The sequence below is a fragment of the Choloepus didactylus genome, chromosome 21 (assembly GCF_015220235.1).
Source record: "Choloepus didactylus isolate mChoDid1 chromosome 21, mChoDid1.pri, whole genome shotgun sequence".
NCBI lineage: Eukaryota > Metazoa > Chordata > Mammalia > Pilosa > Megalonychidae > Choloepus > Choloepus didactylus.
Window position 1 is genome coordinate 41,213,633 of NC_051327.1, and position 72,089 is coordinate 41,285,721.

Genomic DNA, 72,089 nt, shown 5'->3' on the forward strand with positions numbered 1-72,089 from the left:
CTTAAATACAGTTATCAAGTTCAAGAACTTTTACCTTGGTATAAACAATCAGCATATTTTTGTTGGCTACAGAAATCCAGCTCAAACTAGTGAATTTGATGAGATGGACATATAACCCAGACTGGTCCATTAAAATCTTTCCCCAGGACTTTTGCTAAAATTCTCTTTCAGCCCAGGTTATCGAGCTGATAAACCCAGAGATGCTGGTATACATCTTTTTATAATCTTGCAAGAACCTACTTAAATACAAAGCAAAGCAGAGCCCACTGATGGAAAGAGACAGGTACATTTTAGTACCTGGATCTAGCCAGACCTAAAATTGGGCAAACTCCTGTAATTTTCAATTCTAAGAGTCAATAAATTCTGGTTTAAGAACTAAGCTAGTTCAAGCTTTTTTCTATCAATTTCTATCAAGAGAATCCTGGTGAATATACACAGTTACTGAGGGCTGAGCTGGGATATAAACCTAGGTCAGGATTTGTGGCCTCAACTGGTAATAACGCTCTACTGCAATTAGGTTCTGCTTTGAAGATTCAAAGATGAAGTAGACTTAGTGTGTCCAGGATGTGATCTCAATCAGGAAGGGCAGGTACACCTGAGCGTAACTTTGAGGTAACCTTGAGTGGCGACACTGTATGTAATGAGTGATGTAGAGGAGGGAGTGTAGAAGGAGGGTGGCGGAGGGGGATGTGCAAGTCAGGCAGGGCATCTTGAAAAGAAGGGAGAAACCAGAGGACGAGTGAAACTCGTGGGAGGTGGGGGGACTGCGAGAGTTATCCTAGGATGCTCTAAGTCCCCATTTCACCAACCATCCAGAACAATGCCAACCATAATCACTGCACCTCTCTGTGTATTTCTCTCTCCCTGTCCATCTGTCTGTCTGCTCATCTAGCTCCTGTTTCTCTTTGTCTCTATCCACATCTTCGTGTCTCTCTCCCCATCTCCCTGTATATATCGGACTCTCTCCCTCCCAATCTCTCTCTCTAACCACCCCCCCCTCCATGCAACTATTCTCTTAACTTCTGAGATGTAGCCCACTCCATCTAGTCCAAGGCACTATCGTTTTGCACATGTGCAACGTGACAGTCTCATAACTTGTCTTCCTACCTCCATGCTTGCTGCCCTTCAACCAATTCTCCACCTCTTGACAAAGCAATATTTTATTTTATTTTATTATTTTTTTAATGTTCATTATAGCTTTATTAATAATAGCTCAAAGCTGGAAGCAACACCAAATGCACACCAATAGTATAATGGATAAAATTAATTGCTGTCTACTCATGCCATGATATACTGTAGAGCAACAAAAAGGAACAAACTGCCACTACATGCTACAACATGGATAAATTTCACAGATTTAATGTGCAGCGAAAAAAAGCCTGATACCAAAGAGTTCATACAACATGAGTCCGTTTGCATGAAGATCAAGAACAGACCAAATAAATCTATGGCGATAGAGATCAGAATAGAGGTTTTTTTAGGGGTGGTATCAACAGGGAGGGGACATGATGGGGCTTTTCAGGTGCTGGGAATGTTCTATATCAGCACTGGCTGTTTCAATTTGCTAAAGCTGATGAAATGCAGTATACCAGAAACTGGGTTGGCTTTTACAGTGGGGATTTATTAACTTACAATTTACAGTTCTTAAGCCATGAAAATGTTGAACTTGAGACATCAACAGGACCATACCTGGACTCTAAAGACAGGCTGCTGGCATCTGGGGCACCTCTGTCATATGGAAAGGCATATGGCTGGTGTCTGCTGGTGCTTCTGGGATTTGCTGCTTTCAGCCTCTAGTTCTGGTGGCTTCCTCTCTGAGCTTCTGTGGGTCCTCTTGTAGCTTCTCCAGGGCTTTTCTCTACGAGCTCCTCTTATTTTCATCTCTTAGCTTCTGTATATGTTTTATCCTTTTATAAAGGACTCCAGTAGGAGGATTAAGACCCACCTGAAGGAGGCAGGTCACATCTCAATAGAGATAACCTAATCAAAAGGTCCCACCCATAATAGGTCTGCACCCACAGAAAAGGATTAAAAGAACATGGCTTTTTCTGGGATACATAGCAGGACAAAGCAATATTTTAAAATCCATACCTGATCATGGCACTCCCCTGTTTCAAACTAAGAATGAACACCAAACTCCTCACCACACTTCAAGACCCTGACCATTAACCTCATCCAGCTCCATGCTTTCCTCCCCGCCAAACGTACTCACTGCATCTCAGCCTCCCTGATCCGCCTGCTCCTCAAAGAACCCTTCTCCTTCTCACCCCAGGATCTTTGCACTTTCTCTTTGCTCTGCCTGGGATGCCCCCTCATCCCCCAGACACACATCCTTTCACCTAGTAATGCCTACTCAATCTTTCACATCCCAGATCAAATATTCCTTCCTCAGAGAAGCCTTCCCCGACTGCCAGAAACCACATCGGCTGCCCCTGGTGCATTTTCCCTCATTCCTCTGACTTCCTAATTTATAGCACTTATCCAAGTGTCTAATCGTATATGTATTTGTGAGGTGGATCAACTCATGCCTATCTCATGCACTTGGCTTTAAGGCCCCAGAAAGCAGAGACCATGCCGTTTTTTAAAAAGCAACTGTACACCAGTGCCCAGCCCAGGGGCTGTACCCACTTTCCAGATTGTTACTGTCCCCACCACTCCTAATGTCTTCCCAATGCTGAATCAAGTGTTAGTTGCAATGAATGTTAGTTTGTGCTGCTGCTTTTCTTCTAGTAAAGAATGAGTCCTCTAGACCACTGCCTTTCTCAAAGAGGAGAGAAATGGAAGCTGGAACAAGACAGCCAAATGTTTCCAGAAAAAAAAAATGGGAGGCAGCATATTTCCTTATGGAAATGATGACTATGCAACAGTTCTGCCTCCCTCATGTTTGTTGTGCCCAGGTTTATAGGCATTTGAGTTTGCAATCCCTCCCCTAACATTCTGCATACATTTCTATTACATTTATTAATTCATTCATTTATGATTTCTTCCTGGACATGCACTTGGCATTATTCTGGGCAGTAAGGACACAGTGAAGAACAAAACAAAATCACTGCACTGGTGTTACATGGAGCCCGCACTGCACTGTGTGACAGCTTTCTGTGGGCACATGTCCCTTTAGACTGAGCTCCCAGACGACAGAGACCATAAGGCCTGTGGTTACAGCATAGGCTGCCCTGACCCCACCCCAGCTGGATGGCCTAGAGCAAATCACTTAACTTCTCTGGGCCTTGGTTTCCTCGCCTGTGAAATGGGGCTAATGATAGTATCTTCCTTCCAGTGCTATTCTGAGAAAAAAATGAGCTAAGGCACAGAAAACATTTAGAACAGTGCCTGGCTCATAATAAACTCTCCATAAATGATCATCCTTATTTTCCATCTCTGTATCCTGAGCAGGACCAGGTTCTTGGGTTGCAACCTGTGCACTCACACAAGGCCCCACACTTAGAAAGGCTCTGTGCTTGCTTTAATGCTCTGTTGTCACCATCTTGAAATCTTTCATAAAATCTGAACGAGGGATACCTGCCTTTTCATTTTGCACTGAGAAGACCTGCAAATTATGTGGCTAGTCTTGATGAGCACACATTCTGTGTCCAGTAAAAGTCTGTTGAAAGAATGAATAAATGATTGTATTCAGCCAATCACAGTTGCCGGCTCAAGCATGCCATTATCTTACAAAAGTCAGTCAAGCGGGGCAGCCCTTTGAGCAAAATTAAATAGATTTTTGTTGTTGACTCATTCTGGATGCTTCTCTGGGACCACGGACACCCAAAGCCTGACCCCAGGACCTTAAAGTTCTCATTCAACCCATTCATTTCCCAGGAGACTTGACAGGCTGCCAAGGTCCCCGTCACAGCCAGTAGAGGACTCGAGCCAATTCCTCCTTCCCCAGCATCTCAGTTTGTGCCATTTCCACTACTCCATTCTCCATCTCCCTGCTCAGCATCTCTAGAAGAAAGGTATATCAGTTTCCTTCATTCCCATTTTACAGATGGGGAAATGGAGGCTCAGACACAGTGTGGTCTATCAGGATTCTCCATGCTGCCCAGTTCCTCTCCCTGGCCAAATTTCTACTTTTTATAAAGAGTCTCTAACTAGGACCCCAGAATCCAAACCACACAACCCATTTTTGGAGAGGGTAGGCATACATGCTAAATACAGGCTGAATCTGAGACTCCCGTCCCCAATCCTAACAGCACCCCATTATCCGACACTCTGGCCTACAAGTATAAGCAGAGGTAAACGTATCTCCCCGTGCCCTGCATGCTCTGTGTTAGTGGGTGGCAGGGTCTTGTCATTTTTCCAATGTTGGGTGAGAGCCCTCGGCATGCAGGCACTGTTGTAGGAGCTGAGGGTGCAGCCGTGTACAAAACAGACAAAAAGTCTCTGCCCTCAAGATGCTTACATCCTCAGAGGGGAAAAAGATCAAGGATAAACAAAATAAAATGTGTATATTATGGTGGGTGGTGCTAAGTGCAATGGAAAAAATGCAGCAGGGGAGGGGCAAAGAAGTGTGAATTTCGGAGGGAAGGAGTGGAGATTTCCATTTTAAATAGGATTGCCGAGAGAGCTTCAATGAGAAGGGGATGTGTGGGAAGGCGACAGAGTTTGCCAGGCAGTTTTCTGGAGGTAGAATATTCCAGGCAGAGGAAGCAACATGTGCAAAGGCCCAGAGTCCTTACCTGTGAGTCACAAGGTAGGGTGAGCTCTGAATAGACTGGGGGCTGGGGTGGGGTTTCATCAGATGGCACACATTCTCCCTCCCATCTCCCATTTCTCATTTCGGGCTGGCCACCTGCAGTCTATAGGTTTTGTGAACAATTATTTATTGACAGGCTACAATGTGCCTTGATTATCCACACAGCGGGGGAGTTTGTTTTTGCTTTTGCTTTGTGTAGTTACATTTAAATAATGAGAGGGAGCTCACGACAAAATCTCAGTTTTTAACTTGGCTTGAAATGTCAGACCTGGCATCACTGGGACACATGACTCTTGGTGATAACCTGCCACAAATGGGTCCTTTAGGGTGACTCCTGCCTCTCTGGTCACAATAGAACTACCAGGCCAAGCAGATCCTTCCTTATGCAGACTGCCAGGCCCTGAGTTCTTTGGGGTTGGTGACCCTTCCCCTATCCCAATCCCTACCTGAGATGTGGGACACAGACAATGACAGACCCCAACACTTGTCCCTGGCTGGGTGTGGGTAAGAAGGGTCTGTCTTCTGGGGAATGCTGGAAGAGGCTGGGAAAAGCCTAGCTTCTTCCTTCCCCCCAGGACTGGATACTATAGTGGGGATGAGGCTGTCGGGAAGCAGCGGCCGGGTTTTTGGCTTCTCATCACCCATCCCACGCCCCTGCATTAGTGGGCACTACAGCCGGCTCCTGGCACGGCCTCACCTCCCAACCTCTGCAGATGTCTTGACTCTCTCACTCACCATCTTAAGTCCCAGCAGACATCTCTTGCTTCCCAAGTATGATGCGGCCTCGAGAAGAGCTGCCCATTCACCCCAACTCTCCAAGGATGCTTTGCCTTTCCTTCAGACAACCTCCGATCCCTCTAGGCCACCCCCTGGATGATTCCCACCCCCGGTGTGTGCTTGCTTGTGTTGTAGGAGCGTGGTGTTCGTGCCTGCTGGCGAGGACGCCACGGATGATCCGGTGTATGGGTGTGAGCTGAGAGGACATCCGCTTGTCTGTGTAAGTGTGTGTGTGCCCCGGGTATTGTGAAACTTTGTGTGAGCCCTGGTGAGCGTGTATCTGAGGGGCTGGAGCATCCTTATCCCTGACGAAAGTGCTCCTTCTCTTGAGCTGCTCTTAGTGGGCCTGCATCCCTTCAAATGCACTCCAGCTCAGGGACAGTCCACCTCTGGGCTCCCTCAGAGTCCACAGAGAGAGAGAGAGAGAGAGAGAGAGAGAGAGAGAGAGAGAGAGAGAGAGAGAGAGAAACGCGCTCGCGCTCCCTCTCAGAGCCGGTAGGCTCAGCTCCTCTGGTCCAGGGAAACCGACAGTCCCGCCCGCCCCCACCCCAGCCCAGGCCCGGGGTGTAGACTCCTCGGCCTGGAGATGGACTCCAAGCCCTGGCGAGGGGTAAGAGAGGTGGCGGGAGCAGAGGCGAGAAAGGCAAACTGAGGACACGCTGGAGGGGTGAGGAGCAAGGAGCCGCTGCGGACGAGGCGGCTCCCACCCACACCACGCCCCTCCCGCGGGGCTTGGGGACCGGGTAGCGCCTTCTCCACGCTGCTCTTCCTCCGGGGTTCCCGGGGCTAACTCCGTCTCCTCTCCTGAAACTGGCGCTAGTGAAGGCGGCCGGGACCCCTCTCCCCCTTGTAATCCTGCCTCCCCGCCGCGTCCAGGCAGTCGCTGATTGGCTGCGGGGCGCTGCGTCTCAGCCCCCCGGCTCCGAGGCGCGAGTGGAGCGGGTCCGGGGTGGGAGGCGCACACACGGGCTCCGGGAGCCCCTCCCGAGTCCCTGCGCCCTGCGCCCTGCGGGAGGGCTGAGCCGGGACTCCGCGCGGGCAGGTGCGGAGCGGGCAGAGGGGACCTCGGCGAAGGGTGGAAGCAAGTCCTGCGGGGAGAGAGGCGCTGCTGCTCCCGCCGCTGCCTCCGCCGGCGCCACCAGCGGGCCGGCGTCCAGCGCGGGGCGGGCAGGCCGGGCGCAGAGAGCCGAGGGGCGCGCTCATGGAGCACACGCACGCCCACCTCGCAGCCAACAGCTCGCTGTCCTGGTCCCCCGGCTCGGCCTGCGGCTTGGGCTTCGTGCCCGTGGTCTACTACAGCCTCTTGCTGTGCCTCGGTTTACCAGGTGAGGGGCGTAGGGGAGCGGGAGGGAAGCCAGGAACCCAAAGTGCGGAGCGACCCTGTCCGGGACCCCCAGCCCAATCCACCTTCGCCGTGCGTGCCCTGGAGCCCCCTCTGAAAAAGTTTAAGCCTTGAGGGCAACTGGAGAGATTTCCAGACTGGGGAGGAAAGGAAGTTACCGCGGCCTGGCGAGGACTGTGCGTGTGTGCGTGTGTGCGTGTGTGTGTGTGTGTGTGTGTATGTATGTGTGTGTTGCGTGAATGTGAGCGGTGGGCGATGGGCATGGTGTGAGTATGCAGGTGTGAGGGCGCGCGTGGATTCCCGTGCGCTGGTGTGTACGCGCGCGCGTCTTAAGGGGTCGGCGTCTCTCTGGGTGGGGGCGGGGGGGGACCCGGTGGTGGCTGTGAATGTGACTTGACAGCACGTTCTGGACTGAGGGCCTCGTGGAGGCTTCTCCGGTCGCCCCCACCTCTGCCCCTCTGCCCCAGGGAACCCTGCCCCGGCGCGTGTCCCCGCATGATCCGGGGGGGAAGCCGGAGACCTTGAGGCCGGGCGCTCTCTTGCGCGGAGGGCGGAGGGATGGTGCGAGGGATACGTTCCCGCTGGGCCCCCACCCCCATCCCGGAGCCGGGAAGGCTGCGAAGAGTCAGGGCGGTTAGCTCCGCGGCCGTGCCCTGGCCGGGGCAAAAGTGTATGCACACACACACAGGCTGCCGAGGCCGCCACCTCAGGGGGTGACAGTCTCCTTGAGGACATTGCTGGCTCCCTGGTTTTGCCTCCCGGTGCATCCACCCTGGGCAGCCCCGAGCTCCGGCAAATATCTGGCTGGTCCCACACCTGCATGTCCTCTCCAAAGTGTGGCTGAGACTTAAGCTGAATTCCTGAAGAGAGCTGAGCTGCTGGGGAGGAGGAGGTGCTTGTCAGAGCCCTGTGTGTGTGTGTGTGTGTGTGTGTGTGTGTGTGTGAGAGAGAGAGAGAGAGAGAGAGAGAGAGAGAGAGAGAGGTGGTTTTTTCCTGAGACTCTAGCTTTAAATGGCCCCCTTTTCCAGATAGTCCCTGTGGCAGAAAGATTCCTAAAGAGCATTTGCAGGCAGAGAGAGAGAGAGAGGCAGAAAGGAGCAGAAAGATAACACACCAATGTGCAGCCTAGAATTGTAGCATCTTCCAGCTGGACATCATCTTGTCTGAGAGCCTTAGCATCCTGAAGCTGGGTTTCTCAGGGCATTGCTGAGATTTTCTTTCCAAAACATTCAACTTAGTAGCCAGGGTTTCTGATGAGGTTGTTTAACACTCCCCACCTACCACCACAAATTCAGCAGGCAAGAGAAAGCTTAAGTTTGCCATGTGCGAGCCTCTCCGCAGTGAGGGATGGGGCTTTTATCACTAACTAATCACTCTGGCTGCCCAGGGGGAAGCGCGGCCGCCACTGGCCCTGCTGGGGCGGCAGCTCATGTTCTGTAATTACCTCGATCCCGGATCGATTTCAGTCCCGTTCCCACCACCCCACCCCCACCCCACCCCGGCCTCTCCCAGAGCTCTTTTTTGGGGAGGGAATTTTTGAGAAGGTTGGTGATTGCCGGCACTTGCTGAACAGCGAAAGTGGCAGGTTCCTTTTCCCCTTCAGCCCCAGATAAGAATATATCCGACTCCCACCCCGTCACTGCTGTACTGCCTGAGGCCCCACTCTCCCTGACCTTTCTTCTGGAAACTCCTGAGGGGAAGAGATAAGAAGACAGGGGGAGGCAGATCCTCAAGGGGGAATTCACGATACCTCAGACCTTCCTTCACAGCCTCACTCCTGTGCCAGCTAGGGCCTTCCTGACCCACAGCATTGGCACCTGCTGTATGTCAGGCACAGGCTCTTGAAGCGTGAGGGGCTGGGATCACAAGCCAAGGGCACCGATGTGACCCTTCTTCACTCACTAATGACTATGACCACCTACATGTGCCAACTCTAGGGAGGTGCCAACGTGATCCCCAAGGCCCAGCCCCGAGTTCTAGAAGCTCACAAGCAGAAGCATATGCTTCTAGAGGCAGTGGATGGATGCAGAAGGACCAAGAATTCAAGAGACGAGTGCCTGGGGCATCCAGCCTTGTAAAGAGGTGTTGTTCATAACAGTTGTGTTAGCAGCTAATGGGGTTAGTTCAAACGGGAAATCCTTACATCACTCTCTTAAGACCATATGGGGAGGCAAATGTGCCCTGGTGGCTGAGCGCAGACTGGAGAATATGGCAGAGGTGTGTGTTAATTCAGTCTCTGCCAAGGTTGGTGTGCAGGCCTTTTGTGTCTCTGTGCTTCAGTTTCCACATCTGTAAAATGGGCGTTCCGAGAGGAGCTACCCTCTGGAATGGTGGCAAGAAGCAAAGATGTAGTGGAGATGATGGTGCAAGTTAAGCACACAGCTCGGTGCCTGACACACCACCCTGGGATGATGCTGTGCTGCTGCAGCCGGGCGTGTCACGGAGCGGATGTGGTGGCAGGGCCCCGTGGGTGAACCAGAGCACAGCCTGGGAGGTGCGGCTGGCTGAGAAAAGCACTTAGCTCAGCACCCTGCGCCTCTTGCTGAGCTCACACCAAGTGTTCCCCTCCCCGGCCCCTGCCACCAGCAAGGAGCAAGCCCTCACTGCTCTGCCACTGACTGGGAGGTGTGGCCACGCTGGGCATGAAGCAACGAACCGCAAGGCTTGGCGATGCTGTTGTTTGCTTGAATCACTGTTCCCAGCAGTGGACTCAACGTTTCCCCACTAGTGGTTGGAGATGTGGGTGGGAAGCAAGGGAAGGTAAGTGCTTAGCAGCAGGAGACATAGGGGAAAGCAGTAGATCTCTCTGACCACCTTCAGGAAAGGTCTTGCGGTCCAATCCCCTGCCTCTAGGAATGGCCCCAGAGAGTCCAACCTGCCTGGTCTGGTGTGGGATCCAGGGGTTTCTTAAGGGGAGGGTGGGTAGAGCTCCACCACCTCTGAGTTCTCATCCTCTCTGTGCCACAGTTTTCCCCATCTGTAAAATGGGGGTAGCAGTAGCACCTATTGCTCTCACAGAAGACAGGGCTTATTAAAGAAGATAATCTAGGCAAAACGTCTTTGCACAGCACCTGGCTCGAGGTGAGCACTTTCTGCTCAGAGCCCTTTCCACACCATATCTTTTTCACCTATGTTATTGCACTTAATCCTCCCCACACCCCTGGGTCTAGGGTATGTCCCTGAACCCGTTTTACAGATGAACAAATGGAGATTCAGAGACGTGGAGCATCTTGTCTACGGTCACACAGCAACCCAGCATGCAAATGCCCGCTCTTTCCATGGCATCATGCCACCTTCACTCCTGCCAGGAAGTTCTTTTAACTAACCTCAGTCCCTCATGCTGCGTGCTCAGTGGAGAAAATTGGTGCCCCAGCTGTTCCTAAAACCCTGTTCCTTTCCCTCTCCTCCTCCTTTTTTGTAAGCAAGATGTTTTCTAACTTCTCCAAACATGTACAATAAGTTAGAAGAGCCAATGGGGCAGAGTTAGGGACACTGATTAGGGCATCTGGGAAAGGACAGGGCAAAGCAAGAGGCAGTGAAGGACACAGAGCTGAGCTTGGATGTCTGGGGGATGAGAGCAGGAGGCAGAATGGGTGAGCCTGCTTGATAGGGAAGGGGCAGCATGAAATTAAACTGAGATTTGAATGTATTTTTTAAATTTACCTTCTAAAAGGCACCATGGACATTAAGAGAGACAAGGCAAGGAAGGAGGTGATAACCTGAAACCACACACCACCCCACACAAGCAAGGTTTTCCCCGGCTGTTGAATGAGGACCACAGTGCCTGCCTCCCAGAGCTGGTGTGAGATGAAGTGGGGGGAGGAGATGTAGCCTGGCAGGTCGAAGGTGCTTTGACCCATGGTAGTTATCATGGTTGTTTACCAGATGTGGAAAAATGGTGATCCGCAAGCTGGATTGAGCCGCACAGGTGTTTCCTTTAGAAAGGTAGTTCAATTAGAGAAAATGTAGTAAACAGGTTAAGAGTACAAACTCTGGAGCCGGACAGTCTGGGGGTTGAGTCCTGGCTTTGCTGCTTATAAGCTGTGTGACCTTAGGCAAGTGACTTTACCTGTCTGTGCCTCAGTTTTCTCATCTATGAAGTGGGGATGATGATAGTGACACTTCACACAGTTGCTGTGAGATTAAATGGCTTAAGTACTTGAAACAATGCCTGGCACATGTTAAGACTCTACCCATTATTTTCTTTGTCATTTAAAAATTAGGAAAATTAAGGAAAAATTTCCAATTCATTTTATGGCACCAGTTTACCCTAATGCCAAAACAAAACAAAGACTTTACAAGAAAGCTAGAGACCAATATTCCTCGTGAACATAGACACAAAAATCCTCAACAAAATATTAGCAAATCTAATGCAGCAATATATAAAAAGGATAATACATCAAGATCAAATGGGTTTTATCCCAGGAATGCAAAGCTGGTTTCAACATTTGAAAATCATTCAATATAACTTACCATATTAACAGACTAAAGAAAACTGTATGTTTATCTCAATAGATGCAGAGAAAGCATTTGACAAATTCAACATCATAATGAAAACTCAACAAACTGGGAACAGAAGAGAACTTCTTTAACCTGATAAAGGGCATCTATAAACAACCTACAGCTAACGTCATACTTAACGATTAAAGACTCATGCTTTCTCCCTAAGATCTGGAACAAAGTAAGGATGTCTGCTTTCACCACTCATATTCCACATCATATTGGGAGTCCTAGTCAGTGTAATAAGGCAAGAAAATTAAATGAAAGGTATAGAAATGAAGGAATGAAATATATAAAAACTTACTGTAATTCTAATATTCTAGCAATGAACAATTCAAAATTAAAAATTGGGAAAAAATTTTGAAAGACAGGTTTCCAAGTTCCCATGGAAGTTCTAATAACATTAGGCTCATGTTACCAGAAGGTAACAATTGCCAGGAATTAGGAATAGCTTATTATTATTGCTGTTGTTATTATTATTATTTTAATGTAACAAATAGGTAGGCATTCATATGGCTCAAAAACCAAAAAGTAGAAAATGGCACACATTGAATAGTCTTCCTCCCATCCGTTTTTCCATGTTCACCCAGTTCCCAAATCTACCAACACTACACAGGTAACCACTATGGTTAATGTCTTCATTTCTTAGGAATTCTTCCAAGATTTCATGGTGCATATACAAATAAATCGAGTATTTCAACTCTCCATGTTTTACCCCCACAAAATGAACACATTATAAACACGGCTCTACATTTTGCTTTATGTCACTTAATATTTTAATCATCCATAACAATGTATGTGGCATTTTTTCATTCTTTTATATAGGTGCATAGTATACTATGGGGGGGGAGGTGTGTGTGTGTGTGTGTGTGTATATATATATATATATATATATTTTTCAAGTTTGCATCATAAATTTTATTCCGAATACGGGACAAATCCTTCACCCCCAAACGGAATCACATCCTGCCCTGGATATTGGCATATTTGTACCGTAATTTATGTAATAGCTACCACCTTCAAAAGCACATTGCACTCCAATTTGAAACAGTCCCTACATGGCCCATCTCGTTCTCCTGTTACCTGACTGTTCCCTACTTAGGCACTTTGACCTTAAGACCCCTGTTTTAACCACAGGAGAAAGAGCACTGCATCAGGAATCCTAGATTCCAGGCTTGGCTCTTGCAATAACCCCCAGTGTGACCTTGGACAAGTCATTGTTTATGGCCACTGTCAAAGGCCCAAGAAAGCCAGGATCTGCCTGTGCAATTCTTGTTGGCACACAGACGAGAAACAAGCATTAAACCAAACCCACAGCTCTGCTGGAGGCTGCCAGGCATGCCCTGGGCTGAGGTCCAGGACAGTGGCTCTGTAGTCCTTGCCCCTGCACAGTTTCTAGAATGGTCCTATATGATAGTTCTGCTTTGTGAGGTTGAGCGTAAAATACATGGCCTTGAAATTGAACAGAAGTGGATTGAGTCCTGGATCTTACCTTTGGTTGCTGTGTGATCTTGGGTATGATACTTCCCCTCTCTGAGCCCCAGTTTTCTCATCTGCAAGAAAGTGAGCAATAGAATCAGGCAGTTAGGCATGTGGTCTCTGACGCTAGACTGTCTGGGTTAGATTTCTGACCCCCGGACTTGCTAATTATGAACTTGGGCAAATATCTCACCCTCTTGGAGCCACTGCCTACTCATCCATGAGTTGGGATAATAACACCTATCTCATAGGAATGTTGGGAAGATTGAGTGAACCTGTAAAAATGCTGAGCTCCAATCTTGGCACGTGTTTCCACTCATATAGGGTAAGAATTCAATAAATGGTGTTAACCTCCTGTGCCCCGCATTGTTGCTGCAGCAATTAGAGATAAAACATGCACAGGATTTTCATGGTACCTGGCACATTATAGGAAATCAATAAATAGGAACACTTATTGCTTTTATTGTGTAACATGTCAATGTGATCAAGCCTCTATCTTGTAAGTCCCCTGGAACCATGTGCCACTTTCTACAAAGGTCTTTTCCAGAAATGCACAATTCTTCTCAAAGTGCACCCACCAGAAACAAAACCCCATGCCCTAGAAAACTAGGAGAGAGTGATCCAATTGATCAATCAAGCAATTCCATCATAAGCCTAGGGAATTTGTCTCACCAAAAGATTTGCCCATAGTTCAGTGAAACCTCCCGAAAGAATGTAAGTCCAGAACATGAAATGGTCTTCGGCTGAAGCTGGAGGACAAAGACTGGCAATCACGACCAGCAAGGGTGTCCTGTGTGCTGCAGGCAGGACCACACACAGCAGGGAGGTTGATACGGACTATGCCACTGAACCCCCATGAGGATCTGAACCATGAGGGCACTGCTGTTGGGGGGTGCCCACCCTTCAGAGGCACTGTGAAGTGGAAGGGTGGGGTGGAGCCAGGTGTCGTGAATTCAAATACCTGCCAGAGGTAGTCAGGTAATGCAAATGAACAGTGGTCCGGGTTTAAAAAATGCTTCACTTACCCAAAGAAACATGCTCCATGCTTCTTTTTTTAAAACACATGACTCTCTTGGTCTCTCTTATTTTCCCTTAGTGATAGACACTGCACTTTCTTTCTTAATAACAGCTAACACTTATGTAGCACTTACTTTCAACCAGGGCCTCTTCCAAGCACTTTACTCCATTAACTCATCTGATTCTCACAGCAACCCTCTGAGGCATGTATAATTATTGTGCCCATTTATTCAGATGAGGATGTGGAGGCACCCACCCAAAGTCTATGGCTGGGAAATGGCAGAGCAATATTAAGTATTGCCACTCAGTTGTATCATAAGAAATCAGCAGTCTGCACACAATGACAGTTGACGAAGGACATTGAGACTAGGTTGAAAGGTGGGGGTGATGGACCATAGGGAGAAGTGGGGCTGGGGGAGCTAGAAAGTGCAACCACTACTCAGCTTTCCAGCCAATGGTTTAGTGTTGCCGTTTTTTTAAAAAATCTAGAAATCCAGATTTTTACATGAAATGTCCTAATGTTTCAGTGTTGGCAACGAATTCAAAAAATTGAAAAACATCATGTGAGTCAGCACTGTGTGAACTAAACCAAACATATTTGCAGGCTTGATACAGCCCACCAGGCTGCCAATTCACAAACTCTGTGGTGAGTAGAGCTGCAACAAGGAACACTACACTGGGGTCACAGTGGGTGAAAAATGAAACGAGAAGCTAGAGGGAGGAGTGATGGAGATGGAGAACCAAAGAAATAGGCAGCCAAACAGGAAAAGCACACCAACTCAGGAAACCAGGGATTTGGCATCAACAAGAAAAGAAAGCTCCAAGAAATACCACAAATTGCATGTTGACAAAGTCTTGGAACAGAAATCCACCTTTTTTTTTGGAATGGGAATGGTCCTTAAAAGTCTGCCAGCATGGTGGATAAAGACGTGGGTTCTGTGGTCCCCCAGACATGGATTCAAATTCCAGCTTTGTACAATAAAAAGACAAACAACCCAATCAAAAACGAGCTAAGGACTTGAATAGACATTTCTCCAAAGGAGATATGCAAATGGCCAATAAGCACATGAAAAGATGCTCAACATCATTAGCCAGTAGGGAAATGCAAATTAAAACCACACTGAGAAACCACCTCATACCCACTAGAATGGAGTATTTTTTTAAAAAATGGAAAATAGTATGTGCTGGTGAGGATGCAGAGAAAAAGGAACCCTTGTACATTGTTGATGGGAATGGAAAATGGTACAGCCGCTATGGAAGACGGTTTGGTGTTTCCTCCAAAACTTAAACGTAGATCCACCTTATGACATGGCAAACTCACTTCTAGGTATATACCCAAAGCAATTGAAAGCAGGGTTTAAGTCAGATATTTGTACACTAGTGTTCACAGCAGCATTATTCACAATTTACGAAAGGTGGAAGCAACCCAAATATCCTCCATCAGCAGATGAATGGACAAACACCATGTGGTGTATAAATACCATGGACTATTACTCAGCCTTTGTGCCAGTTTGGAAGTATTATGTCCCCCAAAATGCCATGTGTTGATTAGGTTGGAATCTTTGGATTAGATTGTTTCCATGGAAATGTGACCCACCCAACTGTAGGTAATAACTTTGATTAGATTATCTCCATGGAGTTGTGGCCCCGCCCATCCAGTGTGGGTCTTAATTAAATCACTGGAGTCCTATAAGAGCACACAGGACAGAAGGAGCTTGCTGCTACAGCTTAGAGAGACATTTTGGAGATGGTCATTGAAAGCAGACTTTTGCCAATGCCTTGGAGATACTAATCCACAGTTTGCCCTGAGAAGCTAAGCCTAAAGACATTTTGGAGAATGCCATTTTGAAACGTCCTAGGAGAAAGAACCAAGAATGCACAGGAGCTGAGAGAGGAGCTGGAACACAACCCGGGATCAGCAGATGCCAGCCACTTGCCTTCCCAGCTAACAGAGGTTTTCTGGGCACCATTGGCCTTCCTTCAGTGAAGGTATACTCATGTTGATGCCTTAATTTGGACATTTTCATGGCCTTCAAACTGTAAATTGGTAACCAAATAAACCCCCTTTATAAAAGCCAATCCATTATTGGTATCTTGCATAACGGGAGCATTAGCAAGCTGGAACAGCCTTCAAAGGGAATGAAATCCTAACACATGCCACTCTGGATGAAGCTTGAAGGCATCATGTTGAGTGAAATAAGTCAGACACAAAGGGAAAAATATTGTATGATTCCACTTACATGGAAAAAAATATGCAAACACACAGAGTACAGGTTACTGGGGGAGGGAGAGAGAGGAATGGGGAATGATGCATAATGGGTGTGGGGTTTCTGTTCAGGGTGATGAGAAAGTTCTGGTAATGGATAGTTGTGAGGGTAACATAACATTGTGAACATGTTCAGTCCCACCGAATGGCATGCTCAGAAGTGGCTGAGATGAGAAAGTGTATGTTGTTTGTATATATGTTCCCAAAATTTTAAAAAATGAGCAATTAAAGAGACAATGACAATTAGACACAGTACATGATACTACATGGATCTAATAACAGAGGAGAAAAGGCCCAAAAGGACGTTATGGAGACATATGAAAAAATTGGAATATAGACTGAAATCTTTATATCAATGTTAAAGTTCTAGAACTTGATAACTCTACTTAAAGTAGTTACATAAATGACTATCCTTGTTTTTAGAAAATGAGTATGGAAGTATCAAGTATTCAAGGAGCATGATGTATACAACCTGTTCTCAAAAGTTGAGAAACTCGATAGACAGGCAAATGTAGCAAAATGTTAAAATTGGTGGATCTGGGCATCTGAGAGTGTGTGTGTTGGGGGTGGTATGTTGAAGTTCTCCATATGGGTTTTGTATTATTTTTGCAACTGTCCTGTAAGTTTAAAAAGTTTAAGAAAAAAAATTCTGGCTTCTCCTCTTCCTGTTGGTGGGGCTCTGGCAAGTGGCTTCACCCTCTTGGGGGGCTCAGTGTCCTTGTCTGCAGTGTGGGTGTAACTGCCATCCCCACTGGGTTTATGGTGTGAACTGAACACGATCATTTATGGCAAGTGCTGGACGCAGTGCCTGTAACTCCATAGCTGCTGTTTGGGAATGAGTCCAACACCCCCATTTTACAGAATGAGGAAACTGAGGCCTGGCCCGCAGTCACAGAGCCAGGAATGGCAGAATCTGACCTAGAACTTAGTTTTCCCAGCTCTTATTTCATTTTCTTTTCATGCAACCACACAATGGCTGCTTCTTCTAGCATCTCCTTCTCCTGCTCTGTGTCTGTGTCCTCTCCTTATAAAGACTCCAGCTGTAAGGATGAAGGCCTATTCAATTTGTCCTCGTCTAAAGAGGCCCTTCAAAGATCTATGTACAAATGAGTCCACCTCTTAACTAATAATAGCATCTTCATAAGTCCCACTACAAATGGGTTCACCACAAGAACCAGGCGTTAGGACTTGAACGTGTCTGTGTGGCAGACATGACTCAATCCCAACAGGGGCAGAGCTGGGCCTTGAACTTGAGTCTTCCTGATTCCAAATCCAGTATGTTTTGGTGCTCACTGCAGCAGGGATAACCTCACCACCACCACCGTCTACCACCGCCTAAAGGTACCTAAAAAAGATCGGCTCAGGGTGCGGGAAGGAGGTGGCTACCTTGGATCCCAGTGGAATTCTAAGGAGGAAACATCCCTCTTTGGATGGGCCCTCCCCACCCCCCAGGATCTTTGCTTTGCTGTCAAGTGGAAGCAGAATGGCTTGAGCTTCTTTTGAATGAGGGTTATGACCGGCTGACCCGTGTTGAAAGGAAGCTGGGGCTATAATTGTGCATTTTTATTTGGCCCCATGGCAGGGATAAGGGGAACCAGAGAGCAGTCAGACAACAGTATGTGCATTCACTGATTCATTTGTCCATCCACCCACCCAGGCATTACCACAGACCAGGCACTGTGCTGCACATGTGGTGAGCCAAAGCAGACCTGTCCCCTACCCTCCTGGGAAAAATAGCATCAGTAATCCAAATGAAAGTAAGATTTCAACTGTGAGAATATCATGTAGAGGTACATGGGGTTGTAAAAGCTTGTAACGGGGGGATGTGACCCAGATATGGAGGTTAAGAAAAGGTCCCCTCAAGAAGGAACAACTGGGTCTGCAGGATGAGTAGGGGAAGGAGGGATGGGCCAGGGCTCCAAGCAAAGGGGAACAGACTATGCTACAGCTTGAGGCAGGAGGGGACCTGGGGCACCCACATAGGGAAGGCAAGAAAGCCGGGGTGTCTGGAGGGTGGAAGGTGACCGGGAGCACTGTGTGAGATGCAAGAGTCAAACGTGATGCCAGAGCTTTGTAGAAACTGCACAAATTGATCCTGAGCAGAGACAACACATTCTACGATATGAGGAGTCCTGTATCCACCAATGACTTCCTTAGAGTTCCCCCTTATTTGCCAAGACATTTGCAGTCGGTAGAGCTGGGGGAATTGCTTTTCTGCCACAGACATTTCTTATCATTTTCAGTTAAGTGCAAAGCAAGCTCTCAACCACATTGTCTCAACTAAGATACTCACACATGCACACACACCAACACACACACACAAACACACACACACTACAGCCAAAGGCATGGGATGGCCAGTGCTCTGTTCTTGCTGCAGCCTTTTGCTTTTAGCATTCCCGACCTCACCACCACTTTTCATCTCCAAAGAGCTGATGACAAGGACCATGATCTGCCTCTTGAAAGAAAAGTAGTGGCTTCCCCGGAAGGTAGTAGAAAGGAGCCAAGATTGGAGAGACAACTTGAAAGGGACAGTGCCTTGAGGAGGACAAGGGTGGACCTTCCTTAAAGGAATCACCTGCCCATGCTCTGGATCCCCACAAAGCAGTTTCCCACATTGTGTCCACACTCCACACCCAGGACTATTCCAGAATGTTCCAACTCCCCAAAGGATGGCCTCAGGGAGATAACAGTGGTTTGGGCGTTAGGAGTAGCTGGGTGCATGTCCCAGCTCTGCCAGTTTGCTATCTGTGAGGTCTTCAGCTAGCGTCCCCTTCCTCTAGCCTCAGTTTCCTCATCTGAGAATGGGAGTGGTGATGTCAACTTCACTCCTTTAGCACATCTGTATGGAGCCTCTTTATATGCCAGGCACTGTTCTAGGCACTGGGGAAAATGCAAAGAACAATACAGAGAGGTCCATGCACAGGTGGGCATTCTACCAGGGAGATGCACAATCAGCAAGTAAACACATTTTTAAAAATCTGGATACTGATAGATGCTAGGGAGAGAATAAAACAGGGTAAGGTGACAGAGAGCTACTTTAGATAGGGTGCTCAGGAAAGGCCTCTCCGAGGAGAGGGTGCTTGAGCTGAATAATGAGATGCAGCCAGCCCTGGGCAGTGTGGGGCAAGGGTGCACTGGGCAGAGGGTAAAAGCCTGGCAGTGAGAATGAGCTGGCACAAAAGAAGCCCAGTGTGGCCGGAGAACAGTGAGCAAGAGGGGGCGTGGCAGGAGATGAGGTGGAAGAAGGAAGTACCAGCCAGACAACATGGGGCTTTTGGACCACTGGAAGGAATGCAGATTTTATTCCAAGTGCTACAAGAAGACCCAAGAATCATTTAAGTGGGCGACATGATCGAATTTGAGTTTTTCAAGGGTCTCTTTGGCTGCTGTGCAAAGAAGGAATGGAAAGCGGTGAGAGAGAAGCAGCAAGAACAGTGAAGAGGAGGCTGTTGCAAGAACAAAAGACCCCATGGGCTCACTCTCACAGGAGGGAGTGAAATCACGTCTGCAGGCTGCCAGCACAATGCCTGGCACACCAGTGGTCGTCTTCACAGCCAGCCACTCACATCCTACCCTCCCCATCGGTCTCCAAGTAAAACAGGGAGAGCAAAGAGAAGTGAGCAAACAACAATATCCTCCGACATCAAGGACATCTGTGCCCAGCTCTCCTAGGGCCAGGGGAAAGAGCCTGAGGTTCAACAGAGAACTGTCATCTCGGTCCTGGCCATGGGCAAGTCCTGCTGATGACCCGGCTGTCCGTTGCAAGAGTCCTGAACAGAGAGAAAGCAAGAACCTGGGCGTGTCTCCCACCCAGCAGAGGAGAACAGGAAGAAAAGGGTCACCTTCTAGAGTGTCACTTGACAAATAACGGAATTGAGTTCTGGCCAGCATGGTGGAGGGACGCTGTCACTGTAACTGCATTCAGTTCTGATGACCTAGGTTCCAGAAGGAAGAAGCAAATAATGCTCCCAAGACTGAGGTGGAGAGTCCCAAGGTGTCTCGAAATGGGCCGAGATAGCTCTTGGAAGAGGGAAGGAAAGGCTGGGTGCTTCTTGAATCTTCTCAAAATAGACTTTCTGGACAGAAGAGGATGGTTCTGGGAAAAGATTTTTTTTTTTTAATTTGCTGTCACCACTAAATTCTTCCCTCAAAACTGCTGGTCTGCTGACTGCTAGTTAACAGTCTTCTCAACCATCCTAATTTCCCTTCCCGAAGAGGCCTGGGTTGGGGATCGTAGCCAGCCAATAGCCAACTGGAAACTTAGACCTTTCAGCATCCCTCCACCACACCTCTCAGACTGGGAGCAGTGTGTTCAGGTTTCCTTTAAAAGGCAGCCTCTTCCCTAGAAACATTGAGAAATGAGCTCACATAAATCCAGATTTCTCATGACAACTGAAAAATGTTGAGGACTGGTGAAACTGGGCCCTCCCCGCCTGCCACCAAGTGGTGAAGCCAAGTGGACATAAATGCTATCCAGTTCACCACAGTCCTCACCTCTCCCTATTGTCTCCCCCTCACAGAGATTTTTCTTCCACCTGGTCTGCTTCCTTCACTTCTGTTGTCTGCCTTGCTTGTGTAGGAATTTGGGTTTGTTATCTCAATGCCTTCCTCAAATTTGGCTATGTATACAATACACTTGCGTGCGCACGCACACACACACACATCCCACAGCCATTTACACCATCACACCTTCGGCCCCATCTCCTCTTTTCAACCACTCTAAATGCCTTTCCTGCAAAAAAAAAAGAGGTTGAGCAGGCCTGGATTTGAGTTCCATCTGGACTTCCCAGCTTTGTGTAGTTAACATCTCTGAACCTGCATCTCTTTATCTGTGAAACGAGAATGAAAGTGCCTACCTCACTGAGGGGGATTCATGAGGCAATGTATATAAAATACCTAGCAAATAGAAGGTGCTTAACAAATAGAAGAGTTATTTGTGGTTTTTTTGTTTGTTTATTTATTTTTAAGACTGATGATTCCCACTTGGGATCTTTAGACTGCATTGGAGACCAGGTTCCGTTTGGTGAACCCCTGCTTTGTGTCAGAGATCACAGGGGACAGCGATGGGGACAGCGATGGGGACAAAGACTATGATGAACATGAAATGGTCCCTGCCGTAAAAGAACTCACAATCTAGTTAGAGAGAAAGGCAAATCTATAATTGTACAACAATGTAACAAGTTCTATAACATGGGGGGAGGAAGAAGGGAAAGGCATTCAAATTCTTGGGGGGTTTATCTCTGTCTAAGGACATCAAAAAGATGCTTGATTATATTATGAACTCCTGAAAGTAGGCATGAAGTTTGAATCATCTCTTTAATTCTATTCCCCTCCGGTGTGGCGTGGCACATGGTAAAGGGCTTGATGAGTACTGATGGACAGATAGATGGATGGGTGGTTGGATGGATGGATGGATGGATGAACAGATAAACGAATAGAAGTCTGCAGTCTAATCCTACAAATGTAATTTCCATAGTCTCTTTGAAGAATCTGAAGACAACATCTTGACCATAACTGTCTTCTTCTTTTTCTCCTTCTTTTTCTTCTTCATGAATATTCATGATCATCATCATCACCATCACCACCACCATTTACTGAGCATTTACTCTGAGCCATACACACCTTACTCCAAATTGCTATCTCTGATTCTCACAGAGTGTCTGTGAAGCTGGTACTTAGCATCCCCATTTAGCATATGAGGAAACTGAGGCTCTGGGAGGCAGAGTGACCTGCTCAAGGTAGTTCAGCTGGTGCGTGGCAGAGCTGAGACGAGATGAGCCTGTGTGTCGCTTCTTGTGCTCTGGGCTTGTTGTGGGGCCTGCTGCAGACATTGGTATGCAAGGCATCAGGGCCATCACTCCGGCTGCCCCAGAGACAAGCAAATGCCCTGTCTACAGACCTCTGTCTCGGTTCATCCTCCCAGCCTGGTCTTTTCAGACATTTTGAAGGACTCTATCCTCCTTCCTAATTGAGGACTCTCCCGGCATCCCCATTGCCCACTCCCCAAGCATGTGGGTTAATTACTTGAAATTATTTTTAAGCAAAGCCAGATAGGTGAATTCCCTCTCCACTCCACAAGTAACCTACAAAATGGAAATCGAGTTGATTGTTGTCGTTTGATTGAGTAGCATATTGTGATGAACAATTACCCTGAAAAATCTGTTATCCTCCAAATCATTCCGAAGTTTCCTTTTTGAGCTATAAGTGGGCTCAATTTCAGACAAGAGCTCAGAATTTCAAATCCAGCTCATTTAGTGAGAGTTTATTGACCACCTTATCATGTGCCAGGCTCTGTTCTTGTTGCTTAAAACAAGTATTCAGTAGTAACCATTAATGTTATTCTGGTGGTTACCAACATACAAAGCGAATTGTAATTTACAAAGGACTTTCTTATCCATTATGCAACTGCAGCTTGGAGGAGTTAAATAGCTTTCCCAAGCTGTTTCTAGTAGGCAGAGCTGAAAACCAGAGCTGCAACCTTGGACCTCAAACTCAGTGCTCATCATTCTATGTCCAGGGCGGGAAAGAAACCCCAACTGGAGCCATCCCTCTGAGTCCTGCTAGCCTGCTGAACTTTCCGTTATCCATTCATTTGTGAATTGCATGCTAGTTACTGGTGCTACAAAGACAAACAAATCTAGGCTGTGCCCTCGGGGAACACACAGTCATTGGGAGGCAGAGAAGCAAAGTCCCAATACTGTGAAGATTTATGTGTGATGAGGTAGACGGAAGTCCAGTGTACCATGGAACAAAGAGGAAAGGCATCTACCCCAGGCTTGGGTTGGGGGACAGTGCTGGGGATGGGGTGATGGGTGTACAGGCAGACCTTTGGCTCCTACTGTCCAGAGCTCACCTTTCTCCTTTCTGAGATCCAGATATGCCTTGTGTATTCTGATCATGAGTCCATGTCTTCATCATACACAAGCACTGAGCATCTCCTTTGCATCAGAACCACTGCTAAGGACTAGAGAAGAGAAGGATGGCTTGTACTGTCTGTAAGGTGATACAAGTATATTGATAATTATTAGATTGTACCCTGTGAAACTCAGTATTTCACCAGTTTTTACCTTTTAAAATGACCATTTTGTATGGTTCAACTTATTACAAGATAGTGTAATAATTTTCTATTCAAGAGAGAAGTTCAGGGTGATGTTGGAAACCCAAATCAGTGGTCAAATATTGCACTCCTGACTTCTCTGCCCCACCCCCATGAAGCAGTATCCATGGCTGAAATTTGGATAGTAAGATTGCTAAAGCCTTGATGCTAAACTAATCATATTTACCGTGATGAACTAGCATTTATTGAGTGCCTACTACATGCTGTGCACGGTTTTAAGTTCTTTATATGAATTAACTCATTTTATCCTTCCAACTCCATGAAGTATAGGTGCTATTATTACCCATTCTATAGATGAGGAAACTGAGACACAAGGTAAGTTGCACAACCAGTTCAAGGTCATACGGCTAGTAAGGTGGCAAAGCCATGCTTTGGACCCGGGCACTGGGCACTAGATCCTACGCTCCCATCTGCTTAACTACGGCAAGAAGTAGAGATTTCAATAGTACTTTAGGGCAGAACAGTTCCTCGGTTCAAATCACCCAAGTGAGTGTTTTGATTAAAGCCATAAGCCCACTCTCCTAAAATACAGAGGTGGGGTTGAAATACCCAGCTTTGGGGGTCAGAATTGTAAAGGCTGTCCAGGTTGGAGGTAGAGGTATATCTCAAGAAACCAGATAGAAAATGTTTTCCCTAGGGAGCTCATTGAGGATGACAATGAGTGTGGCATCCACTTCCCCCATCAGGCGGACTGGCTTTCTGCACTATTTTTTCACACTGGTAGGAGCCATAAATGGACAGAACAGTTTCGTGTGAGACTTTGTGAGACTTTGGGCATGGGCAGGCCTGCTTGAGGACCTGGAGACAAAGTGCTGCCCAGAGTTGGAGAGGAAGCCATTCTCTCCCCTCTGCACCGAGCAGAACTGTGCAGTGGCTTGTGTGCTTAGAATATTGTGAATGGAATCTTCCTCTGCTGGTATCTTTTGGCTTTGGTCCTCTTGATGACTCTTTTACTGGTTCTAGTAACTTTTCAGTTTATCCCCTTGAAGTTTCTAGACATGCAATTATATGTTAATTATATAAATTATATATTATATAAAATAAATTTATATATAATATAATTATATAATTATATATTAAATATATAAATAATAATAATTGTGCCTTCTCAAATAGTTACGCCTCTAATTTTACTTTCCTACTTCATCACTTTGGCCAGACTACAGGTTTGAATTCTGTTGTTTGTAGCATTAATATTTAATACTAGTTGAATTTGTTTTGCTGACATTATTTTGTTAGAATAAGGAAAATGTATTGCATTCCTGAACTACAGAGAGGATGGTTTTGTGAACAGGGAGGCCAAGGCAAAGCTAAGAAGTCCCTGTGGTAATTTGGGTGTGATATGATGACATCTAGATTTAGACACTACATTAAACAAATGTTTATCAAGTGCCAACTATGTGTCAGGTTCTGTGCTTGGGGCTAAGACAATGGCAGTAAACATGACAGACACAGATCTGCCCTTATGGAGCTCCCAGCATAAGGATGGCCAAGGAAAGAAAAAAGACAGCATGTATCTAAGAGCTACTTTGATAACGAATTAGCTGGTTAAGGTTATATGGGTGGGCAACAAAAATTGCTCCTGGCAATGTAATGAATAGTGGCTAGGAAATTGATTGAATTCTGATTCGTTTCTGAAATCTGTTATCATCTATTCACCTGAAAAAAAAAGAGATGAGAGCAATGGAATCAGAATTCTTCATTTATGAATGCTTTTGAGCATTTGGATTCAAGAGAAATTAGAGATATTTTGATTTTCTGCTATCTCACTCCCAATACCAATCTGGCCACTTCTGAAATGTCTTGTGATAATTAACATTTGCCTAATGCTTTTTCAGTTTGCAAAGCTGCTTTACATGCATCGTCTCCTTCACTACCCACAACAACCTTGGGAGTTTGCAAAGCAATTTCACTGAGGTTATCACACTGGGTCCTTAAATTCTCATCCCTCATTTCCTTGTGGGTTCACACGGCATCCAAGCCTGTCATTTTATAGTTCTGCAAACACAGCATGCTTTCACACTCCCTTGATTTTGCACTTGAGGCTCCCTCTGCCAAGAAAGAAGCTCATCCCTTCCTTGTTCAACCAAGGAAAGTCCTAGTCATCTAAGGAAACCCCAGGCAAGTGGGGAAAGGCCTTTGTTCTGGGGCAGAGAGGAGGGGTTGGAGCACACAGCAATGGTGCCCATGTCAGGGGTTGGCCAGCAGGCCCGCAGGTGTGGCACAAGTTCTGTCTTGCAGTTAATTTCGATGTCAATGGAAACCTTCTGTCTTGACTGAGGCTTTGCAATTGAACAGACTTGGGTTCTAACCTGGGCTCTGCAACTTACTAGCCGTGTTACCTTGGGTAAGTCTCTAAAGCTAATCCTAAATTCCCTCCTCTACGGTAAGAGTCTAATGCTACCCACTTTTGAAGTGGGGGAAGCAGCAATGACTAATAAATGCAATGCACTTAGCATACTTTCCAGCATTTGATAAGAGATCACTAAACAGGGGTTATTATTCTTATCATTAAGGCCATTTCTCTTATGGCAGAAAAAGATACAGAATCATTTATCATCACCACCTCCATCATCATCATTATTTTAACTGCTGCTATTGATTTATCATTATTTACATTTTCTCTTATTTATAAAGGGGGGAAAACCACATTTTTTTTCCTCCTAAGCTTTCCCTCCCCTCCCTTGGAAGTTGTATTTATGCTCAGAGGTGAAAGGAAGGCAGTTTGTTTCATTATAGGCAGGTGTACATCAAAAAAAAAGGGAGATATCAATTATCATTGCTGGAGGATGGATGAACAGGTTCCTGAAGGACAGGCAGGAGTTATCCATACAAAGAGTTATTATAGGTGAAGGGAACTCCCCAAGCAAAAGTCCAGAGGCTAGAGACGTTGTGGCTTGCTTGAGGAGCTTCTAGTACAGTGGCTCCTTTCAGCTGGGACGTGGGATGGGCATGAATGGTGAGTGGAATGGGATGGAGAGATGAGCAGAAGCCCAAATTCCACTGGGGTCCACTATTTTCCCCACACTCTCCCAAGCATTTCTATCTATTAACTTCTTTAGTCCTCACAGCAATCCCATAAAGTGGGTCCTGCTATCAGTCCCATTTTGTAGATGAGGAAACTGAGGCACAGAGAAGTTAAGTAACTTGACCAGGATCACAGAGCAAGTAGGTGTTAGATCTGGGATTCAGACCCAGGTGCTCTGGCTTCAGTGCCCACACCCATACCCTCCATGCATGGAAAGCACTTCATTTCCTCTGTGTCCTGAAGCCCAGAAACAAACAAATCCCTCCAAAATCACCAGGAAGCAAACTGTCCTTTACACGCTGAGCTCAGCTTGGGCAGCTTGGAAGCCACTTTTACTCTGCTGCCTCCCGGGGTTCAGATGTGGGTTTTTAGATGTTCCCAAACATCAAGCCATTTCCATATAATTATCCCTCCTTGACCTACATGTCGTGCGGTGTGTACTGGGGCCGGAGGTACAAAAACCAATTACTCCAACCAAAGAAAATTGCCTTCCCGAGGGCCCCCAGCAATTAGACATTGGCATTGTCCTCTGGGCATGGCCTGTTCCCTGTCCATCCACGTCACCTGGCGCAGGTGCTGCCAGTTCAGCCCCGCATCTGCTCGGGAGTGCAGGTCCCATGGGGGAACAGAACGTCCACCCAGGTGGGTGGCCTTGGAGAGCATGAGGCTGAGCCAGGTACACCAGGGGATGCTGAAATGTTCTTGAACACCCAGATCCCAGGGAACCTTCAGGGGAAGAGGGGTACACTGTGTAGGAGGATGTTACTGCTCTGTATTTCTGCTGTCTCAAATTTTAAATAGAAAGAAGCCACAATATCAACTCGTGTTTGAGTTTCAATGAAGAGTATAAAGGAATCTCATTCTTCACCCTGTCCTCTTCTCCATTCAGAGATGCCTGTGGTTTTCTAGAAAAATAATAGGCTTCCTATTTATTAAAGTCCTTTAATGCTTAAAGCCCTTCAATGACTCCCCGTGGCCTCAGGACAAACCCAACTCCTGAACGTGTCTGCAGAGCCTGTTCAAATAGGGTCTTGTTACTTCTTTACCTCTTGCCTAGCCAGGCCTCCCTCCTAACTCTCTCACAGGGCAGGGGCTGGTAGTGGACACACATGAGTGAAGCTGGAGGGGACTTGTTGCGCTGGAGGTCAGCCCCTTACTCAGCTGTAGCTCACTGTCACCACATGGAACTCTGAGCCCAGGTTGGCCACACCTCCTGCTTTTTCAAAAGATGCTGAGATCCTGGACTGGATGTGCAATGCTCCAATTTGTAAATATGGCAACTGATTAAAAAATCTTAAAGACACATCTGCAACCTGGAATGCATCTCACAAACTGTCACTTCTGTTATATGCTGCACTTCCAGCTGCTCAAACTGCCATCTTGCCTCTTGACCTTTGCACATTCTGTTCCCTCTTGTTGACAGCTTTGCTTTGCATTTTTCATTAGATTGGATCCTACTCCCCCATGTCACTGTACAAACACCACTTCCTCCAAGAAGCCTTCCGTTATCCTCTAGGTTAGATTTGTTGCTCCTTTTTAAGGGTTCCCATTGCATGCTATCTTCTGCCACCATCTGGCTTCTCTGCCAGGCTAGAAACTCCAGGAGGGCAGGAGCTCATCCTTCCATTTTGCTGTGACATCTGTATAACAAGGTGCCTGAACACAGTAGTAAAAGAAGGAAGGGGAGGGAGGCTGACCCAAACAGTGTGGGTGAAACGCAATCTCCACTGCACTCCAGAGTCTCTTGGGTTGCTTGGGTTGATAAACAGCAACAATAGAATAATAGCATTTATTGAGCACTTACTGTGTACCAGGCACTCTTCTAAGCACTTTGTTTGTGTGAACTCATTTAATTCCCATGAGAACCCTATGAAAGGCCTACCATTATTAGCCCCATTTTACAGATGCGGAATACTGAGGCACAGAGTGTTTAAATGAGTTGGCCGGGATCTCAAAGCTAGGAATTGGCCAAACTGGGATTCAACCCTAAGTTGTCTGGCTTCAGAATCAGTGCTCTTCACCTCTACATTTTTTGGCAGAGGAAGGCTTCCGTGCTCTGAGAGGGAAACTGTCTATCACATGGGACAGGGAAATGAATAATATATTCTGAGCACCTACTACAAGCCACACGTGGTACTAAGTGCTTTTGCATGTGTTAATTGACTCGTTCTTCCTAAAAAGCTCTATAGGAGGCTGTGATCATCTCCGTTGCACAGATGAGAAACCCAAATAAGTATCTTGCTCAAGCAAGTAAATGGGGAATTTGAACTCAGCTGAATAGCCGGCATAGGGAAGTAACAAGAAGGAGTTCCCAGGAGGCTGCCTAGTGAGATTGGGTTTAGGGAGGAGAAAACAGAGGGAAAAGGTCAGATCAGTCATCATACATATGACAGAAAATCATGAAAGTGATAGGAAGCAGACGAATGTTCCAGAGAGAGTACCCTGGGGAATCCATCCCTCCCTCACTCTTTCCACAAACACTGACATCGTCTTTAACAGCCCCGTGACTGCCTGTGACTTTCTCAAGGTTCAGAGAGAAGAGATACAGCCCCTACCTTCTAGTGGCTCATAGTGGGTGAAAGAGATCATTACAGAAGTGGGCTAAATATTCTAACCAATGAGGTACTTAACTCAGCGCATTGAGATCAGGGAAAACTTTAAAAGTAAGAAGTCTGCCAGGCAAAGGGTTGGGGGAAGGGAAGGCATTCCAGGCAGAATGTGGGTCCCATTCCCCAGGTGTGGGACCATTCAGGCTGGCTGGCAGTCCATGGGTACCTTGGCTTTCCTGTCACATGGCGATGTCCTCGCCTTTCTCTTCCAGATTCTGTTGACTTCCAACTTCTAGTTCCTCCCAGTGGCATTCTCTCTATAAGACCTCCAGTGATGAGATTAAGACCCATCCTGATTCAGCTGTCTACACCCTTAACTAAAAATAGCACCTTCAAAAGGTCCTATTTACAAATGAGTTCACACCCAGGGGAATGGATTGAGATTAAGAACCTGGTTTTTTTGGGGGGGTATATAACTCAGTCTACCACACTGCAATTCTGAGGAGGTAAGAAAGAGAACTGCGGGTTCAGAGAATGCCTTATAAAGTGAAGTTTGGGGTGATTTGTGTGGGTTGCAGGAGGGAGCTGGCAGTGTGGGAGGTGCCTTGTTGGCCAAGCAAGGGCATTGCATTTTGGCCTTTGGAGCAGAAATCTCAAACCAGCATCCACCTGTGTGTGGGTGGGTGGGAGGGTGGCTGTACTTGTTGCTGCAAGCCTCTCTTGGAACATTGGAAGACTCGGTCACAGTTGCCTGCCATTGCCTCATGCAGAACCACTGGGTGGAGCTAAACAGTGGCTGCCCCTTGACATGGGGCTTGGACTCTCCCGTCCACTAGCACATACCCTCATCATACATCAGTGCTACTTGCCCGGCCCCTGTTGGCTTCTAAGATTGCAGCTCCTAGCAACGAGCCAGTACAGGGAGCAAGGAGGTTGAAATGGCTCCCCCTGCTCTGTCTTAGTTGTCTGTGAGCTCTTTGAGCCCAAGATGTGGGTCTCCTACTCCTGTGGGCCTGCCCAGGCTCTGGCATGTAGTTGGCCATCCCTAAATTTATGTTGAGATGAGCTGAATTCACATGGGAGAGTCCAGTGCAAAACCTCTTCCTGGGGAACTGATAGTCTCAAAAAGATCTCTCTCAAATGCTGAACACTAAGTTTATTTCCAGTTATTCTGATCACATTGCCCTATTCATCTTCTGAAATAAATCCTTAGTGATCTTTCTGTTTATTCATCAAAACTGTTAACCAGCCCTTCTACATGTCTATGATGCTGTGTTGATCGATAGTCATAGTTTATTCATTCATTTATTCATTCAGCATATATCTATGGAGCACCTACTATACACCAGAAACCATGTACGAGTGTTGTCAATATGTTAATAATAATGAGCAAAGCAGACACACTCCCTGCCCTCTTGGACTTCTAAGCTATCTAATGATGGTAAAATTTGTATAGAGTACATGGCACCAGGAACTGTTCTGAGCTCTTGCCCTATATTAATTCATTAATCCTCACAACAAGCCTGTGATAGGTATCATGTCATCCTCTTTTTTTAGATGAGGAAACTGAGACACAGAGAGGTTAAGTAAATTCCCAAAGTCACACAGTTAGAAAGCAGCAGTTAGATTTGAACCCTGACAGTCTGCCTCTGGACTCTGTACCCTTCTCCACTTACACTGTCCTTCTGGGGTGATGCTGGGAGCTCCTGCAGTGCCTTCTGAATCAGCAGAGTAGCCATCATTTTAGGTGTAGTCAGCTCTTGGGGCATCTGCGTCAATGGAAACCAGCATATGTAGATTATCCATAACAACATGCTCTGGAACAAAGAATTATATACTAATTTTTTTTTCTGGATAGCACATGTTACTGCTCTTTCTTCTTTTATGTTGGAGACACCTGATGCAGACCTAATACTAGAAAGCAGCTGGGGGTGTGAAGGCAACAGCTGATTCCTGCGCTTTACACTTTCCCTTAGCTGCAGCGAAACCAGCTGTCCCCTGAGCGCTGGCTCCAGGGAAGAGAAGTCTCCAGCTGCAAAGACAGCTTGGGTCATTGGCTAAAAAAAATTATTTTTAGCATTTTATTTATCATATATCTCTTTCTTGACTCTGTCGCTCAACATCACACCGCCCTGCCTTCTGCTCATGCTGTTTCCACATCCCGGGGTACCTTCCTCCCCAGTCTCCTTAACATCTTTGGGAAGCTTTCCTTGGCCCCAAGGTCAGAACTCTTCACTGCTTCGTCCCTGTGTCCACGAAGAAAATGTCTGGGCCTCCTGGGTCACACTTGCTGCTTCACTGTGGAAACTCTTTCCCTTCCTGCCTAGAAGGGAGAGATCTGCTACCCGGCCAGCACCCAGAACGTACTTTTCAAGTGAAAGATGTCACGGAGGGTTGTATAATGTACCCAGGGTCATAGAGCTAGTAGGGAGTCGAGCAGAAATCTACCCAGGTTGGATGAAATAGAATGTAAGCTCCGTGTGGAGGTGAACCATGTGTGTTTCTACTTATCCCGCTAGCCCTGTGCCTGGTACAGTGCCTGGAACACGGGTGGCTGGACAAAAATGTGCTGAAGGAATATGTGAAAGCCAACCTCACTTAATGCCTCTTTTGTCCTTGTCCGCCTAGAAGGAGGAGGCCGGGTAGCAGAAAATGAAGGCTTTGCATTGGCTGCATTTTGTATGCACAATTGATAAGCTGTTTGCCCGCAGCTAAAAATACCTACCCCTGGCAGCCACTGGGAGGAGGCAGGTGGATGGTGCTTAGCCCAAGATGTTTAATCAAATAGCGACAACCCAAGCAGAGCCACAATTAGCCTCTGACACCCCACTGAACTCCAGATGAAGAGTCCGGAAGCCGCTGGCTTCCTGTTGGTCTCCTGGCACCTGGTGGCTTTGACCTGGGTCCCCAAAGCATCAAAACAAATGAGCAACGTCTGCCCAGTGCAGTCCCCAGCTGGAGGTCAGGAGATGGCCAGCGGGGGCAGAAATTCAGCACCAAGAAGAATATAAGGGGGAATTAGCCAGTGGGAAGTGTCATTCAAAGGAAAGGGCAAAGGAGAGGGCCTCAGTCCTGTCCCCTGGACTTCAAGAAAGCAATTAGATCCTTAGGGACAGGGGTGAGCTCACCGTCCCTTTCTCCCCTACTTATTCCCAGGAGTTGAAGGTGGAGAGTATCACCAAAGATCCTACAACTTCTCTAAAGGGAACTCTTCCCTCAGCTTCTCTCATGCCACATATGTGCCAGCTGATGTACACTGCAAAAAAAAAAAGAAAGAAATAGAAAGAAGGACATGGCCTAGTTCTATTTAGTTAGTGGTAGATTTCCCTGAGTTAATTGTGGGAGCATCTGGACAAGCAGCTGCTTCTAGTGGGCTCTAGAGTCTAATAAATTGTTTTTGACTCCTGGACCCGGCACACACTGGATGTCTGATCTGGGCTGATCACTTAACCCCCACTGAGCCTCAGTGTCCTTGTCTCAGAATGGAGCTATTAATTGGTACCTATCTCATAATGTTGTGGGAAGATTAAACTTAATAGAACAAAATCTCTAGCAAGTGAGTCACACATAGTAAGTGCTCAATAAGGGGAAACATTATTAAATGTGCTCAGCTCTGGTGTAACAAAGATCTGTGACTGGGAGCCCTTGGAGAGGCATTTGATACCGTTGTGTCCTTCAAAGGGACATCTTAACCCTTTAAGCCTCTTTCTCTTCTATAATAAGGGGATGAGAATAATACCTACTTTATTAGTAAGGGTTAAATATTAGATATTTAATGTTAGATAGTGTGCTGGTTTGTGTATAGATCGTGTCCCCCAGAAAGGGCCATGTTCTTTAATGCAATCTTGTGGGGGCAGATGTGTTAGTGTTGATTAGATTGGAATCCTTTGATTAAGTGTTTCCATGGAGATGTGATTCAATCAATTGTGAGGGAAACATTTGATTGGATGATTTCCCATGGAGGTGTTACCCCGCCCCTTCAGGGTGGGTGTTGATTGGATCACTGGAGTTGTAGAAAGGAATTCACAGGCAGAAGGACCTCAGAGCAACTGAAAGTGACATTTTGAAGAGGAGCTTCAGCTAAGAGAGGACAAAATGCCCCAAGAGCGACATTTTTGGAGAACACCATTTTGAAACACAATCTGGGAGCAAGCGGACACCAGCCACATGCCTTCCCAGCTAACAGAGGTTTTCCAGATGCTTCAGTGAAGGTACCCAAATGTTGATGCCTTTCCTTGGACACTTTATGGCCTTCAGACTGTAACTTTGTAACCAAATAAACCCCCTTTATAAAAACCAATCCATTTCTGGTATTTTGCATAATGGCAGCATTAGCAAACTGGAACAGATACTATATTAAATATTACAATATTAGAGCGTATATTAATGTATAGCTATTAAATATGCTTCATGTAGGTAAGAAGTAAGCACAGTATCTGGCACATAGCAAGCACTTGTAAATGTGAGCTGTTCTGGGGAAATCGGAGGGGGTGCCTTCCTCCCTCGTGCCTCTTTGTCTTTGCACGTGTTGTTCCCTCTTCCTGCAGTGCCCCACACCCCACCTGTCTGCCTGTTAAGCTCCCACTTGCCTTCACTGTATGTGAGCTATGATATCATTGTTATTATTATTGTCGTTATTATTACCTGGCCCATTTTACAGACATGGAAACCAAGGCCCTGAGAGGGGACGTGGCTTGTCCAGGGGCACCCAGGAGGCTAGATCTGAGCCTAAATCTGACACCGAGGCATCTCCTGTGAAGTTGGGAAGTCTAAGGACACTTTCATTGATTATGAGAAATTCCTAGAGCCAAGTCTTCCCTCCTCAAGAAATATACCAGGAAAAGCCCCAGCTGAGATTTGCTAGTGGTTCTTCCCCCACATCAGGCTTTTGCTTAATTTGGTTTGTCCCCTGAGCAGGCCTGATATCACATGCATACATAAGAACTCCAACCACTTGCTGAGTGCTTTCCCCATGCCAAGCTCTGTGCTAAGGACTTTGTGTGTGTGATCCCTTCTAACTCTCAAAGCAACCCTTTGATTTAGGGACCATCACTATCCCCATTTTACTGAGAGGAATCTGGAGTTCAGCGTGTTTACACAACTTGCCTACAAGCACCAACTAGAGATGTGCAGGACTGGGAAGGTAACCCAGATCTGCCAGACTCCAAAATTCATGCCACCCATTTTAAGTAGCCTGCCCTTTCTGGTCACTTCTGATTGGAGTTTGCTGGAGAATCATCTGCATAAGGCCCAGGATTTTTTTTGTCTGCAGCCTGCTCCATCTGTCTTTGTGACAGACTCCCAGAGCTGAGAAACCACAGCTACATCCATCACTTGGTATAGAATTTGACCCAGGATGGCACTGTCAAGTGCTTTCAAAACTGGTCTTTGACTTATCAGCTGTGCTGCCTTGGGCAGGTGGCTTGCCTTCTCTGAACATCCATTTACTCATTTATTAAATGGTGACTAGAGGCCTGTATTCTACTTGCAAGGTCATCTACTTATAATTTTTTATAAATCAACTCACTTTTTAAAATAAACTGAATTTACTTTATAAGCAGCCTTTTATCATTACCCAAAATGGAAAAGCAACATTCTTCTAATGCCATTTAAACCAAATGCATCAATTTTAAAATAATAGTGTTCGTTAGTGAATCACCAAATTCATTTCATCTATTACAAAGTCACCCAGCAAACACTAGGTGCTCTATATATCATGGTCATAAGAAAATGAACTTTGGCACTGAGAAGTAAGGTTTGGAAACTTTTAGGGCTATTGGCTGGCTTGGATGTGGTTTCAAGGTCGAGATTTAGCAGTTGTCATGGTTACCCAAAGAAACTGCCCCTGGTCAAAAAACCGGAACCAATTCTGCTGTCAAGAGAAGGTCAATTGGTTGGGCAAGGTTGCTCCAGCCCTGCAGCCCGGATGCTGACCCACTGTGCCCCACTGCCCGAGTCAGACTGCCCTGGGAAGGCAGCCCTCTCAGCCCTGGCTGTCTACTCACTGGGGAGCCTTGCCAGATCTCAGCTAGTTCTGGTGACATTGGAAACCTCTGCTTTGCTAAGCTCCAGGCAAAGCCAGCAAGGCTGTACCATGGACCCAGCACCCAAGACACACCCTGACAAATCCCCATTTGTTCCACCATGGCCAGCATTACCAGTGAATCAAAACACTAGGAAACCCAGGTATGGCTTTAGAATACTTCTCAACATGACGCCCATATAGCCACAACCAACAGATCAAAGTGGATGGTGACGATGCAATGTTTTTGCCATCCCTATCTCAGGCTCTGCTCTTACCAGTGATACAAGAAAGGAGGAAACACTTACCCTAGCTTCAAAAAGAATTCACCCAACTGCTAAGATGTGGTGACAAATAGGGGTGCCATAAGAAAAATAACAGAGAAGAGCATGATAGTGAAGCTACAAAGAAAATTAAAGAGCTATCAAAAAAAAAAAAAAAGAAATTAAAATTTTAAAGAACAAAGGCTGTTCCGGAGGATGCAAGTGACAGCTGAGTTATCATGTCCCAGTGCCTCCTAAGGGTATAATTCATAGGTAATGACCTGTGGGGGTGCTGCAGGGAGAGGGGTTTTGTTGGAGGCAGTGAAGAATTTGCTTGACAGGAGGACAGGGTTGTTAGTGCCTGGAATGAGCCATGGAAGGAAACCAGTACCTTTTCTTGGATCCTTTGAGACTTTGGCTTCACTCCTCCTCATTTGTGCATTTAACAGAGGGCTTGGCCTGTAGAAGATGCTCACTAATTACCTGTTGAACTGAACTGGTCAGGGTGTTAAAAACAATAGATAATAATAAATAACATTCATTGAGCATTCACTATGTGCTAGAAATGGTGCAAAGCATTTTATACATATTGTTTCATATATCTTCATAACAACCTACAATAGGTTATTTTGATTTCCATTTATTTGTGACATTTATTATGAAGTCCATTTTACAGATGTAGCTTGGAGAGCTTTGGTCACTTGCTCACCGTCATGCAGCTGGTAGATGGTATGCATGGTGTACCCTTCAAACCAGCATTTCTACGTTGGAGAATTTATCCTGCAGGAACACAGAAGGATATTTAATGAAGCTTTGTAGTAGCCAAAAATAAAATGTAATGTCCAGTGTCAGGTGAATATTTCATTAACATTATTGACATGGGGAAAAAGCCATGATTTATTTCTAAGTGAAAAAAATCAAGTTGCCCAATAGTATTATTGTATGGCCTCATTTTGTGGTGATATTCATTATTACTAATTATATTTATTCTTGTAGGCATATAAAAATCCTAGAGATATAAACACCAAGTGTCTAACCAACATCTATTCTGGTTAGTTATTGCAGCATAGCAAGCCACCCCAAAATTTAGAGACTTAAAATAGCAATTACTATTATTTATCATGATTCTTGGGTTGACTGCACTCAGGGTCTCTCATTGCAGTTGCAGTCAGAGGGCAGCTGGGGTTACAGTCACTCGGGGGCTTAACTGAGTTGGATATCCAAGATGGCACACTCACATGGCTGAGAGTTGATGCTGTATGTTGGCTGGGAGCTCAGCTGGGGCTGTCCACCAGAGGTCTTACGCAAGCCCTCTCCATGTGGCTTGGGTTTCTCACAGTTGGGGCAGCTGGGTTCCAAGACGGAGCATCTCAAGAGCAAGTGTTTGAAAGGCCCACTTTTAACCTACTCTCAGAAGTCAGGCAGGATCACTTCTGCCATATTTTAGTGGCCAAAAATAAGTCACAGGGCTAGCTCCAACTCAAGGAGAGGGAACTCCAGAAGGACATGGACACCAGGAGATGGGGTTCGTTGGGGACCATCTGTGGAGCTGGCTGCCATATTATCTGTAATAGACAGGATTTTCACAGACTTTGGATTTCTAATTCCTAATGTTGTCATTAAATGAACAAACTCAGGAAACAAATAGCCTGGCTTAATGTCCTGGTTCATGTTCACCAGCTTTATGACCTCAGACAAGTTATGTAACTTCTTTGAGCCTCGATGTTCTCAAATATTGGTAGAACTGCATCACAGGTTAGTTGTGAGGGTGAAGTAAGAGAACACGTGTACAGTGCTTACAAATGCCCTGTGCATAGTGAGTCCCCAAGAGAATGAACTATTATTTTTATCATTATTATAAATTAATAGAAAGTTTGATTTTTGCAAGTATGCCTTACTTTTGTAATTGAGAAAACGAATTTTCAACGACAACACAAAAGGAAACACAGCAGAGCTAAGAGATAGAAGCTCAGAACTCCCAGTCGGTGCTCTATTCCACAGCCCAGCTACCTCTTCCAGGGAACCTGCAGGGACCTCTGAGTCATGATAGACACCACAGATACCCTTGGAAGACCTTGACCCTTTCCCTTGGCCAGCAGACCATTCAGCAGTGGGGTCTGACAGCTGCTCCCCAGATCCTCTCAAGTTTGAGTACAGCAAGCTGCAAAGTATAGGCAATTAATTCCCCCAAGAATATAAGCAAGAAGCTTTGCAGTCACAAAAGTGGGCTTTATACTACCCAGTTGCTTAAACCTGTCCAGTGGCACCACTGACAGATACAATTTGCTTTTTGCAAGCACTGGCATTTTGATCATGGAGGGATTGGTTGGATTTCCTTAACAAGAGTCCTCACGCTGGTCAGTTTGAGCGAAAAGCTGAGAAACCAAATTTCAGGGGGTCGGGACTTGGGTTTCTTCATTTACTCTCCATTATAAATACCCACAGACCCTGTCAACACCTGCCTCGGGCAAACATGCCACTGTGGAAAATGAAAGGATTTTTTGATGTGGGGAGTTGCAGCAAATGTCAAGTCATAAGAGGTGAAAACTCTACGTTCTCATTTCTTTTTCAGGAAATCAATACCTAGACATGGTTCCATTTCCCTCTGAGTCTCTCTGGCTCACACATCTCTCTCTTGTCCTGGGGCTCTCCTAAGTGTTCTCCATTTTGCCTCCGGGGAAAATCTACCTGTACAAAAGAAATGGGAAACTCAATGTCTGTGGGTCAGTTTCTCAAGAGAGGCAATTACTAGAAACATAAGGAAATGTCAAATATGAATGCCAAGCAATTTCACTTAGAATTGATGAGAATGTCTGACTTAAGGCATTAATTAGAGAGGACTGTAATATGCTTTAAAAAGTTTGAATAGGTAGAATTTTGAGCATCACACTTCACACAGGGTTCAGCCAGGGAGGAGTAGACAGGGGCGAAAAGTGACTCTGCAGAATTTATGGAACGCTTTTTCTGCGGAGACCCCAGCATCTCACCCATTCCTGCCTGAGAGAGGATGTGGGCATTGCCTAATGGATAGGAAAAAAAAGAGGTTCTGAGAAATGACAGCACTTTTCCAAGTAGGGGCAACCTAACCTAGGGACCAGGAGTTCCCTTTCTTCCAGCTGAGAACCCTTTCTACAGCCAAAAATAAATGAACTTGATATGCCATAAAGTCAGGCAGAGCTGGAGTCACCTTCTGGCTCCTCCCCTTGCTCAGTATGTGACTTTGGGCAAATCACCAAAAAAACATGAGCCTCAGTTTCCTCATCTGTAAAATGGGAGAGGTCATAAGACTGGTAAGAGGCCTTCTTCCTGTTCAAGATCATTCCAAGCTCATGGTTGCCCCAGGGCCTTTGCACTTGCCGCTCTATGGCCTTGAATTCTTTACCTACAGATCTTTTCATGGCAGATCTTTCTCCTCATCCTTGACTGAACTCAAATATCACTTTCTCTGATCTAAAAATAACCATCCTCCATCAACTTGGTTTTATTCTTCATAGTCTCACTATCTGAAATTCTCTTGTGCATTTATGGGTTCATTTGTTTATGGTCTGTCTCCCCCACTATCATATAAGCCCTGTGACAATAGGGAACTTGTCCATTTTGTTTATCCCTGTATCTCCAGCACCTCTAGCAGTGCCTGGTATATAGGAAATGCTCAATTAATACATGCCAAATAAATGGACTCCCAGTCAATAGCTAACATTTATTGAGCACTATGGCCTGCCAAGCATTGTTCTAACCACTTGCTTATCAATTATCTCATTTAATCCTCAGAACAAACCTATGAGGTGGAATCTTCCTATTAACCCTGTTTTATAAATAAGGAAACCGCGGTTGAATAAACTCACCCAAGCTCAAAGAGCCCATAAGTGGAGGTGCCAGGACTCGGCCCCGGGCAGCCTGTTCCAGACTCCACAGTCTTGCTCACTGGACTCTGATGCCCTTGGCCCCTTAGGAGAGCACCAGTGCTGACTTTAGAGCTTCAGCTCTATGAATCTCAGACTGTACAAGATTCGTTCAGAAGAGCAGGGATTGGAAGCCAGACCCTTGACCCATCCTCTCCTCTGGAGCCTTTGCCATTCATTCTACATCTGTTAGTCTGCAGCTACATAGTATTACTGAGTGTGCTCATGTTTAATTCTTTAATATTTAGCCATTTGCATGCCTTTCCTATCCTCTCTGAGTGGAGGCTCTAAATGCATGCAATAACACTTTGTGCACAAATAATAGTCTTTGCACACAGCAGGTGGATACTAAACACTTTTTGAAAGGATGTCTAAATGAATAAAACATTTTGAACATATTTCAACAGAACACAACAAGGCATTTAATAAAAGAGAGATATAAAATACAAACATGCTTACAAAGCAAGTAGAATTAAATATGTGTTCCGTGCCTCAGGGCCTTTGCACATGTTATTTCTCATTGCTTGAAGCACTTTCTCCTCCTATCCTTTTGGCCTATTTACCTCCAACAGATCTTCCAAATCTCAGCTTGACTATCACTTCCTCAGCAAAGCTTTTCTGATCACTATCCCCAAATATTTTTTCACAGCTTGTACTTATGCATTTTCTTCTGTGGTTCTCCAATTCATGTTTTTCTCCCCTAGTAGACTCCAAGCTCCATGAGGGCAGAACAGACCAAGTTGATTTTGTTCACCATCTCTTTTCAGGGAATAGCTCATAGGAGGTGCTCAAAAAAATGTTGTCAAATGCATGAATAAACTTTTGAAAATTCAGTTTTGCAAAAGCAGTGAACTTTGCTTTAACAAGACCCTTTTCTTAGGTAGTGACTTAAAATAGGAATTTTTGTTTACTGTGTCCCGTGGAACCTACCTACCTGGTATCCCCACCCACCTTGGAATAAGTAAAAATATTACATAGTGGTTTAGACCACGGGCACAGGTCCTGGGTTTGAACCCTGGCTAGTTAATATAATCAGTACCTTAACTCTCCACCACTTCAAAATGTTATTTCAATGTGTTTTGGACAAGGGCAAGGAAAGCAATAGACTTTTTCTTAACTGACAATACCAACGTATTAAGAGAACACAGAGTAACTAGAACTCTCATACACTGCTATCGGGAGTGTACAGCCTCTCAACAGAGCAATTCAGCAATGTCTGGGAAAGTCAAAGATAAACATACCATAAAACCCAATAAATCCACCCTTGTGTATGTGTGCTTCTCATGGAGATTCAGATCAAGGTGTTAAATATAGCAGCTTGTAACAGCAAAATCCTGGAACCAATTTAAATTCCTTTAATATAGCTCTTAAATTGTGGAGAGTTCCTATGATGGAGTGCTATGCAGTCATTAAAAATGCGCGGTCTCGGTCTGCATGTGTCAACAAAAACAGGTCTCAAAAGCATACTGTGGAGTCGACTGTGGAAAGATGGTGGGTGGGAAACTCCAGGATTAAGTCTTTCTGCCAGAACAACAGGCAGGAACTGAGTGAAACAACTATTTCAAGACTCTGCAGCCCAATAGTATCCAGGGAAGAGTGGGAGGAAGAGGCTGGCAAAGTACCCTAAAGAGCAGTGAAATGCTCTCTGGATGTTGAAGTTACGGGTGCCCAGCCCCCACCCTTGGGGCAGGTCACCATGGGTCAGGGCCCCTGGCTGACTCCCTGGGGACAGAAAGGGACACAGCAATCCACTTCTGGACTCTGGGGGCCCGGCTCTGAGGGCCTCCTGGTGGCCACGGTTCCAACCCTACCCGGGACAAAGGCACTGAGCAGACTGAAAGATGGGGGAGGGCTGAGAGGTATAGGAAAATTGTATGTGTATGTTATTGAAGCCAAGTTGGTATCAAACTAATAAAATTGTTATATATTTAGGATATTAAATTTTAACCCCATGGTAACCATAAGGAAAATAGATAAAAAATATATCCAGATAGAAATTAGAAGGCACTCAATATGGTACAACACAAAATATCAAATAAATATAAAAGTAGGCATTAATGGAAGAAATGAAGGACAAAAAGGGTATAAGACTCACAAAGACTAAATAGCAAAATGGCAGAAGAAAGTCCTGTATTGTCAGTAGTGACTTTAATGTAAATGGATTAAACTCTCCAGTCAAAAGACAGAGATTGGCAGAATGGATAAAAAAGCATGACCCAACTGTTTGCTGTCTGCAAGAGACTCACCTTAAATTCAAAGCCACCCAAAGATACTCAGAAGAATTGAAAGCAGGAATTCAAACAGATAATTGTACACCGATATTTATAGTGGCCTTATTCACAATTGCGAAAAGAAATGAAAGCAACCCAAGTGTCCATCAACCGATGGAGAAACAAAATGTACTATGTACACACAATGGAATATTATCCAGCTGTAAAAAGGAATGACGTTCTGATACATGTGACAACATGGATGAACCTTAAAGACATCATGTTGATTGAAATAAGCAACACACAAAGGGCACATATGGTATGATCTCGCTGATACGAAATAATTAGAATAAGAAACTTATAGAGTCATAATCTAGAATATAGATGACCAGGAGTGGGAAGTTAAGGCTTAAAATGTACAGGGTTCCTATTTGGAATGATGGCAATGTTTTGGTAGTGGATGATGGTGATGGAAGCACAACATTGTACACATGAGTAACAACGCCAACTTATATATCTGAATGTCATTAAAAGAGGAAAAGTTAGGATGTATATATGGTAATGGAATAAATTTAAAAAAAAAATCCATGGAACTGCACTACACAAACAGTGAACCCTAAGTTAAATCATGGACTATTGTTATAAAAATGTGCTTTCATCAATTTTAACAAAGGCACCACACCAATGCAATGTGTTAGTAATAGGGTGGTGCATGCGAATAGGGTGGTATATGGGAATCCTGTATTTTATGCATGATTGTTCTGTAAATCCACAACTTCTCTAATAAAAAAAAGTTAAAAAAAAATACATGCATAAAACAATGTCGAGTGAAAGATGCAACATGTAGAAAGATGGTTTCAGCATAAAAGAAGGTAAGAGTATGCAACGGTGGTCCTGAAGGCTGCACAGTGCCTGCAGCACTGTGGTGGCCTCGAGGGAGAGAAGGAGGGAGGGAGGGAAGAGAATGGGAATGGAGCAATTTCAGAGCATAGATTATTCCTTAACCGTGATTGCCTTCAGGGAAGACAGCTTTAGTAACTGGAGAACAAAAGCAGAGGGGAAATTTACTTTTCTCCATTACTTTTAAAAATTATGTACCATGTGCATATATTCCTTACTACAAAAATAATTATAATTTATTTTTAAATTATTCTAAAGGTCATGATCTTTTTAGCTCCTTCAATTCTAAATCCACTTCAAGAGGAAAGATCCTAAAATCCAAGTTCTAAAAAGGTTATAGTGCTCATAGTTAGTCTCCTAACTGAACATGGAAAAGCAGGGAAAATCATCCCAACCCCATATTTTCCATGCAGTCATACAAAAGAGCATGGGATTTAGAGTCAGGGGGTGTAGATTTGGTCCCTTTCACAACAACTTTCTAGCTGTGTGGCTCTAAACAAGTTCCTTAAGCTCTCTGAGCCAGTTTCATCTCTACAGTGAAGAAAATGGAAGCACCACCTCTCATGTTGTGTGAAGAATAAACTACAATATGGGCACAACTCTGTAAAATAATATCCAGATGTTTGCATGAGATGCAATTGGTAATATGGAGATTGTCCCTCAAAAGCTTTGGTTCCATCCCTTTGACTTCCATGAGAATGCCCCAAGAACCATACTTAGGAGAGGTGCCTAAGGCCTCTGGGGTAGCCAAGAAGTCATCTTTGCTTTAAAGATAAACCAGATTCTCTTCCCTCCACAGCAAACATCCTGACGGTGATCATCCTGTCTCAGCTGGTGGCCAGACGGCAGAAGTCTTCCTACAACTATCTCTTGGCACTTGCTGCTGCTGACATCCTGGTCCTCTTTTTCATTGTGTTTGTGGATTTCCTGTTGGAAGATTTCATCTTGAACATGCAGATGCCTCCGGTCCCAGACAAGATCATAGAAGTGTTGGAGTTCTCATCCATCCACACCTCCATTTGGATTACCGTCCCATTAACAATTGACAGGTATATCGCCGTCTGTCACCCACTGAAATACCATATGGTCTCCTACCCGGCCCGCACCCGGAAAGTCATCGTAAGTGTTTACATCACCTGCTTCCTGACCAGTATCCCCTACTACTGGTGGCCCAACATCTGGACTGAAGACTATATCAGCACCTCCATGCATCACGTGCTCATCTGGATCCACTGCTTCACCGTGTACCTGGTGCCCTGCTCCATCTTTTTCATCTTGAACTCAATCATTGTGTATAAGCTCAGAAGGAAGAGCAATTTCCGCCTCCGTGGCTACTCCACAGGGAAAACCACTGCCATCTTGTTCACCATCACCTCCATCTTCGCCACCCTCTGGGCACCGCGCATCATTGTGGTTCTCTACCACCTCTACGGGGCACCCATCCGGAACCGCTGGCTGGTGCACATCATGTCCGACGTTGCCAACATGTTGGCCCTTCTGAACACAGCTATCAACTTCTTCCTCTACTGTTTCATCAGCAAACGGTTCCGCTCCATGGCAGCAGCCACCCTGAAGGCCTTCTTCAAGTGCCAGAAGCAGCCCGTACAGTTCTACACCAACCATAACTTTTCCATAACAAGTAGTCCCTGGATCTCACCAGCCAATTCGCACTGCATCAAGATGCTGGTGTACCAGTATGACAAAAACGGAAAGCCTATAAAAGTATCTCCATGACCCCCATAGGTTTGGCACCCAGTGCCTCCATTTAATCCATTTCCAGATAGAAGGGAGTCCCAACCTATGGCTGAACAGCTCTCCTTAAGAGTGCTAACCTGATTTCCTGTCTCCAAAGACAGAGCAACTCTCAGGCTGGTTGGTAGATAAGAAGAGATGGAAGAGAAGAAAGAAAAGCATGAATCTTGTTTTTATTTGTGTATTCATTTTCACACGCCAAGGTGACAGCAAAAGTCACTTTGAGGATGCCATTAGAGGTTGTGTCATCATCCTGTGATCAGTAAGGACATACAGTAGAGAAACAGCCTGGGACTTAGCCCTGGCACCAACCACAATCACTGGGAACTACTCATGTATGTCACGCACCAACCACAGTAGCACTCTTCTCCCAGAAGTTGGGGTCATCCATCACCTCACTCTGCTGTTCCCAGCAGCCAACAATGCCGACCAGCTCTGGATTTTTCCCAGGTGCCCTTTGTCCCAGAAGGGTTGAGACCTTGAAGTGGCCCTGGCACCCCGGCTGCTGAATGACACCATGGGAACCAAGGAGTATTGAATCCCATCCAAACCCTGGTCAGAGCTTCTGCAGAAATGCTCCAAACCGACATGACTATGACCTTCAGACCCGGGGTCTAAGATGTAGTCTTTCTATTTGCCGTTATGTATAGATTTTATCTATCTCCTCCAAAATAAAGACCCTGCCTGATGTGTGGGGGGAAAGGAGGAATTCTTGAGCCCAGAAAAACAAAAAATTAAGCCCACTCTTGCCATTGTTTTGATCCATCCCCATATCAGCTGTGTACTACCCTTTACTCAAAAAAAGCTTCTTGTTGCAGTGCAATTCAGGCTTCCCGGAGAAGCCTTTGATGCTTTGAGTTGCCAACCCTGCCTCCTTGCTTGCTGAAGCCCTCACCAAATTGTTTTATGTGAAGTGACTTGGAAATTGGATTTAACATTTGAGGGTCAGGAACTGTTAGTTCTCCAGTGTGAAAGGAGGCGTTCTCAGCTCTGCCCCACGGTCCAGCTAGTGTTGCCTCGCACCCACCAACGAAGGCACTGTTGGCGTGGAGAGATGTCCATTCTGTCTGCTGGTCTACCATTTGATGCACATAGTTTGAAAGGGTGTGCCGGTTCTCAGTGAAGTTATTTAACCCGGAACCTTTGCAAAATGATAAAATATAAATGTATTTATTTATTCTCTTTTTGCCCATCCAAGGCAAGAACGGTTCTAGAATATAATGAACAGGGGCTTCCCTGAGAATTACCACTCATGTCTGCACACGCACATGTACACACACACTTGATTACATTAGGCCCTGTGGATCCAGTGATGTGTCTTGAAAGGGAAATCCATACTGGAGTTCCTCTTAGTTAGTCCCTTTTTTTTTTTTTTTTTTTTCACTTCTTTCCCTGCTTCTCAGCACTTGAAATCATCCCTGTTTTTGAAGAAATCTCCCAATATGATAATGGGATAGCATGATATTTTTGGTGACCAAACAGCTGTCCATCTGAAACACTTGGTTCCTTGTGCCAGCTTTTGACTGCAGTTTTGTCCCCAAAATGGAAGACATGTCTCTCCTTTTGATGGATTTCACAATAAATAAGTAGAGTAGAGAAGGTCCCAGTGTTACACAAGCTATAAACTTCAGGCAATGCCCTCAATACTATCCGAATATAATTTTAGATCATACTTTTTCTGATGATCCTAATTTCTACCCCTTTGAAGTGAATTGCAGTAGAGCCTCAACTTACCCAAGGATTAGATTCTAAAGTTGGCACAAAAAACAAAATCTGGTATAGCCAAAGTTACTTTGCAAAGTCCTTGGGAAGGAGCCATGTTTGAGACCCCATCCCATCTCTTTGAAAACCTAACACAGCGTCGGAACAAGTTGCTATTTCTTTGGTTGAGGATAAGACGGAATTGGCTCACATTTAGGGACCATATTGTGTGATTCTAATGTATCTGAGAACATTAGAACACACTAGTGCAGCAAGATGCTCACACTACAAGAGGCTCCTGGAAGTTGTTCAAGGAAGAGCAGAGTGTTATCTCCCATCTCACACTCTTCAGACTAGGAATGGAATGATGGGCAAATTTCCCCATCCCTTAAATTACATTTCTCTCTCTTTGTTTCTTTTTTACCAAGCAGGTGTAGTTGAATCTGTGTTCATTAAATGTGAGTATGATGCGATTCTACCACACCCCTTTATGAATAAACATTGTGACCAAAGTCTCCCTACACTGAATATATGTTTCTTTTATAAACACACAGCTCTGAAAAATGCTAGTTTGAGCTATATGTGAATGAATCAAAGTGCAATATCTATAAAGATGAAGCAATTCCTTTTTCAGAATGTGTGTAAGATAGAAAATATGTATGCCAAAATGAATTCTCTCTACTCCATGTTTTTAATTGTATGTAAAAATTGTCATTGTTTAAAAAAGTAAACACTGGGTGTGTGTTTGTAATGTTATCTTCATACACTCGCTTGTTACTTCTAACAATAGAGACTTGACTCAGTAGTGTGATTGCTTTTCCTTCTGATTATATTTTATATTTTGACAAACAATATTTAAAAGAGGTCTGCATCTTGAAGTCACTCCAGTGAATTGTTGTCTTCTGGTTAAAATGCATACAATGCCCAGCAGATTCGATAATCTAAAGACATTATTTATTATTATTTATAGTGATGATTATGGACAATAATGAAAAGTTTTTTTAAAAAAAAACTTTTAAGCCTCTTCTTTCAGGCCAGTTTTGGAAATAAAGCCTTGAATTTTGAAGCCTGTCATGTAAACAGCTGCTGCTGATGGCACTGAAGCAATTGCCTTATACTGGGTTTTTGTGGTGCCTCTTCAAAGACTGTTAACTCTCATCCCTCTTTCTGTATGATTTGTGTCCCCAGTTGGACATGCAGTAATGCTACACAAGTACATGCTGTGTTTTTTTTATTGAACAATTTGAGGGCTGAAATGTCTCACAGGGAAGGAAATGAGGGAGATGACAGACAAACCATAAAAACAGTCCATGAGAAGGCACGAACTTCCGTTTTGCGAACACCCTGCAATTGGAAAAGATTACTTTGCACAGTCGGTGCCTACACTCCAACATGGGGAGCCTCTCTGAATTGTACAAGACTCCAGTGTTGGCTACTCCAGTTCAAAGAGTAGGAGGTACCATAAAGAAATAGCAAATGTTCATATTTTCTTAATTATATAATATATTGTGTTTGGACTTGTTTGTATAATAATAAAATTTAATATGGTGCACACTTGGTGTTTGGTATTTGCATATATATATGAGTGATTGCAGAACTCTGATTCAAATTTTTAAAAGGCCGTTTACATTGTACCGGGTGCTAGAATGAGATCTGAGTCTCACCTGCTTTAGGTTTACCAGATATATTTCAAATTTAAGAATTATTCTTCCTTTAATCCTAATTTAGGGAGCTCACTGGGTTTAAATCTGAATTATCTTCTGACTGCATCCTTTACAAGTCTTCAAGATAAATGGTAGCCATAGTCTATGTGGACATTTAGTGCTATGGCTAAAAGCATGGACTTTGGAGTCAGAGAAGCATGGATTCATGTCCCAGATCCACGCTGAGCTAGTCTTTAAAGAACTCTGAAAGGGTGTCCACATCTAGAAAATGTCACAAAATTTAATTTTCCCAGTAGCCTGCAAGATGAGTGGAAGCTCTCATGGTCAGGAGCCCAGCTGTGTGACCTTGGGCAATATCCTCAACATCTCTGAGGCTCAATTTCCTCTTCCTAAAATGGTAGTAGCAATAATTCCGGTACATACCTCCTGGGTGATTATTAGTAGGAGAGCCAAAGACAGTCTCTGATTGTGCATCGTTTTACGGGTGAGGATACTAGGCCTAAAGAGGTTAATGGTTTTGTCCAAATCATCTAACACTTCATCCAACATCATTGCCACTCTACCTTATTGCCTTCTCTGCAATATTCTGACTCTTCCCACAAAAGATCTTATCATTTTTGTGTCCTTCCTAGAGTTGGGTATATTGCATGGTTTTCTAGCTCTTCAAAGCCAGGTCATCCAAGCATGAAGTATATTATAACAGCATCATAATTAAAGCACTTGGCTTGACCTTTCTCTGTGAGATAGACTTTTTTTTAATTGACTCTAAATCCTAACCACAGCTCAGAAACTAGCTATGCATTTTCCCACACAAGCCACCATCAATTCTGAAAGCCACCCACAAAGTATTGTCACAATCTATCTTTGCATCAACTTGAAGAATGCAACTGACTTACAAGTTGAGGGGGAATTACAGAAAAGCAAAGAATTTGCTGAGAGGGTTGCAAACTGAAGCCATTAGGCATGGCCACAGCATCCTCATTAATTTTGTTCACCAACTCAGGGAGGCAGGATAAAAGCAAGTTGATGAAGGTTGGACTGTTAAATAATGATCCTTTTATTAATGCACTCAGCTAAATGTGATGGCTCAGCCTATACAGAGGGTGTGCAATTAACCCACGTACTTGCCAGACACAACCCTGGGGATAAGAGGCTCGTGTCTACTGGGATAAATAGACACTGTGAATTTCCTGGGTTTATTGGGAGAATGTGTCACTGTCATGCCAGAAAAGGAAAAAAAAAAAAAAACCTTTTCTGATTAAAAAGGAGCAAAACAGAGACGAGAAATGCCTTCTCATCAACTCTCTGGATGAGAAGTGACTGTGATTGTGGAGCTTTGTTACCTAGAGAATGGCAGTAAGGTGATATTTCTCTCCGCTGAAGGTGGAACTAGAGGGACTAAGACTTAAAACACAGTGTGAGGAATATGGATTACACCCAAAGAAGAAATCTTTAGAATGAGGTCTATTAACTCTGTAAATGGTGTTCTGTGGGAGTTCTGAGAATCTGCTTCTCTGGATATATTTCAAATGGATTGTATGTCAATCAGGGTCTTAGCAGAAACCAAATTTGATTCCAGTGGTTTCAATGAAAAGACGTTAACCAAGAGACTGTTAAAACGGTGGAGTAAGAAAAGCTGCAAGGGCTGATGAGGACCCTCAGAACTAGAAACCTCCCTGGGTCTGATGGGGAGCTCCTCCAAGAGCTGGATCTTTGGAGGGGAGCCTTCCAGCAAGATGCCATACCACTGCCAGAGATACAATGCCAGAGAGAAAGGAAGGGATACCCCATTCTCTCTCTCCCTCCCTCTGATGTCATCTGGTGCCTCCCACTGGCCAAGCTCAAACAGAAGTCGGCCAACAAACCAGTGCATTATGCAGCCCCCAGTGGCCAAATGCCAGGGTATAAAGGAATGAAGAATAGATTGAGGGTGAGGCAAGACAGGAAGCAAATGCAGAATAACCAGCAAAGGTTAGATTCTTATTTCACTATCACTGAATGATTAGAGTGCTGGAGAGGGTCTTAGAGATGATCTCACAAAAAAGATCAAATAAAAAAAAAAAAAGAAAGAAAGAAAGCTACAGTCCAAACGTCCCCTTGCCCAAGACCCCACAACCTAGATATTGGTAGGGCCTCTTTCCAATGATTTTCCTGCAGTCCTTTCCCCAAAACATAGGCTAGATTATATAATGTCATAAGCTTGCTTTCCAACCTTCACAGTCAGAAAATACTTATATTAATCTCAGCATCTCCAAGGAGCAGACTATTAACTTGAAAATGTTTAGAGATGGAAAGGGAGAGGGTCAAAGGAGTGGGCACTCATTTAACAACCACCATGTCCCAGGCACTCCTACGCTCATTCATTTATTTGACTACTATTAATTGAAGTATACTACGTGCCAAGTTATAGCCTAAGAACTGGTGATTCATCAGTGAACCACACAGATAAGGCCCCTGCCCCTGCAGCTCATGCATTCTAGTGGAACAGACCGATAATACACAGGGAAGCAAACAAGATAATTTCAGATAGTGATAAGTGCTAGGAGATAAATAATAGTAAGTGACTGGGATTGGGCAGGAGCAGCATTAGATAAGCTGATCAGGGAAGATCTTTTTGAGAAGGTGGCAACAGGACTGGAACCCAAATCAAATAGAGACAGCCATGCAAACAGCATTCTGTGCAAAGGGACCAGAAAATACAAATATCCTAAAATGGGAATAACCTTGAGATGTTCATGGCAATAAAAGAAAACCAGTAATTCTGAGGCACCGTGAGCTGGAGGAGAGTGGTATGGGATGAAGCAAGGAGGGGCAAGCAGGAGCCAAATCATGTAGGGCTTTATGGTCCTTGATGAGGAACTTGGTGGGAAGCCATGGGAGAGTTTTAAGTAAGGAAATGATGTGATCTTCTTCTCTTATTTAATCCTCACAACAATTTTTGAAAGGAAACATTGTTAGCCCCATTCTCCAGATGGAATATCTGAGCCTCACAGGGTTTAAATTGAACTTGTACAAGGTCACAGTGAGCAACTGATGGGTTGGATTTAAGTCCAGTCCTGTGTGGTTACAAGGCCACTCACCAGGCTCCAAGGGAAAGTGATGTGCTTTCGTTGATGTATACTCTCTCGTCCCTGCATTAGCAGCTTAGTCTCATTAGCCTTTTCATCATCCAAGGGTGATATTTAGGCCAAAACCATTCTCTAATTCCATTGATGAGGACAGTCAGGGATCATCAGGGCATAATATTGCATGGTTCTATTCCATGACCCAATTCATGCATCTGATGGAATCTGGCAGAGTAGCATATCAGCCCTACAAGACTGTAGATGAAATAATGCAGACTCTACTGGCAGGCAAGGCATAAAATATGTTTATTTTTAAAAAAGCTTTAATGCACCACTTTCAGTAATAAATATTTTCAATGCCATTATTTTGCAAATGCTTTTATATACTGATGTCAACCCTCAGCCTTTTTCCAGCTTAGGCACGCTGGCCCTTTAAAAAAGCAATTGCCTGTGCTGCTGTCCAAAGTGCTGAAATAATTTGATTTTATGCATGAAGATAAAAGTGTGCGGCTCCCCACCACCCACCCCCATCCCGCCAAAAAAAAGAAAGAAAAATGAATTGGGGCAGCATTATTTACCTTGTGATAATATTTAAAGATAGGATTTCTTATAGAAACAATTTCCACCAGAACCTCGCTCCTCAAACTGTCGTCCACCCACCAGCAGTAGCAGCAGCATGGGCACCACCTGAAAGCCTGTAAGAAATGCAGAATTGCCAGGCCCTCCCCAGCATGTTGATCCAGCATCTACATTTTTACAAGATCCCCCAATGATTTGTATGCACACTGAAGTTGGAGAAGCCTGGACTGGTGCACTTTTAAACAGAGGTTTTTCTCCCCTAGGGAGCTTTTGAAAATCCAGTTGCCTAGGGTGAAATCTAAGCATCAATATTTTTTAAAGATCCTCAGATGATTCCAGTGTGCATCCAAGATGGAAAACACTGATTTACTTTCAAAGAAAACTTTATATCACTAGCAAAATGGAAAACCTGCATCATCTGCCATAAATAGAAGGAAACCATTTAAAAAAGGAGCAAAAATTTTGAATAAATTCTCACCATATACTATTGTCTAACCTGATATCTACTCCCTTTTTGTTAAAAACAAAAAAATGGGGTTAAGGGCCTACTATCACCTACTAAAGCTTTCTTCTTACCCTAATTAGAAGGATTGACAGCAAATTAAGAAGGGAAACTTTTTTTTCGTAGTTTGCTTCAATGTTACCTGAAGCCAAGACTTGTGCCATCTAAATCCACTCATATGACTCTGTGTTAGAAGCATCATGCTTTGGGAAACATTGATCTATTAAATAAGGAGTCTTCAGCAGCTTCTTAATTTTAGTGATTTCTGAGCTTAGATGTACTTTAGAATCACCAGGAGGATTTGTTTGTTTGTTTGTACTTTTTAAAATTTTTGTCCAAGTGCTACAGCCAGATGAACTAAAGTACACCCTCTGGGAATGGGCCCAAGGCAATGGAATTTTTAAAAACAGTCTCAAGTGATTCTGATAAGCCATTGAGATTGAGAACCACTTCTACTTGATAACACTTGGTTGACAATAAGAACTGGAAAAGGACAAAAATAGCTCGCCCAAATAATCTCTCATTTGGCCATTTCACTAGTTCAGACCAAACTTCCCCATGGGGTTGAAGTTTCATCGTGTGTGCATTTCTCACTGTTGCGCTTTAAAAGGGCTGAGAAAATTTGCCCATATATCCTCTCATTCTGAATTTGGAACCAGTTGAGAACTAGAGTCAAGAAACCGATTGCTGGAAATGAATTATCAGCTCTATTATGTTAAAAGTGGATTGGAGGACCTCGGTTGAATGCAGAACCAATGGACTTCCCACCCAACCAGTTTAGATCTTGGGCCAAATACCCACAAGACAGTCTGGAGCTGCATGGAAGACAGTTACCCAGACGGTTGCAAGCAGGACATCTTCCTCCCAAGTATGGCCCTGATAGTGATGCCCATGAGAGATGCTCTGCCAGAACCTCCCCTGGAAGCCAAGCCTGGACCACAGCTGATTTAGGGTCCCTGCATGGAGGATAGGCATATGAAGAATTTCTTCCTCTTGGGGGTTGACTAGCCTGAGAAACAGAGAGGGAAGGGGGTTTGCTCACATATATTGTACTCCTTCTCCCAATCCTACAAACCACTCAAGGCCCTCCTTCTCCATTGGGAGTGGAGTGAGAGAACAGGGCTGGGGAAAGTTGCTTTTTAAATCCTTCTAAGAGGAGGACCAGGAGCTCTTAAGTTATGGGCAAAGGTAGTGGAAGGATAAAGTGGTTCCTCCTATGCTCACTTCCACATGACCCAGGGAATTTTACAGATGTAGCTCAGAGAATTTCACAACCCACAAGGAGGCAGACAGTCAGATGTGTTGTAATGTTAAGATAATTAGAGAAAAGGCAAGAAAAGATCTTCCTGATCCCCCCGGTGCCTTGTCACCCTCAACGTCGGGCTGTTGAGTGCCTCCAAAGGCAGATTTCTGTCCTGAGGAATAGAGGTTCCCAGTCCTGGTCCCTCATCTCTCCCAGCTGTCATACAATTCTGTAAAAGCTCAAAAATTAAAAAAAAAAATTACTTGACTTTGATTCATAATAAAGATATCAATAGCACCTTTAGGAGGAGAAAAAAGGTGGTACCAAGATCAGACACCTTCAAAGTGTTGCAATGCCCAAAGGCAAGCTCCTGGTGTAAAAGGAATGTGTTTCTTGCAAATCTGGGCTCAAATTCTGGTTTTGCCACTTTCGTGCTGAGTAACATAGGACAGATCTCTTCCAGTCTCTGAGCCACTGCTCCATCATCTATAAAATGCGAATATGAATAATAACAGTACTGACTTTTAAGAGAGGGTGGTGAAAATTACTTATAATATTTGCAAAATGTCTGGAACACATTTATATTTTTGAAAAAGTATATTATTTAGTTCCCTGTAGTAGGGACATGAAGGAAATTTGATCTGCTCTGAGAAAGTTGATCCCCTTTTAGACGACAGAGCCGCTCACAGGAAGAAGGGGTTTAGCTATGTCATATTCCAGTTTTCTCTCCTCTCAAGTGGAGAAAACATATCATTTATAGCAGTCACCCAGTGACAGTGCCTGAAAAAGATAGAGCATCAAGGATTTGGAAGAAGGAAGCCAGCGCATCTGTCACTCCATACCCAATGTCGATACCATGAAATGTGGTTTCCAATTTTACCCTAGCTCTCTCTCTCAAACAGTTTCCATCCACTGCTAATCTCCAGAGTGAAACTTCAGCCTTCAGCATGGGGTGATGTGACGGCAGCTGCATAAAGGCCACTTGCCCATCTCAGCAGGACTTCGATGTCTCAGCTCCCAGTGATGAGAACAGGGAAATTCGTCCTGCTGGTGGGTGAGGGTTGATACAGGTGACCTGTCACCACTGTGTCAAATATGCCTCTAGGACTCTGAGAAAGGACACAAATATTCCTCAGCTGGAGACAAGGGCTTCTCGTTATTGTAAATTAATCTTGTAAATATCTGATTTATAAGAGGCTGCAAGGAAATGATTCCCTGTTGCTATATGTGAGTGTCACTTACTTTATTTGTCTGTCTGGGGCATGGTGATGTGCCCTGACGTGGCTTTCCCAGTGAGGTCTGCAAGAGAAAGGCCACAGTCATGAGGGGGAAATACAGGGTCTTCCCCAAAGGGTGAGGTCATCATAGCGTCTGTCATCCAGGGAAGAGGCAGGTGCTCAGACAGAGAAAAAGGAGATAGGTCTGGAAAGGTGGAAGAGAGGGCTCAGTGTCTCTTTGTCTTGATTTGGACAGTCTTTGACCTGGACAGTCTAGAAGTCTATGATAATGTTCTTGAGGAGATGCTGAAGGTGGGGAATGTAGCCAGAAGGCGAAGGATTGAGCTAGGCTAGTGTTCCTGGGACCCCGTTAATGAGGCTGGTCTACCTGGAGAAGCAGCTCTCCCCTTAAGGTTTGCTGGTTTCTTCCCATAGTCCCAGACCTTTAGCAAAGTCCTGTTCAGATATTCCATCTTGCCTCAGCTGAACTGAAATGTTAAATAAGAGTGGACCTTCCCCCAACCAAGGCCAACACGGCTATAAAATTGGGCACCCAAAGGAGACCCCTCAAGGGAAAGTGAATTGAGCCTAGAGAGCCCACGGCACCATCACCCCCTCCTCAGCATGACGGTCAATCTATGGCTACCCACGGATGTAATGATTTCATCTCTCTCAAGAAAGAGGGAATTGTCTTACAGAGGCTTTAAATATTTTTGAGATGGATAAGTCTCACCAGCCTCTCTGGGTCATTGGATTTCAAAAATTGCCCAGTCATGCCTTATCTCTCAAGTGGCAGAGAAGACTCCAAAGAGGTGGTTCCCCTTCTTCTATCTCCCTCCCTAACCAAGTCAGAAAAGACCCTCAAGGTCAATGTCACTTCTCTCCCAAAACTTCTCTGCCAAGATTTCTGCTTCCATAAAAATTTAACAATGAATGAGATTGGGGGAGAAAAGAAGAAGAATGGGAATAGCAATTAAAATAAATCTTCCAAGTACCAAGGCCAATCTCAACCCATTATCTTATCGTTTCTTTGTTTCTTCTGTTTCTACAGAACAAAAAGCAGTCATTTCTCTCCATTTCAGAATCTTCTGTAAACTTGAAGGGAGTTCTTGAATTGTATCATTTTCTTCTCTAATCCAAACAATTTCAGTAACACGTAAATTTACCTCCAGCATCTTTTCCTCCAAATACTGCAGTAATTCCTGTGCCTCTTTACAAATAGATACCAAACTATTGCCCACAGGTAATTTCATTGCTGGGAGTCTGTTTTATCTACTTTTCCTAGATGAGACAGGAGGGCAGAGTTTAATCAGGAAAATAAAAGTTAGAGAGTATTTGTTTTTCTTTATCTACAGCCCACTTTCAGATACTAAAACTTTCAGGGACATGCTTGAAGGGATTAGCAGAGTTTAAAAAGTCCTTAAAAACAAATGATAATTGCAATGCAATTGCTGCTACAGAAAGGCCATATCTCACCCCTTCTGTGGAAGCATCGACATTTGTGGAACTCATCATTCAGTGGTCCTTCAGCACAAGCTACAAGATAGAAACATTCATTTGCCACCTGTGCTTTCTTACATATTTGCAAGGTAAAATTCTTATGACATCTGGAATAGTAGGATCACAACAAGCCCACATTTAACTGAATCAAAGGGAAAAGAGTGGAATAAAATGAGAGAGTGATAGAGCGAGAAAGAGAAATAACAATGTATACATACATAGTGAGGTTAGCCTCCCGATTCTGCAACATGAGAATGAGTTTGAGATGGGACACGTGGATTTACAATTGATTCAGTCTCGATTCTCACACACCCCTCAGAGTATGAGCATCTCACCAGGCTGGGAGTGATTCTAGTGGATTTTGCTACATGGATTTGTAGTGGATTTTACACAGACTTTTTCATGTAACTTGACTCCTAAACACAAGGCAACTAGTTCATCTGGTCCTCAATTGAATAAATTTTTGTTTCAATGCAGGGGGATAATTTACTATATACCATTTGTTACTTTATTACTGATTTAAGGGACTTGCAAAGGTGTTATTCAATTTCACCTTACTCACTAATTTTAGAATCTAAACTCCATCAAAGAAGGGTTTTAAACATCCCTTTTAATTCATTTAAAATTTAGACCAGAAATACAAGTTTTCCTTTAAGGATCTTAAACAGTTTCTAAATGTTTGCATGTTCCCAACATCCTGATAGAGTAGGTGTTGTTGATTGAGCTACTAACAATTTTCTTAATGAAAATAATAACTTTTTTAGCACTAATAGATTTAACATTTTAATTTTATATTGTGAACATTAAATGTCTTTTCTTTGATTGTTTCAAATGCCTCTGAAAAATCATTCAGAGAATTACCCAAGTCATGAAATAACAATTAGCGTGGAAAATCAATGATGTTTTTAAGTTTGTACCAGTAGAGGTAAACTGCTCAGCAGTGAACTCGCTGAACTCTTCTTAAAGTAGTCAGAATATACAAAAGCTTCACCTTTGTTGAGTCTTAAGATGAACAACCCACGTGATGACCTTGTGGTAGAAATTTAACTAAAGTGATTCCTGACAGTGAAGATGTGACTACTTGAAGCATTCAGTCTTTCTTTGCCACCAGCTTAATGTTACACTGCACCTCTTACTTTTTATTCCAGAAAGCTATGTTCACTGTGCACCACATCACATGGCCCATTCATAATACACATTGATTTCATAGTTTGTATCTTCTATTGTAGCTGGAATAAAATTGTACCCATAGATTGAAATGTGGTGGCAAACGTTAAGACAATTTCTTTGGCACAGCAACTGAAAACCATTGGGTTAGATATTAATATTAATATCCTGGAAATCAGAAGGCATTTATTAGATAAGTAAAATAATGGCAGAGAGATAACATTGAAGGAGAGCTGGTTAGAACAGGGAAAGCCCTGGGCGCTCATTGTAGCTTTGCCATTAACTGCTTGGGTGAACCCACCTCACGTGAAATTCCTCATCTCTAAAATGAGGCAGTTGAATCTAGAAAGATCCATGCATGTATAAGAATTCAGAACAAGATCAAATGAATTCCAAATCCATGATATATTGATTTAAACATAAAAAAGGAAAAAATGCTGAAGGAAAATAGGTGTGGGGCATTTTTTATAATTTTGAATGTGGGTAGCTTTCCATAGTACAACAACCAAAAGCCAGAGGGGAGTGAAAAGACTAATAGATCCAATCATGTGAGAAGTTTAAATTTCTTCATGATGAAAGACACTGTCAATAATTTTTTGAAGAACCATAATTTGAAAAACATATGCACATACCTGAAAAACTAAGAATCAATATCCTCAATCTGTAAAGAGTTCTTACAAATCAAAAGAAAAAGAACACCACTGTAAAAAGTGGCAAAGGATAGGAACAGACAATTCATAAGAAAAGAAACACTGATGATAATAAACACGAAAACAGCTTTTGGCTCTCTGAGCAGCACCTGGCTGTTGGCAAGAACATGTACCTTACAAAAGGTGGCAAACAAGGAACCAAGAAGAAAGTGGTTGATCCATTTTCTAAGAAAGATTGGTATGATGTGAAAGCACCAGCAATGTTTAATACAAGAAATCTTGGGGAAACACTAGTTAAAGGACTCAAGGAACCCAAATTGCATCTGATGCCCTTAAGGGTTGTGTTTTTGAAGTGAGTCTTGCTGATCCGCAGAATGATGAACTTGCATTTAGAAAATTCAAGCTAATTACTGAGGATGTGCAAGGCAAAAACTGCCTAACCAACTTCCAAGGCATGGATCTTACTGGTGACAAAATGTGTTCCATGGTCAGAAAAATGGCAGATGATGATTGAAGCTCATGTCGATGTCAAAACTACCGATGATTATTTGTTTTTTCTGTTCTGTGTTGGTTTTACCAAAAAATGCAACAATCAGATTCGGAAGACCTATTATGTTCAGCACCAACAGGTCCGCTAAATCCAGAATAAGATGATGGAAATTATGACCCGAGAGGTGCAGGCAAATGACTTGAAAGAAGTGGTCAATAAATTGATTCCAGACAGCATTGGTAAAGACATAGAAAAGCCTTGCCAGTCTATCTGTCCTCTCTAGGATGTGTTTGTTGGAAAAGTAAAAATGCTGAAGAAGCCCAGGTTTGAATTGGGAAAACTCATGGAGCTTCAAGTTGAAGGCAATAGTTCTGGAAAAGCAACTGGAGATGAGACAGGTGCTAAAGTGAAATGAGCCAATGGTGATGAGCCACCAGCCCAAAAATCTGTTTAAAATTCAGACAAAATAAAGTCTTATTTGTGATGAAAAATAATAAACACAAAAACGTACTAAAGTTTATTAATATTTAAAAGAGACAAAACTAAAACAATATAAAGTTATCCTATCTTTCCAGATGGCACTGACACCCACTGTTGATGAGGGGGTGGGGAAAGATGCACTCTCACGCACTCATCGCATTAGTAGTGGAAGTGTAAATTCAAATAACCTTGTTAGAAGGAGAGTTATCAAGAGCTATTAAAATTTTAGAATTGCCTATCCACCACTTGAGTCAGCAATTCCAGTTATACGTTTATCTTTTCTAAAAATTGTTGAAAAATTATACAAAGATCCTTGAACAAAGATATTTCAGCCTTGTTTCATAACGAAGTATTGGAACTATCCTACATGCCCATCAATATGGAATTGGTTGAAGTATTGTACCTGCATAAAATGGAGTATTATGTAAATATTTGAAAATGATAATTAAGATCTGCATGTACTCATGGCTGAGATATCTACATTACATTTTTAAGCAAAAAAAAAAAAAATAGTTGTGTAGTACAACCCCACATTGTTTTAAAAAGAAAAAGTGCATGTTGTGTGTCTGTGTGTATAGTTATAGGTAAGTGTGTAAGATAAAAATGTCTGGGTGACCCCAAACTTAACATGGGAGAAGAAAGTATACTGACAATTTTCAGTATCTAATTTATAAATATTTGACTTAATTAATGCTTTTTTCAATGATTATGATACAATATTTTATCAGAAAACATTTGCAATTTATAATATAAAATGAAATGGTTTTTTTAGATGATTTATGAATAAATCTGAAAAAGAGGCTATTAATTCCTGGGTTAAGTTTACATTACTCAGGAGGAATAGCAAACTTTTTCTTTGGAGACCTTCAGCTTGGTACTTAGTAGCTGTACTCATAAAATGTTTTTTTTAATAGATAGATAAGTGGATGGATGGATGGATGGATAGATGGATGGATGGATGGATGGATGGATGGATGGATGGATAGATGGATGGAACGATGGGTGGATGGGTGGTTACTCAGTTCTCAGAGATAGATTGGTTTCTTTTTTTAAAATCTGAGATAGGTGGTCTTCCAATACTGTCAGGATTATGTCTACCATGACTTTTGAAGTCTGATCCTTACAAACAAAAGACCAGATAAGGAATCCAGATGATGTGGAAGGACAACAACTAAAACAGCTCTGCTTAGCTTAAGACAAAACTTTCCCCACCCTGTGTTCTAGGGAATCCCCATGCACAGTTCTCAATGAACCCAGCCTGGCCTTCAGTCATTCATGACTGAAGATCAAAAGGCAACAAAATTGGCTCAAAGTGTCCAAAGGAGACCTTACGATGAGAAAGAGTCCACCTGGGGAAGCTGCAGTGTCTTTGAAATATCAACTTTTCCCTTTGGCGTATGCGTATGCTGCAAGATGATTAAAGGGATTTAACTGATACCATCTTCTCCCATAGTCCAGAAATGGCTAAAATGTGTAATAACCCAAAAGTGGTCTGGACCATTAATCATAATGTCCACAGATTTTCTTATCTTGACACCATATTCCATGCAATTCCCCTTCAATATTCCTGGAAGTCTTGGAGGGCATTTTGCACATTCTCTGATCATCACATATCACCTCCATGCTGAATCTGCCCCTTCCCTCCTCTCTTGTCCCAGCCACTCCTAGCTGATGTCTCCTGATCAAAAGAACTTCAAAGGACCTCGTTGCTGCCACAACTGTCAGAGACCACCTGAAAAAGCAATGAGGGGCTAAAGCAGCGCTATGCTCCAAACAGAGGTGGGAAACAGTCCCTGTTTCAGGGTGAGATCACCTTGGTGCAATTGGGAGTAAAAATGGACGAAGGCTGTGAATATGAATAGGCAGTTCATAAAAGAGGAAATCCAAACGGCTAAAAATTTAAAGCATGCTCTAGTTCACTAAAATTCAGTTATGAACATTAAAACATCAACAACTTTCACACTTATCAGATTGATAGTAATTAAAAGAAATAGGCAACCTCAAGTGTTGGGAGCATTTGGAAAAGACAAGGGACTTTGGTGGGAGTGAAAATGGATACAAGCACTTTGAAGAGAAATTGGGTGATATATAGAAAAGTTGGTGATGCTTTATTTCACAGCCAAGTGATTCCATTTCCAGGTGTACACTCTAGAAGAAAAATCTCACACAGGGGCTTGAGGAGATGAGTACAAAAATGTTTATAACATTGTTGTTGCATTAGCAAAAAACTGGGAACAGCCTAAATGTTCAGTGAGTGGATAATGGATAAAGAAATGGAATTCTGTTTCACAAAGCAAATGAATGAAATAAAGCTACATGCATCAAGATGGATAAACCTCAAAAATGGAATGTTGAAAGTGGAAGACTACGTTGAGTATTATCCAATTTATATAACATTTATATGCATACATACATTTGGAGAAATGAAACAAAAACATGAATGGAGGAGATAATAAATTCCAAAGTTTTCCTAATGGTTACTTCTGGGACAAAAGGGTGAAAATAGGAAAGAAACAGATACACAATGGATTGCAATTCTATTTGATATGTTTCCTTACTTTAGAAAACTGAAACAAATAAGGCAAGATGTCAGGATATTATATAGATTAGTGTCCTTTCTGTTATTTCCTATGACTTTCTGTACATTTATTTTTATTTTACAATAACGTGGCAGATACAACCCTAAAGTAACCCCAGTGAGTCATGTCATTATATAATACCCTCTTTGTGAGTGGAGGTAGAATCTGTGACTTGTTATTTTTTTTTAATTCAGTTTTATTGGGATATATTCACATACCATACAGTCATCCACAGTGCACAATCAATTGTTTACAGTACCATCATATAGTTGTGCTTTCATCACCACAATCAGTTTTTGAACATTTTCATTACTCCAAAAAAATTAAAATACGAAGAATGAAAGTAAAAAAGAACACTCAAAACATTCCATCGCACCCTATTTTTCATTTAATCTTTTTGTCCCCATTTGTCTACTCATCCATCCATGCCCTGGATAAAGGAGTGTTAGCCACCAGGTTTTCACAATCACACAGTCACACTGTGTAATCTACATAGTTATACAATCGTCTTCAAGAATCAAGGCTACTAGGACTAGGTTGCAATTCGACAGTTTCAGGTATTTCCTTCTAGCTATTCCAAAACACTAAAACCTAAAAAGGGATATCCACATAGCACATAAGAGTGCCCTCCAGAATGACCTCCCGACTCTATTTGAGATCTCTCAGCCACTGAAACTTTATTTTGTTTCTTTTCACTCCCTCCTTTTGGTCAAGAAGATGTTCTCAATCCCACAATGCCAGGTCCATGCTTATCCCCAGGAATCATGTCCTGCATTGCCAGGGCGATTTACAGCCCTGGAAGTAATGTCTCACGTAGTGGGGAGGGCAATGAGTTTACCTGCAGAGTTGGCTGAGAGAGAGGGCCACATCTGAACAACAAAGAGCTTCTCTTGGGGTGACTCTTAGGCACAATTATAAGTAGGCTTAGCCTGTCCTTTGCTTCATAAGGGCAAGCCCCAAGATAGAGGGCTCAGCCTACTAAATTGTTAGTCCTCAATGTTTTTGAGAATATCAGTAATTCCCCTGGTGGGGAAGTTTAATATTTCCACATTTTTCCCCAGTCCTTCAGGAGGGACCCATGAATACATTCTTATTCTCCACCCAAATTACTTTGGGATATATTGGGATTTCACACTAACCCGTACAAACCTACCAGATCTCACTTCCTATTCAAAGTTCCATGTAATCATGGTGTTTGAAAAAACTGATCAAACAAGTCAAATCATTTAGTGTGCTACAGAAAATACAGATCCTGCACCAAGTAAACATCTCTTTTCTTGGTCTCACATAGAAGTTGAAGCTTCAAAGCACAGTCTACATTGCCCTTTACCCTTTGACCTGATTTGCCTTAGTCCTAACTAGATCTGCTTCATTCATATCTCTAATTGAAGTCTGAACTCTTTTTCAGCTTATTAAACAGTTGCTACATGCAGTAATACTGACATTCATAGCTGCCGAGGTGTAGCTCTGAGTCTCAGGTGTGTGACTTGCTTTTAACCAACAGAATACAGCAAAGGTGATGGGATGTCACTCTCATGATAGCATTATATTATATAAGACTCTGCCTCAATGGACTAGAGTGAGAAAGTCTTGCTGGATTTGAGAAGAAAGCTGCCATGTTGTCAGAGAGCTGTAAGGGGGACCACATGGCAAGCAACTGTGGGTGGCCCCTAAGGCCTGATTGCTGTCCCCCGCTGACGCTCAGCACACAGCAGAGGCCCTCAGCCCTACAGCCACAGGAGATTCCCCAGTTGACGCTCCAGATGAGAACTCAGCCCAGCCAACACCTTGGTTGCAGCCTGGTGAGACCTTAGCAGAAGGCCCAGGTAAGCGGTACCTCAACTCTTGACCCACAGAAAGTGTGAAATAACAAATGCAGTTTTCTTTCTGAAAAATTGTAATTTTAATTCAGCTGTCTTCTTCTCCTAAAATCATAAATTTAGAGTCAAGCTGATGCTAATGTCCCCTTTTGAGCTCTGAAGGAAGATTTGCTGATGGAATAGCCCTTTATTCTATCACAGATCACTGTGCACATATATTCTTTTCTTTTAAATTCAGTTTTATTGAGATATATTCACATACCATATAGTCATCCATGGTGTACAATCAAGCGTTGAGAGTTCCATCATATAGTTGTCCATTTATTGTCACAATAAATTTTTGAACATTTTCATTACTCCAAAAAGAATGAAAATAAGAATTTAAAAAAAAAGTAAAAAAGAACACCCAAAGCATTCTATCCCCCCCATCACATCCTATTTTTCATTTAATTTTTGTCCCTATTTTTCTACTTATTCATCCATATCCTGGATAAAGGAAATGTGAGCCACAAGGTTTTCACAATCACATCATGTAAGCTACAAAGTTATACAATCGTCTTCAAGAATCAAGGCAACTGGGTTGCAGGTTGACAGTTTCAGGTATTTCCTTCTAGTTATTCAAATACTTTAAAATCTAAAAAGGAATACCTATATAGCGCATTAGAGTGCCCTCCAGGGTGACCTCTCAATTCTATTTGAGATCTCTCAGCCACTGAAACTTTAGTTTGTTTCATTTTGCTTCTCCCTTTTGGTCAAGAAGATTTTCTCAATCCCGAGATGCTGGGTCCAAGCTTATCCCTGGGAGTCATATGACTTTCTGCATTACCAGGGAGATTTTCACCCCTGGGAGTCAGGTCCCACATAGGGGGAACGGCAGAGAGTTCACCTGCCATGTGGGCTTAGAGAGAGAGGTCACTTCTAGGCAACAAAGAGGTTCTCTGGGGGTGACTCTTGGGCACAATTGTAAGTAGGCTTAACCTCCCCTTTGCAGTAACAAGCTTCATAAGGGCAAGCCCCAAGATTAAGGGCTCAGCCTACTAAATTGTTAGTCCTCCATGTTTGTGAGAATATCAGTAATAACCCAGGTGGGGATGCCCAACATTTCTGCATTTTCCCCCTTCCTCAGGGGGCCCTGCAAATATATTTTTATTCTCTGCCCAAATTACTTTAAGATGTATCAGTATTTCACACAACCCTGTACAAACCTACCAGATCTCACTTCCTATTCAAAGTTCCATGTAATTATGGTATTTGAATAAACTGACTGTACAAGATAAATTATTTAGTGTGCTCCAGAAAATATATATCCTGCACTAAATAAATATCTCTTCCCTTGGTCTCACACAGAAACTGAAGTTTTAAAACACAGTCAATGTCATCCTTTACCCTTTGACCTGATTTGCCTTATCCCTAACCAGATCTGCTTCATTCATATCTCTATGAATGAACTTTTTTTCAGCTTTTTTAACAGTTGTTGTATGTGCTGATACTGACATTCTTAGCTGTCAAGCTCTAGCTCTGAGATTCCAGGTGTCACACAGATACCCAAAGTTCCAGAGACCAACCAGGTTATGAACATAGAGCTCAGCATCTCAGAATTTGAAGATAGCCATTACAACTCAGGAATAGATATGACTGCTGTAAGAGCTTACAATCTAGAGACCATTTCAATAAGCATTCCCCTGAAAAGCTATGCTCTAAGTTTCAATTCTCAGAGTTTACACATTGTAGTTAGTCCATATTGGTGAGGCATTATAATGTTTGCCTTTGTTTCTGGCATACTTCACTCAAAATGCTGTCTACAGGATCCATTCATCTCACTGCATGTCTCACAGCTTCACTCCTTCTTTCAGTTGCTCAATATTCTATTGTATGCACACACCACAGCTTACCATTCTGTTCATCAGTCGATGTACCCTTAGGTCACCTCTATCCACTGCAAATTATGAATACTGCCTCCATAAACACCAGTGTTCAAATGTCCATTCACGGCCTTGCTTTCAGATCTTCCAAGAATATACCCCATAATGAGGTTGCAGGACCTTATGGCACCCACATACTTAGCTTCGTGTGAAACCATCACACTGTCCCCCAGATAGGCTACACCATTCTACTTCCCCACCAACAATAAATAGATACATCCCTCTCTCCATGTTTTCTCCATCACTTATATCCCTGTTTATATTTTTCCCTGCAATTTTATAGATATATATTCACATACCAATCATCCACAGTGTACAACAAATTGTTCACAATGTAACTGTGCATTCATCACCACAATCAGCACGTGAACATATTCTTTACTACGAAAAAAATTTTTCAAAGAATAATAAAAAAGATAGTAAAAAATATACCATACAATACAATCTTTTCATCAAAAGATATGAAAAGACATTTCTCTGAAGAGGAAATACAAATGGCTAAAAAACACATGAAAAAAATGTTCATCTTCACTAGCTGTTAGGGAGAAGCAAATTAAGACCACAATGAGCTATCATCTCACATCAATTAGAATGGCTGCCATTAAACCAACAGGAAACTACAAATCCTGGAGAGAATGTAGAGAAATTGGAACTCTTATTCATTGCTGGTGGGACTGTATAATGAATGGTACAGACACTCTGGAGGACAGTCTTGTAGTTCCTTAGAAAACTGGATATCAAGTTACCCTTCGATCCAGCAATTTCACTTCTCAGTTTATACCCAGAAGATCAGAAAGCAGTGACACAAACAGATATTTGCACACCAGTGTTCACAGTGGCATGATTCACAATTGCCAAGAAATGGAAACAATCCAAATGTCCTTCAGCAGATTAGTGTATAAACAAAATGAGGTATATACACACGATGGAATACTACGCGGCAGTAAGAAGGAACGATGTCGTGAAACATATGACAACATGAATGAACCTGGAATACATAATGCTGAGTGAAATAAGCCAGACACAAAAAGAGAGATATTGTATGTTACCACTACTGTGAGCTCTGTGGAAAAGTGTAAAATAAATATTTTATATTGTAGAATGTAGGGGACCTAGAGATAGACAGCAACTAGTGAAGGGGGAACGATAATCTAGCAAGAACAGATGAGCTATTGAGGGTAATCTCAATGTTAAGGGAATGTTCAGGAATGATTATGGTTTGTAAATTTTCTTGGGTATGGTAGGAACCTGTTGGAAGCAATGTAATTATTTTAGGCTATAGCTTGATGCATGTGTAATGCTTAGCACAGTGCCTGGCATGTGGTAAAATTTTTTTCCTTTCTCCTTGAAGTTCATCACTGACTAATATGGAATCCTCCAAACCTTGCTTTCTCAGAGCTTCTTAGCTGCTTAGAGTCTATTCCACACCACAGAACATTTAATTACACAGAATTGTGTGCCATCTTCCTTGACGACCAGATCTCCAGCCTTCCATAGCACTGAGTGTCTCCTTTGTTGTACTAGTAATAGCTGCAACTTTATTTTTATTTGTGTGATTGATCATTGTAGGCTTCTCTTATTTAAGCTCTGTGAAGCCAGGGACCACGACTGATCTATGAAGTACTCTCAAAATTTCGCACCTATCTGGCACATAGTAGGCCCTCAGTATTTGTGGAATGAACAAAGGAATGAATGAGTGTTTATACTTTGTACTTTTAGTGCCCCAGAAATAAATAGCTCAATTTCTCAAATTTTTACCATCAAAAAATAATAATAATAAAGTCAGACAATAACACCACTACCAAGAATCCCATAACCCTCCCTTATATCCCCTACTCACACACATTTATCTTTGGTATATTGCCTTTGTTACATTCAACAGAAGCATATTACAATGTTAGGTTAACCATAGACTCCAGTTTGCTTTGATTATATTCTTTCCCCTATACCATCCCTTTTTCAACACTTTGCAAGGTTGACATGTGTTCTAGTTTGCTAATGCTTCACTGGAGGATGGCCAATGGTGTCCAGAAAACTTCTGTTAGCTGGGAGGGCACGTGGCTGGCGTCTGCTCCAAAGTTCTGGTTTCAAAATGGCTTTCTCCCAGGACGTTCCTCTCTAGGCTGCAGTTCCTCAAAAATGTCACTCTTAGGTGCTCTTGGGGCGTTTTTCCTCTCTTAGCTTCTCTGGAGCAAAAGTCTGCTTTCAACGGCCATCTTCAAACTGTCTCTCATCTGCAGCTCCTCTCTCAGCTCCTGTGCATTCTTCAAAATGACCCTCTTGGCTGTAGCAAGCTTGCTCCTTCTGTCTGAGCTTATATAGTGCTCCAGTAAACTAATCAAGGCCCACACTGAATGGACGGGGTCACACCTCCATGGAAACTATCTAATCCAAGTCATCACCCACAGTTGGGTAGGGCACATCTCCATGGAAACACTCAAAGAATTACAATCTAATCAACACTAATACATTTGCCCACACAAGATTACATCAAAGATAATGGCGTTTTGGGGGACATAATACATTCAAACCAGCACAACATGTGTGTTATTTTATGTCACTAAATTTGGGTTAAGTTTTTATGCAGCAGTAGAAAATGAATGCTAATAAAATATTCCTGTAAATAGTCAGGAGTTCAGAGGAAAACCATAATTGTGATGTCACCAAGTGTAAGATTCAAGAAGAAGGAAGTAATTAGCTGGACAAATACTCCCAAGATGAAGGCCAAGGATGACTGAGATATTTCCTTTGGCTTTATCAGTTTTGGGGCAGTGGGCAAGTGAGAAGCTGGGTGTCTGTGGGTTGAGGAGCATGTGGGAGGTGAGGAACTAGAGAGGGCTGACTAAGAAGTTTGTGAAGAAGGGAGACTGAGAGGGAGGGGACCACCAGCTGTATGGAAGTGTGAGGCTGGGAAGGTTTGTTGGTTTGGATTTTATTTTGTGAATCAGTAGACCCTTAAGCATGTTTACTTGGGTATCTCAAAAGTTCATATTCATAATGGGATGGTGTACTTCACTGACTCTCAACCCAGTCTGCACATTAGAACCCCCTGAGGAACTTGCAAAAATGTACCCCCACACAGTTGCATATCCATACAACGGAACACTACTGAACAATAAACAAAATACCAGTACCTGCTGCAACATGGATGAACCTCAAAAACATTATGCTAAGTGAAAGGAGCCAGACACAAAATACTGCATACCATATGATTCCATTTATATGAAATGTCCAGAAAAGGCAACTCTGTAGAGCTAGAAAGTAGATTCATGGTTGCCTAGGGCTGGGCATAACTCCATGTGGCAGTGCTGAGTGATGGATGCTGTTTTGAAATATCATCCCCTAGCTTTGCTCATCCAAAAACACACACTGTTCCAATGATTCAATGCCCCAACTCTGCAAGCTCCTTTAACGCAGGGGGAAAAACTAAGAGTCAGGTGGGTCAAAATTCTGCCACATCCAGTGAGCAATCTAGACCTTGAACCATGAAGTTCTGGTTTATTCTGTTTCACAGCCACATTTCTATTCAGGCAATAGTTCTAAAACTGTGAAAAATTTGAAACAGCCCATTATCAATTCTTCACCTTGAAATACACAATTGGTTCTTCTCTAGCACAGTGCTCAGCAAACTTTTTTCTGCAAAGGACCATTGTAAACATTTTAAGCTTTGCAGCACATATGGTCTCCGCTGCAAATACTCAGCTCTGTCATTGTAGCACGAAAGCAGCCATAGACGATATGTAAATGAGTATACATGGCTGGGTTCCAATAAAACTTTATCAACAAAATAGATGGCAGCCAGGATTGGTCATTTTACAACCTCTGCTCCAACCAATTGGACTATTTGTCAAACGATAGGCAATAATGCTTTTAAAAAGATAGGATATATTTTGTCAAATAATCTTGTTTCCTTGGAGTCTTATTTATTGCCCAATAAACTGTACATTTACAGGAAAAAACTTTTGAGATACTCTAATAAATGTTAGTGGGAAGGAGCCAATAGAGAGGAGATATTGAAAATGCTGGAGTGGAGACATTGAGAACCCAGGAGTGGGCACCACAGAAAACAAGTGAAAGGCCTTTCCAACTCCTGTGAGCGAGGGAAGGAGGAAAGGCTGGGTTGGAAAGGAGGAATTCCCCTTGGGCTGATGACTTCCATGACATAGGAGTCATGGCCATCTGCTCTGAGGATGGTAGACAGCCAGAGGCAAGAGAATGGGGAAGGCTTGAGATTTCCATGATCAATAATTGGAATAAAGCTGACAAGGGACATGGAAGTCCTGGGGACCAACCACAGTGCCACCTGGGTGTCCAAGAATTCTTGAATGTCTGAATTGGGAGGACCTTAGACATTCTCTAAGTTTGCCCAAATGAAGGATGACTATCACTGATAAGACTGGAGGCTGGTTTTATTGCGTGCCCAAATGTGACATTAAAAATTATCAGTTTGCCCAGTAGAGACGTGATTCCCTTCTTCATTCTCTTTCTACCTTTCTGATCACCTCACACAGAACATCTCCGTGTGGTGCTGGAGTGTCTTTAACACAGCCCTAAAACGTACCATTTTCCTATTTAGCACATCATGGCAAGCCTCGAACTCAGCACTTCCAATGGGCAACAGTATCTGAGTAGAATTTAAAATCACAGGTTTGTTCCCCTCCTATTTATTTTCATGGTTGTTTTCTATTTATGGCAACTGATAATTGACTTTTCATTCATGATATAATTGTGTCATTTAAATATTATATGAATTTTCCTTTTGAAGTTAATTTAAGCGAAGTCATTTTAAAGAAAACACATTAAGTAAATCAATCCACAGGTAGTACAAATATGGCAAAACAGTGAGGGTGTTATAAGAGGGAGGAGTGATGCCAGAGAGGGAAAGGAATTTCTCCAGGATGACGCAGCATGCTAGAGGCTGAGCTGGAATTGAACATCAAACCTCTCCATTCCAGTCCTGTGGTCTTTCTAGTACAGAAGACTTCGCTCTCACTTGCTCTCACCCAAGAGGCCCCATTTAATTGCAGTGTGTAGCCCAAAGGTGACGCCACATCAGTGACCCTTTTTTCTCTCTCTCTTCGCAGAGGTGCACTTTGCAAGGAGATGGGTGCCTTCTCCACCAGCTCTGCCCTTTCAGGTAGGAAGAGGAGCAGCCAGTCAGGGCTAAGGCTCTGGGAGCATGTGCCTGAGAATGTGTAAGGGAAATTTGGGGAGGACGCTGAGGTTTAGGAGGGGGGGTGTTTGAACTTGAGCCGGGGATGAGGGCTTCTGGGGGCCAAGGACAGAGCCCATGTTGCCCATTTCCCAAATGAAAATTGCTGCTGTGCTATTGGGCAGGAGGGTTACTGCTTTCATTCACTATTGTATCCCCATGTTCTGGAAGGCAGGCACTTGGTGAAAATCTGTAAAATGAACCTGAGGGATGCTGAGTCAGAGAGAGAAGGAGAGAGAAGTGCAGAGGGGAGGGTGTAGAGGGAGGGGAAGGAGAGAAAGAGAAAGACTATAATCACAGAGGTAGCAAACAAAGGGAGTCATAAATGCTATCTGGACAAAAAGGAACCTTCGAGTAAGCCTCCTGGAGGATAGGACATCCAAGATAGGTTTTGAAGGATGAATAGAAGTTGGTTTGGGCCATTCCAGCCAGTGGCACCTTTTTTATTTTTGAAGGGCAGCATCGTTCACTAAAATCAACTGTTCCCTATTTACTTTACCCACTCACTCATTCATTCGATTAGCAGCGCCCACTCTTTCTGGGCACGGGGCTAGCCATGGGCATTGAGGATCTGCAGCAAACCAGGCAGATGTGGTTCAGCCCTCCTGTCACTCTCACTCTAGTGGGAAAAACAGGTAGTAGACTACTAAATGCAATTAAGTAAAGAATTATAAATCGTCAGAAACTGTGAAAGGAAAACAGGGGCTAAGAGAGAGAATGTTCTCAGCATAAACTGGGGAATCAGGGGAAATCCTTCGTGACCTGAACAATGATCAGGGGTTAACCAGGTGGCAATGGGGCCTTGAACATTCTGGGCAGAGGGAGCTAAGCAGGGACTATGCCTGATTTCTTCTCCGATATTTCTCCAATCGTTAGTTAGTCCCTGGTGTATAAAAGAATCTCAGTGAATACCTTTTGAATGAATGAATAGAGAAGAGATAATAAACATTCATGAATAATCATAATATAATTTAAAAATGGGAATGGGAAAAATAATTTAAATAGCATTTATTGAGCACCTACTACAAGCGCTCAAGGATGTTAACTGGTATCACTGTCACTGAATACCAGGCTTGGTGCTAGGAGCTTTACATAGATGATCTCATGCAATCCCCATCATTCTTTGGGTCAGAAACTCTTATCAACCCCTTTATACAACCAAGGTAACTGAGACTCAGAGAAGTTAAGTATCTTGCTCAACATCACATAGCTAATAGAGAGAATGGTAGAACCAAGACCCCATCCAAGTCTCTTTCTCCCCCAAAACCTAGGGTGTGTCCCTTACACAACTGTGCTTGACCATGCAACCACTCCAAGGCTGGGTAGTCTCTGGGAAACAATGTCACATAGAGGAATCTATGAATGGATGTCAAATCAAAGAGACGGGATGTCATATGCTAAACAGAAAATCAATATCAAACTTATTGGAAAGGCAGCACCTAAGTGGAGTCTGACCTGCCTGGTGCCTTAAACACATTCCTTGGCTTTTCTGAGCCCATTTCCTCATCTGTAACATGGAATTGACAGCAGCACTAACCTCATGCAGTGGTTACAAGGATTAAATGAGATTATACACATAAAGTACTCAGCACAGCACCCAGCACAGGCTATGTCCTCAAAAACCGTAGCTATTATAGCTGAAGAAGGAGGCAAGGGCTGATCAAAGAGCCATGGACATAGTTACTGACGGATAGAAAATGCAACCGTGCCCCGTGAATCCTGAAACGGGGCCATTTTCAGGTCTGCCAGGGGTTAACCCCAGACGCACACACACAGAGAGGCACACACGGCTGCTCTTTGATCCCCCTCCAAGGCGGGAATGGAGATGATGTCTGCCAACTGTGCAGCCATAATTGCATTTTCTTCCTGGAAGAGGGTCTGGTGCAGAACGCCTGTGGTCCAGTGCTACGTGACGGCGAGGCTGTCGTGCAGGCAGCGGTGGCTCGGGCAGCATGCAAATTCGGGGGCTCCGGGGCCCGCCACACAGCCAGCCCTGGCGGGTCCCTGGGTCAACCTTCCAACTGCTGCTCCCATCCTGGAAACAGAACACCCTACGCAAGGCTGGGGGTGGACTGGAGTTTTGCAATTAGCCTCTCAAGGACACCCAAGGGGCTGGGGATGGGGAAAGAGGAGACCAGACATTTTCCTGCTCTCCTGCCAGGTGGAACACATAGCCCAGTGGATAAGAGTGGGAGGTTTTGAAAAGCAGGGGCCAGAGTCCAAAATCAAGCTCTGATGTTACTAGTTGTGTGACCGCAGGCAGGTGCCAGATGCTCTGAAAACTGTCTTCCTCAGCTGTAAGGCACGGGCTGGTAACATTTAGCACTTGCAGGATTGAGTGAGATGCTGTATATAAAGCGTTCAGCCATTACCTGGCAGCAGGTACCTGATAAATTATAGCCTCTATAATTAGAATGATTCTCTCAGTTACTGGATAGACTTTTTTAGCACCTACTATGTGTCGGGTACGAGGCT

The 72,089-nt window shown here is 43.7% G+C and overlaps 1 protein-coding gene and 1 pseudogene across 1 annotated transcript; both read left to right on the forward strand.

Moving 5' to 3' along the window:
• Positions 1–6,674: 6,674 nt before the first annotated feature.
• Positions 6,675–43,931, forward strand: GPR139 (G protein-coupled receptor 139). The gene is made up of 2 exons (XM_037815351.1): positions 6,675–6,798; positions 42,871–43,931. Exons 1-2 carry the CDS (start codon positions 6,675–6,677, stop codon positions 43,803–43,805), a joined length of 1,059 nt encoding a protein of 352 aa, XP_037671279.1. The 3' UTR covers positions 43,806–43,931.
• A 10,487-nt stretch (positions 43,932–54,418) lies between these two features.
• On the forward strand, positions 54,419–58,055 carry LOC119517249 (annotated as a pseudogene).
• The last annotated feature ends 14,034 nt before the right edge of the window (positions 58,056–72,089 follow it).

Bases quoted from the DNA above. Each gene is read 5' to 3' on its own strand.
- GPR139 (XM_037815351.1), top strand. From the start codon at position 6,675: ATGGAGCACACGCACGCCCACCTCGCAGCCAACAGCTCGCTGTCCTGG. The intron at 6,799-42,870 runs GTGAGGGGCGTA...TTCCCTCCACAG, and splicing joins GCTGTGCCTCGGTTTACCAG to CAAACATCCTGACGGTGATC.